The 72,089-nt window shown below is 35.4% G+C and overlaps 1 protein-coding gene across 1 annotated transcript; it reads right to left on the bottom strand.

Annotated features, from left to right (window-relative positions):
* Window positions 1-51,558: 51,558 nt before the first annotated feature.
* LOC127802131 (uncharacterized) lies at window positions 51,559-52,728 on the bottom strand. The gene is made up of 2 exons (XM_052337824.1): window positions 52,316-52,728; window positions 51,559-52,222 (listed from the first exon to the last, which is right to left on the bottom strand). Exons 1-2 carry the CDS (start codon window positions 52,726-52,728, stop codon window positions 51,559-51,561), a joined length of 1,077 nt encoding a protein of 358 aa, XP_052193784.1.
* Window positions 52,729-72,089: the final 19,361 nt, after the last annotated feature.

Genomic DNA, 72,089 nt, shown 5'->3' with positions numbered 1-72,089 from the left:
TGTGGGTTAAGCATTCTTCTGGCTGACATAACAGACCATCTCATGCTTCTGTCGATGTACCACTTGACCAGCATCCAGAGGGGTCTCATCTCCTCACTCGGTCAATAACCGACCCTAGGGCATGTGGTCCGTGATTAGTACTGCACGTACTCACAATAACCACTATCCTTATAGCAAAAGCCAACAGTTACTTAGACATACAATCAACTTCGGTTCTGGCCATACACCTGGGTATCTCCCGCAACAACAATCTTAAAGGGGTTTTCTTATTTCCAATTCATTTTACCACGGATGCTCCATGGCGACCCAAAACATCAACTACCACTTTTGTTTTACCCTATTTATTATAGAATCTCACGGCCTTAGTTCTTCGACACGCCAATCGCGATGTCACCTAAACTTCGCTCCACCTGTAAGAACTAAATACCTACACCCTAGCAAGGTAGTGATGCCAAATCTCCAAGCAGCATAACCGTTGTAAACTCCAAGTCCACAATGTCGTAATAGTCCTTTAGTGAATTCCCATCATAGATCTTTATTGGGATAAGCTTGACCCCAAACTTATCATGAATACATTTACACCAGGCACACATCTCGGTACCTACGGATCTACCATTAACCATCGAACTCCTATAACACATTCCCACCACATGGGACCTTTCCGTACCTCTCTTGGCAAAATCCAATCATGGACCTCCAGCTCACATTCTACCACGACCTCATCTCCCATGAAATTGACGCAAACCTTTTGTAGGGCGTCAGCAATGTTTAGCAAGACTAAAGAAACTTTAGACCTCTATCTCTGTCGTCGGTCCCGACCCATCCATAAATAATGTGAAGGCATCGATCAACCCCAAATGGCATGGCCATGAGCTCAAAGTGATTGTATGAGTACGACAAGCAATCATTAGAAAACACCTCGGAGTTAGCCTGAAAAATCATCTGCTCGGGAGAAAGAACATTTATGCCTCAAGGCTGCTTGGTTCAATTACAGGGTCAATCCCTTACTAAAACAACCTACCTGGTAAGTATTCAAGAAGGTTAAGAGTATCCCTCACTCATTCACAACCGAGGAAGGAAATCAGCCATACACGCCCTTATCATGAGCAACGTGCGCCCTAAATGCAGCTTTAAAAGTGCCTTTAATCACTTTCCTCATATGAGGTACGTGTTATCTCTAATCCACATCACTATTAGACAATGGTTAGAGACCCAACAAATCCACCACAAATCAGGTGTTCAGTCCACTCGGTCTTAGCAAAAATAGTCCGCAACCAAATGTCCATCGCAGGTCAAACCAGTGACTTTCCAAGTCATACTATTCATCACATTAGGTCACTAGGATACTCTTTGCTAATAGCAACGACTACTTGATTCCTAAGGATCCCGAGGCTCATAAGTTTACTTAATAGATCTCATTACATAATCCCTTCAAACATTATACCTGATGTTTCTCACCCAATTCCCATCCTTTACAAAACTCATAATTTACAACCATACATTTACCTTACAACCCCTTAATAATCATACTAACTAGAACTCCCCTCATCACCCCTGGCAACCGAGGTAGCTTCATCTGCCAAGTAAGCTAAGTCCTCATTGCTAACTACGCTAGAGCTGAGTCCAACAGGTTCCTCTAGTGGCTGTAACGGTACTCTCACAGTGGCTCGAACTAACTAGTATTAGGTAATGCTCCAATCCTGGGCATGTCCTGTACCAGTCCCTGGCAAGGCTCCCAAACGGTAGCTTGTTGCCTCACAGCCCTGGCAAAAGTATCATAATGAGAACGAAGGCTTGCATCATTCATCATTACATCAGTTGGCCGCTCCACATGTCATTCATATGCTCATGGGCAAACAAGACTTGTCTCTCTGACAATCCCCAAAAGATCTCATGAATCAACTCTTGAAACAACTCGTCAAGCCGATACATATAACTCACTAGGTATTCCTCTTCGTCTTGCCCGCCTCCTCATCCAGCAGCAACTCTTGTTCCTACTGACACCATAAATGATCCAATACTGGAAGGTTATCCGGATTGGGTAGGGGTACACTGGGATCTAGTCCACCGGGTTCCATTGAGAATACTTAAAATCTGCAAAAATCACCAAATATCAGGCAAATACATTATGGTTGAACTAACCTCTTCTCGAAGCACCTAGGAGCAGGCATAAGTTATAAATAAATCCCATTCATACCTCATCACGATCCCATCCTAACGTGCACTTATCATCCTTGCAAGAACATAGATTGGGACACAGTCTCTCACATGAATCAACAAAACTCAACGCAACCTGACCCTATTCAATTCACCTAGACCTCACTAACTCTACTCGATAACCTTGGTGTACAGAAACTCGTCCCACAAAACTGACTCAAACTACATTCTGATACCAACAATGTAAGCACCCCCGCCCGAATATCCCTAACCACTCGGACTACCCGAATGGGAGCACTTACGGAAGGAGAAAGAATGAAACACGAGACAAGAACCACCCTGGCATGCATACTAAAAAATGAGAGCAATGGAAGTAAAGCTAAACACATGCATGCACTACGGGAACACCGTTAGCACAGCGATCACAAGATCAATAAATGAAAACAGACTCCTGTGCCAACATACACGAGACTCGAGGAATGACCTGGCACAGTAAAAATAATAGAGTAAATCCTACTCAACCATCAAAGTTGATAGGGATTGACGAGACTGCCTATACACCATACCGACCATGCCGCTAGACGCTGACTCCTTTGCCATGGCCCACGCTGCCACTACCTGGAATGATGAAAAGCAAAGTGAGTCGAGAGACTCAGCAAGCATAAAGAAAGAAAAGCTAAAGGTTGTATAGATCCAATAAGCTTTCCCCCAGAACACCAAGCCCCAAGTACACACAAGTCATGAGACGCTACAACACAATAGTATAGCATAATAAAAGCACATACCGATCCTTGGGCTCACACAAGACACACGGCACCCAAGTCCCATACCAACCTGCCGCTGCCCTGAAAGGTAACATATGTCTCCACAAACCTGTGCGCGCCATCCCAGGTCGGTGCTCTCATCACCCGTGTGTCCGTGTTGGTACTCCCGACACTCGAGCCATAGGCTCCCTCGGAACGGTCCTCCTGTCCGAGAACTAATAACTACCAGTAACCATGCAATGCACATAAAAATGCAATGGCGTAGTGAGCATCAACGTGATACACTGGCGCCCATATATCCAGGCATCAGGCCATGCTCCGCCCACATAGTAAACCACACGCGATTCATATGCCCATGTTGGATGCAACCTAACCAAGCTAGAATGTCTGTGCCCAAGCATACTCAATAAATGAATATCCCAACATGCAACCCGTACCCATGTGCATATCAAATCATGAACAGTAATATAATGAATCTAATCGTGCAGTAAATCACATACTGGCAGAGCTAGTCAGCAGTGCCTGGCACCGGTCAACGGCCAGTGACTAGGAGTGTCCACCTGACGGTCCACTTCAGGGCCATACAATAGTCTATCCCAACGTCACCAAACAGCCGACTCGTGCCCCACTGCTCGATAGCTTTAATCGAACCATAAATAAATCTAAGAAAATCATAAATAAACCCGCACATCTAGGAACCTAGTCCCTAAGCTGGGTTCAGCATCATTCCGAAAGGAATGGGGGTGGTACAAACCCCCGTAGGCACACAACGAATAAAATTCTAGAAGTTTCGGATTTAATTTAAATTAAAACAATTGAATAATATCTCAATAAATAATGCTAGGCGCCGAATTAGAGTAAGGGAAGGCGTAAAATATGAGAAACCACAGAGTCTCTCACGGGAATTAAATAACAGGAGGGGAGAGTTGGGATCTTGCCTTTACACAGTTGTTTCTTGCCTTTCCTGCACTTCCGCTGCGAAATAAAAACGTTGCTGGCAATAAATAAAATCGCAGCTTTAATTAAATAAATCTATTGTGTAATATAATTAATTTAGCCGTCTAAAATCCCACGTAGGCACACCGTAAATAAAATCCCAACAAGTCTTATATTTAATTTAAATTAAATCACACCAATAGTATCCTCATTTTAAATAATTAATACGCAACACCAAAACGAGTTAAGAGAAGGCGAGTGGTTCATAAAATAGAAAAAGATCGCAAGGGTAGAGGGAGCTTGCCTCTATTTAACTGTTTACAACGTTTTCACGCTTGAACACCACCAAATTAATACACACTGCAAATAGATTAAACTCTCAAAATTAACAAAATAGAACCCAAAATAAAATTCTAACCGTACAGAATATTTAATACATATTTCTTTACTCACCTGGCTAATTAAAACGCAATTAAACAGAGTTTAATCTTCAATTTTCTCCCAAAATTGGCCCTGCGCGCTGCTTCTTCTTCTCTTATTTTTCTTCGCTCGTTGCGTCTTCAAAAATGGCTAATTTCACCCTCAAATTACAGCTTAAAATGAGAGAGAAGTGGGTGGCTCAGCGCGTGCCACGTGGCAGCTGCTGGCTGCCCACCGCGTTGCCCAAAATGACGCCGTTTTGGGCAAGATTTTGGCTGAAAAATCAGCCAAAATCCTCCAGCGCACGCGCACACCCGCGGGCTCGAACTCGCATCGCTCCTCTGGTCGCTCGCGCATGATCGCCCGCACCACTCACTGCCTTCAACCTATAAACATCCCCCATTATATTTAAAATGATTCCCTGCCACTTCCCGAAATTTGCATAGCACCCCAAAGATTCTGAAAATGCCACTCACCACCCTCATTTCTTTTATTCTTTGTTTCACTTTCACCTCATAATTTCCAAAAATCACTAAATTAATTTATTTTATTATTTTCCTAAATACTCCCCAATAAATAATTATTTTCCTTAAACACTAAACACTCAATAATCACCAAAATACAAATTAAATCATTATTTCCTTATTTCCATAAATACTCCCAAGTAATTTAATTAAATACCTAAATTTCCTATTTCCTCAAAATTACATAAATAAACATTTTTCTTTTAAATCCCTAAATATTCCATACTAACTTCAAATACCAAAATTAATATTCATTATTTATGTCCCAAATTTCAGGGTGTTACAAATTAAATTTATTTTATGCCTTATCTGTTAATGTACGTGCTTTATCTATAAAGAGGTTGTTCAAGATTTCAAGGGATATTCTAAATATCCATAATGCATGAGTATCACGTGGAGGTCATAACTTTTTGAGTATTCAAAATATGTGGCAGTATTTCTTGAGAAGCAATCTGTTTCACATATATAAATGTGGTTTGATCCATAGATCTTAGATTACCTATTTCATATTTAATATCAAATTTCTAAAGTTCTCAAGTCCTAAAATTTAAGAAGAAACTCTTGAAGAACATATAAGGTTGAATATTTGTTGCTTGATAAGAAAAATTATTCAAGTATTTAAAATAATTTAGAACTTATTGAATTCAACAGTATCAAGTTGTTGTGATTTCATAAAGTGTCAAAGTGATGCTTATTCATTCACTCAACCAGAGTTGTCAAATACTTTCAAATGATAATGTTTTGGATTATCTATCCTTTAAAATGTTATTTGAAATATCATGATATTCAAAGTTACTATACCTTTGTGTTATATTTTGTGATTTGATGAATCTTGATGTATGCCTCACCCAAGTAGTAAGTTAATTAACTTATGTGTATTTTATGTGAGTGTGTATTTGATTAAGTAAATATGAATGAAAAATCTATTTATTCGTATAGCTGCATACTTCTTGTGGTTTGATATATGAATTAAATAGAATGATCTTTTAATCTAGAAAGGAAAGTACTTTGAGTAACAAATATTGTACTCTAACTTATTGTCATTTACAATTAATCAAAACCATGTATATTAAAATATCTCATTACCCTTCTCGAGTAGAGCTTTCTAAATAATTGAATGAATGCAATGCGAAAGTTAGTTTTAACCAACTTCAAAACCATCACTCGAGTAGTCATATGATAGTATTTGGGATTACTATACTCGAGTATATCAAAATAATAATCAAGTACAAATTATATGTTACTCAAGTAAAATACTAATATAGAAAATTGAATCTTTGTGCCCATAGTTTTAATCGAGTATAAAGTCAATTGAAATTGATTACATCTCTATACTCTATCATGTAATAGAGTAAAATATCACTACAAAAAATTAAGGTTTTAGCGATGAAATTTTTCGTTGCTAAAACATCAAAATCCATAGCCAAAAAATTTAGTGACGAACTCCTCTTCGTCGCTAAAAATGGCATTGCTAAAATTTAGCGATGAAATTAGAGACAGGTACCCATCCGTCGCTGATTCAGTGAACAAGACCTGTTGCTAAATAAAAAAAGATAATATAAAAATATAAATAAATAAAAATAAAAAATGAAAATATTAAAAATATACATAAAAATTTAAATAATAAAATTTTTATATTTAATTAATATTAAAAAAAATGTTTATATTTTATATTTATTTAAAAATAAATTTTTATATATATAAATAAAATTTATGATAATTAACAATTTATTTTAATTAATTGAATATAAATTAAAATTTTATTTAATTAATCATTAGTTTAAAAATAAAAAATTAACATTCATATAAATATATAAAATAACAAAAATGAATATGAAATTCAAATCAATTAATTTAATTAATATAATCATAAATATTCAGTTATAATTATCATCATTAAAATCATCATTTTATTCCTCACTATCATAAAATTAGTCTTTTAGTCCAGGTTGAGTTAACGGTCCAGGTTTTTGTAACGCCATCATATGTCTATTCATCTGCTCTTGCCATGCCATTATCTGTTGCTGCCACTAATGCAATTGCATATTTTCATTTTGCATCTTTGTCACCTGGATCCGAGTAGAATACAACTCCTCATTCATCTGGGTCAGTGTGGAATATAGCTCATTTTGCACCTCGGTCATCTAGGTTCGAGCGAAATGCAGCTCCTCATTCATCTGGGTACCCTCACTCTCATTTGTTCTAATTCCGACAACAACCCATATGAACCACTGGAGCTGTTGTCGGATCCAACCGGTCATGACTGCCTAACTTGAGAGTCGAGATAGTAGACATGACCCTTCTTATTCCTACCAGAGACAGCTTGATAAAAATTGTGATGCTCGTCGACTGTAGGTGGAGAGGACGACTTGCTACCGCCGGCTAATGCTGAAGATGCCTCTGCACTTAATGTCTCGAACGTTTCCTATAAAAATTAAAACATTGATTGTAATGCCTCGCTTTTCCCGAGCGTTAAATAACTTAGGAATTCGGGGATATATATTTTTTTTCAATATAAACTCAATATAAATCATTCCCTGACAATCCCATTTTATCTTCTTAGCATACCAAAATAAAAATCAATAAGCTAAGACGGGTAATCTTCATAAATGCAAAAGCTAAAATCGAAACCTAATATGGCATATAACCGAATTCGTTTTAATTATAACATAAGAATTCGTACCATAGTACATCTTCAAAACTAAATATATGGAGACTCATCATCAAGAGATAACAACTAAATACCTCAAATATACATTGAACCATAATAGTATTACATGATCGAATCTCAAACATCATTTGCAATACATAACATTCTTACATTTAACACGACTGATCATCAATGAAACATAAGTTTCTCAACATGACTGAAATATAACCTGAATCATCATAAAGAAGTGAATACTGGAATAACTCGCTAAATCCATCGGATACGTCATCATGTGCCATGACATCTCAACCACATCCCTGCCTAAGCTATAAGTCTCGACTAGAACGTTTGAATGTTTTAGGGGCATAACCCAATTAGAAGATGAATCTTCTAGTAAGAGTTTAAAAATATGATACATGAATGCATGATGCAAAAATATAAACAACTGTATGCACTAGTGCAACTTCCCTGGCCTTCTTACCCGGCATGAAACCCTAGGCAGAATCCTGACCTATTTTCAAGATAATCCTAATGTTGTTCCATCAATTGCCCTTGAGGAATTACTGCTACACTATCAGAGTGACATCCCATCATGACACAAATATCAATATGTCAACAATACCATGCTAAGGAAAAATCATGACTACCGATGCAATAATATATGTACAGATTTGATAAAATGTGTATAAATTACATATGATTTAGCAACTACCATAAATATCATACTTGATATAGACAATGATGTTCTACCCTTGTGCTTAGTTTTGATGATGAAAAACATATGTTATTAAATCCCTAAGTCATGAATCAAGGTGGTGGTTTTCAACAAAATCAATTTCAAGTGCATTGTTAAAATGAAAACCAACAAGATTTATGATTTTCTATTTTAGTTAGAGATTTGCAAAGTCAAGTTTTTAGTCTTAAAAGAATCTCCTAAAATGATTTTCAAATTAGCTTTGAAGTCGTTGGTCAACATAGAGCTAAAATTGTTCTAAGGCAAAAGACCAACTAGAACATGTTTTTGAAAGTGTGTTCATTTTAGAAAGTGTTCATTTTAGAAAACTATCTCCTAGTATTTTGATATCTAATATCTCTTAGTAATGAAATGGTTTTGATGAATGTCTATATAAAAATCAATTTCTATCATGTGGATTATATGAATGAGAAAATGAATTTTTAGTATATAAGTTTTGAAGTAAGATATGAAAACTTATAGAAGAAATATTGAGTATGGTTGAAAGTGTTTTGAAAAACTTGCTTGTTGAGAGTGATTTGTTTCAAAATATACTTTTGATAATCTCAACTTGCTTTAAAGATAATCAAAATGAGTTTTTAAAGAATCGAATAAGGATGTATTGAAAATTCAAGATTTTCTATAGAATAGTCGACTATCAGGATCATTCTGTCGACTATGCTTCAAAATAGTCGACTATTTTTTATGTTCTGTCGACTATTTAAGCATCTGTCGACTATTTTAGCATCTGTCGACTATCGAGTAAAAATAGTCGACTATGCCTTCTGATCTGTCGACTATTTTTGTTCATAAGTTTCAAAAATTTCTTCATATCTCAGCATCTGTCGACTATTGGAATGTGTCTGTCGACTATTGAAATTTTGTGTTATAAAATAGTCGACTATTCGTTTTGTCTGTCGACTATTTCTTGCTTTAGTTGTAAAAATAGTCAACTATATATTTCTTCTGTCGACTATTTCTTTTTGCAGAAAGTTCCAACAGCTATTTTTTTCAAATCCTAACGGCTCCAAACGGCTATATTTCTCTTCAACTTCGTGGGACACTTATATATACATGTTATAGATGATCAAGAGAAGGCTAATGGACGGGAACGAATTGAATTGAGCTTACATTTTACACTCATTTCTATTTACATTCACTGTGCTTCAATTTTCTCTCTTCAAGGCTGTGATCTTAATTTGTTTACATTCATTTAAGCCTTGTATCATTTTTGAGAGACATTGTAACTAAGAGATTCATCTCTTAGATTCTCTCCAACTATATATTTCTTGTTTTCCTAGCTTGTATAGCTAGAGGGCCCATTTGAGTGGGAGGTTTTGTAATTCCTAGTCTCGGACTAGAGGACCTACTTGGTTTAAGTAGGGGGTTTTAGTGGATGGTTTGAAAAATCCTTAGTGAGGAGCTAAGGTAGTGGATTAGGCTTGGGTTAAGCCGAACCACTATAAATCTTGGTGTTCTTGTGTGCTTGTGTTCTTTAAATCATCTTTATCTTTCCAAGCATTCCTTAATTCCTCACTTGATTCACATTTGTCATTTTATTTGCTTCACGTTTTAAATCATTAAAACTTCAACCTGTATCAAAAAGTTTTCAAGTTTCTACCAAGTTTTTAATTATACCAATTCACCCCCCTCTTGGTGTGTGCCATAGCATCTCCCGTTCTAACAGACAAAACATAACACATATAAGTTTTGAGATAAAACCACTCACCTTAACTTAACCTCACAGGCTTCCTCAGTATGTGAGCTTTGACCTTGAAATACGTGCCCAAATATTTTCTTGCTTCGACATACTCCTCTAGCCCCAAATAAATTCCTAGAATTTTCTGAAATTTTTTCGAGATTTTTTTGAAATTTTTTCGAGATTTTTCTCCAATTTTTCTTCTATTTTCTTTTTTTTTCTTTCTTTTTTCTTCTTCTTCTTCTCCCTCCTCCTGTCCACTGCCTGCACATGCCATCGCTGGACACCCATCGCTGCCTGCCTCCACCGCCACTAGCTGCTACTCGTGGCCACTGCTAGGTGCAGCTAGTTGCTGCATTAGCAGCTTTGTGGCTGCCATGGTGATGCCTCTAGCCATCTCCACCGCTTCTTCGCGCCACCGCACGCTTGTTGTCGCTACCAAACATCTACTGCAATTGTTTTCGGCCCCCTCCGTGCATCCCCAACTATTGCAACAACAGCGAAGCTGTTGCCATGGCCACTCGCAATTGTTGCCTTCGGCCAGCATCTCCCTCTCTCTCTCTCTCTTTACTCTCTCTCGAGCCCTCATCTCTCTCTCTCTCTCTCTTGATTTGCTTCCCGATCTCTCGGCCACAATCCCAAGACAAAAAATCATATTTCAATTCAATTGAAATCCATTACTTGGTTTCCATGCCTCACGCCCAAATATATATATATATATATACATATATACATATTACACATTTTTAACCCCCAACTCTCATTAATTACCCTCACAAAATCCCATAATTTCACTTAAGGATTAAATAATTACACTTGAGCCCTCCAAGACTTTCATTTAATACCATCAACCTACACAAAATATCTTGATTTCTTTAAAAATTAATAACCGGCATTTACTCGATAAAGGTCGATTTCGTCCCTGTGCCCTCATAGGACCCTTGTTTCGTCTTGAAACCACTTCTGAATTCATCCTTATGAAAAACTTGAGCCCCCTTAGGATTTTGTTGATTTCTTGGAAGTTCTCTAGGACAATTCAATTTTTCAACCTAAATCATAACTCTATTTTAGTTGTACCGAAAATTATTTTTGATCTGATTTTTTTCAGTGTCATAAATCATACCTCAAGATACTCGATAATACCATATTGATTTCCTTAGACATCTTGACTCCAAGGTACTCCCTACAGTTGATTCGATCGCTTATAACTGGAAAAATTACTTTAAAATCCTCAATTTATCTGTAAATTCTATTTTTGGCTCAAGATAATTTACTCTTGAGTTTTTTAGAATTCTCGGGTATTACATTAACATGGTTAATTAATAAAAAAATCATTAAATTGTAATGTTAATTAAATTGTACATGAATACAATTATCGCGACGGCCTTTAATCTATTATCAACCTACACTTCTTGTCCTTGATCATCCTTGCGAGTATGGGTTCTCCAAAAAACCTCAAATTCATTAGGCTCGCGGTCTAATTCATTTGCCTGCATGACAAATGTATGAAGTAAATAAAATAAAATATAAGCCACTATATAAGTTTATAAAATTTACATTTAAATAAAAAAAACTAATTACCATCCTTTTTCGGCTCTCGGTGAAAGGAATGGATCCGCCTGTGTGGACTGACCCACTAGTCTCGCAGGCGCAATTCTTTTTGTTTTGTTTTATTTTTTTCTTGTATTTTTCTTCATCCCACTTTACCTGCAATGCCCACCGTACCATCGGATCCATCCACTCACCCTTATCAGCACCTCTTTTAATTTTGTTCACATTATTTTTTAAACTTCTCGAACCAGATTTATTTTAAGTGATCCATATACGATCACTTTCATTGGGTTGCCACTTGAACTCCTTCTACAATAAGTTAAAAATGAATAAATATATATAAAATTTAAAATTGAAACTTTTTATAATTAAGAATTGCAATTATACTAACACTAAATTCTTTCACCCACATCCGTCATGTTAATTCTGGCACGTTATCCCAATAAAGCCAACCTTCAGTGTACCATCTCTTCCAAATCTTTGATTGTACACTTAGTGGACCAACCTCAGAGAACAAACAATAAAACCAATATTTATCAAATAAGAACATGCATTTCTCTGTATAATAATTACAAACAATCAATTAAAATAATATATAAGATACTCACTGATCACAGTTCTGATTGTAGGATAACTCTACTCGATGATCAACTCAGTCGGTTTCAACTAGCTCTGATGGAGTCGGCTCAACATTCTGCGTAAGAAAAGAGGACGAATGATGTGCATGTGGTGTCGGCATAAATAAATATGGGTATGGACCTACTAAGGGATGAAAAGTCGACCTATGAGAGAGGATGGATTGTGGTGCAGTCTCAGGCGGGTGAGACGTGGGTAGGACTGTAGTATAACCCACAGGATATGGTATCCCAGCAAATGGTTGTTGGAACTGAGTCATGGGAACGAAAGCATGTGGATTCGATAACTGAGGATATAAAGGAGTAGACGGGACAACATGTGTGGAGACAGAATGACAAAACTGTGAATCAACACTACTATGATCTAGGGAAGGTGTGTCCCTATAGGATCAACGTCTTCCTCTACCCTTACTACTCCTACCCTTGCTTGGTTCGGGAGATGAATGTCCTGACATCTATTTTTGAGAATTACATGAAACATAAAAACATGTCAAAACGTATAAGGTCACAGATATTCAAAAATACAAAAGATATTATATCATAACATATATAGAGAAGTAAATTCACATATTCAAAAATAAATCAATCTTCTTGTACATATTCATCACTATCTATATCATCAGACAATAACTCTTCCTCGTCGTCTTATGATATAGATTCTTCTTTTGCATCATCATATTCTTCTTGCTGAACAACATTTAAAACATCTATTTCCTCAATTATCCTATCTAAATCTTATAAAGTACCTCTAAAGTCATCATTTTAATCAATTTGCAACAGTTCTGGTATCTCATCCTTCTGGAAAGATTATTCCATGTTAGCTTTAGGAGCAATTATTGTAGCTCGTGCCTTTATTTTAATAACAAACATCCAATCATGTTTATCATGACAAGGGTCAGGGTACGATGCATAATACACTTGTTCAGGTTGTTTGGCAAATATGAAAGGATCATATTTCCTATACATTCTTGACAATCAAACCTCTATAATACCATATTATTCCCCAAGAACTTAGATCGTATCATTCACATTTGAACAGAACTACTCTTTTGATTGGTAGGCCTGCATATTCTAATTCAATAATGTCTATAATTTTTTCGTAATAACAAGTCTCTAACGATCCAACCCCTGTTCCAGGCACGCAAACACCAAAATTTTCGGTATATCTACTATTACTCCATTCGATGGTATGAAATTTACATCTGTTCACGAAATACAATGATTGGAGTCGGTCCCATCCTATGTTCTGAATTAATGGATCTGTAACAACTTGAGTACTCGAATTAATCTGAGAAAATGTTTGAATCACTTAATGTATAACTAAAATTCAATTTAAAAATAATCTAGTATGAAGTAACATACTTGATGATGAAACTACTTAGGAAAATGTTCCTTGATTTGTTTATCTATTTCTGCATCAGTGATATTTGAAGATAATTGACGCAATATATTGGTATACATGCTGAAAAATTAAAATGATGTATCAACCAAATAATATGAACCAAGTATGAATTTATAAATATATTCATATAAATTTTAATTCTTACTCGATATAAGGTTCGACTTCTGGAGTATTCAACAAGACATAATTTGGTGGTTTCACACTTTTTCCCATTAATCTACCTGATTTTCATTGCTCCTGTAGCACGGCTTGGATAATTGAAGACAAAAATTTGTGGATATAAAGAATCTCCACCATCATCATTTCGAGGGACTCTTGTCCTTCTTGATGGAACATTTTGTGCAATATAATATGAACTAAATGTGAACGTCTCATCAATTAAATATGCCTCACATATAGATCCTTATACACGAGATTTATTGCGGACCTTCTTCTTAAAGTGTTAAGGAACCTAAACCATTCAAAAATCTCCTCAATATAGGAAAAATATATATATTTTTTAAAAAAATAAACAATTCAAATTATATCGGACGTACCTTTTAAAGCGATACATCCATCTGTATTGTATTGGTCCCCCCACATTTGCTTCGTAAATTAAGTGTATTCACATATGCTCCATTGGGTTAAACCATCCTGGAAGAAATACACATTCTAATTTGCATAAAATGATGGGTATGTTTTGTTCCATGACATTTAGGTGTTCAATCCTCAATACTATTGAACAAATGTCTTTGAAAAATTGGCATAACTTAGTGATTGGATTCCAAATTCGATTTGATAATGCTGCAAATATCGTTGGAAATAATTGCTCCATGAGAACATGACAATCATACCTTTTCAACCGAAATAACTTTGCGTTTCTCATATCAATGCATTTTCCCAATCTGGAAGCATATCTATTAGGGAGCTTAAGTTCTTTTAGTCACATTAAAACATTTAACTTTTGTTCCCTTGTAAACGTATATTGGGCCTTAGGTTTCTAATACTTACCCCTGCCACAATCTATTAGTTCAAGCTCTTTTCGCCTACAATATTCTTTAAGGTCCATTCTAGCATTCATATGATCTTTACTTTTATCCTTCAAATCAATTATTGTATTGAAAAGATTGTTAAAAATATTTTTCTCAATATGCATGACATCTAAATTGTGTCGGATCATATTATCTTTCTAGTATGGCAATTCCCAAAAAATGATTTGTTTCGTCCAATTGTGCTCTACACCATACCCAAGCATCGCACAGTCCTATAGCTGCAGGATAGATGAAAATTACAGACTCTTTGAAAAATGTTATCTCCAGTTAACCGTGGTGGTAGAAAATAATTCTCAATTCTGTTTTTTCAAAACGCACTTATATTTCTCCAAAAGACATGATTCATTGGTAATAATTGCCTATAACAGTAAAAAAATGATGTCTTTTCACCATACTTGAGGTTGAAAACTTTAGTTTACTCCATACAATATGGATATGCTAATCTACGCGATGTCATCCAACGAGATAACATTCCATATGTAGGAAAATCATTAACGGTCCACAATAATGCAACATTCATCAAAAAATTATTCTTTGTTGATATATCATAAGTCAGAACTCCTTTGTACAACAATAATTTAAGTTCATCAATTAGAGGTTGTAAGAACACGTCTATCTTATTTTTTGGATTTGATGGACCTGGAATAATAGCAGTCAGAAAAAGAAACTCTCTTTTCAAACATAATTTAGGAGGCAAGTTATATGGAGTCACAATGACCGGCTAACAAGAATACGGGCGGCTCGATTTACCATACAGAGTGAACCCATCTACACAAGGTCCAAGCCTTATATTTCTAGGAGCAACTGAGAAATTAGGATATTTTTAATCAAAATATTTCCATGCTTCCCCGTTAAATGGGTGAGACAATACATCGGGCTCCCTTCAACTTTCGTGATGCCATCTTATGCTCACAACTGTAACTGTATAAGCATATATTCTCTACAGTCTTGGTATGAGAGACAAATACCACATTTTTTTATAAGAAATTTGTTTAAATTTTCCCTTCCCACTTCTTACAGGTTTGAAACGAGGATAACCGCAAGACTTACAACTCATCTCAAATTCGTCATCCTTATAATACAACATACACCTATTTGAACAACAATCAATCTTCTCATAACTAAGATCAAGATGGGAAACCAACTTCTTGGTATGATAAAAGTCAATGGGCACACGATTAGCAGTTGACATTGTTTGATGCACAAACTGCATGATTTCATTATACCCACATTCTGGAATGATGTAATTAGACTTAATACTCAATATCCTAACTGCAGCTGGAAATTTACTTTCTACTTCGCAGTTCAGATACAATGGAGATTATGCAGTAAATAGCATGTCAAAAAATGTTTGTACATTTTCATTCGATGCTTCATCTACATTGTAAGTCTGATAATCACTTCCACTACCAGTACCTTGCATTATTTATTCGGATACAATGGAGATTATGCAGTAAATAGCATATCATAAAATGTTTGTACATTTTCATTCAATGCTTCATCTACATTGTAAGTCTGATAATCACTTCCACTACCAGTACCTTGCATTATATATGGCGCATTTGATGGCCCGGCCGCATCCATTACCATCTATTCATAGGAATTAAATTGATCCTTAAAATTGTTTTCTCTATAATATTCATTTTCAACAATCGAATGAAGCACTACGAGCACTTCTTCACCATGATACGTCCAGTAATAATAACTCTTCATCAATCTATGTTTGCAAATATCTCTTTTCACCCCATTTACTGATTTGAACCTCAAACACTTGCATTTCATACAAGGGTACTTGAACTTTCTTTCTAGTCTTATGAAATTTTCTTGGGTAGACATAAATTGAATAAACTCATCGTCACCCTTATAAAATTCTCTAGTAATCCCGCCCTTTCTTTGGTGACGCCTATTATCAATCCACTTACGATGCGACGAGATTTCTATTTTATTTTTTCAATAATATATATGATGAAAAAAACTATCCTGAAAATTCACAAAGTCATCTTTAAGTACTTCATGTCAATGTAATTTTGAATTGCACTTTCAGACATACACTACTTTAATTTTTTTATCAAGTAACAAAAGTTTTAATCAAATAATAACAATATATTTATAGTTATAATTTTAAAATTATATTTAATAAATAATTAACTCGACAACAATATTATTGACATTCAACTGTTATATTTAAACGTATTATTTATCATTAACTAATCATTTTTTACACCAAACAACTAAACTAAATCACAAATTTTTATTTATTTCAATTATGTATTATTATCTAATTTTGTTAAAATTTCTCTTCATTAAAACTAGAGTAAAAATATCTCATTTAATAGTCAAATTTTTGTATTTGTATCTACAAGATTATTTGGAAGCATATTATTAATTATTAATTAATATAAATAACATCATAAATTTATAATTGAAATTAAATTAAAAATTAAAATTTTATTCAAAATTTTAATTTAACCCCCTTCTTAAATTTGATAACCCTCCCCCTTAAATTTGTCAACCAATCCGCCTTTGAATTAAATCCTCCCGCTTAAATCTTGAACCCCACCCATTCATTATTAAAAAATTAGAAAACATAAATTTAATATTTTTAATTTATAATATATAATTAAAAAATTAAGTTTTTTTAATTTCTAATAAGAGATTTAATAAAAAAAATCAAGTTAAAAAATAAAAAAATATTCTTAACAACAAAACTAATACACAAGTTTTTATTTATTTAAATTATATAATATTATCTAATTTTGTGAAGATTTATTTTAATTAAATTTAAAGTCAAAATATATCATTTAATAGTAAAAAATTTTGATTTGTATCTACAAAAATTATTTAACAACCATATTATTAATATTAATATTTTATAATTAAAATTAAATTAAAAATTTAAATTTTATTCAAAATTTACATTTAACCACCCCTTACAACCCCCGTGAACCAAACCCTGCCCCTTCCCACCCCACTTAAACCCTCATTTTGATTATTATTAATTTAATTTTAATTATATATTATTATCTAATTTTATTAAAATTTATTTTAATTAATTATATATTATGTAATTTTATTATGTAACGACCTGTTTATAAGTCTGAAATTTTTTTTCAGTATTATTTCTCTAAGTGTTTTATTTTGGCATTTAGAAGTCGGTAGTATTTATGTGTTGAGTAAAGATAAAATAAATAAGTGATGTGTAATTGAGAAATGAAGAAAATAAGAATAAAATTGGCAGATAAAAATTAATAGAAGAAAAAATGAAAAGAAATAATAAAATAAGATTTTATTATGTGTTATTTAAATGTTTAATAAAATAGGGGGCATGGTGGTAAATAGTGACTTTGTTGGAGGAATTATTGGTCTTTGTGAATGATTTAAAAAGGGGAGAGAATGGGCTTGGATGGTAGCCCACGTCCCTTCATATCTTCTTCTCCCTTCCACTATCTTCTTTTTCTTTCTATCATATTATTTTTCTCTTCTTCTTTCTTTCAATTGGTAGCCACGTCTTCTTCTTTATAAGTTGCTTTTCCTTTTTTTCTTCTTGCTCATCTTGGAGACTAAAAGAGAGGGTGGGGTGCAACTTCAACGTAGTAAATTTCTCTTCATTGGTATCCAACTCAAGAGACAACTTCCATTTCTGATCTTCTCATTTTCTTTGATTTCTTCTTAATCTCTTGTTGGGTGTGAAATCTATATTTTTGGATGAGATCCAAAGGCTTTGGGTCTTTCAATTTCAAAGAGTTTCTATCAAAATTGATAATTTTGATGTGGGTTTATGTTTTGGGTTCTATTGTGAAAAATGGATAAATTCTTCCAAGTCGTGATTTAGATTGTAATCTCAAAAGGGTATTGCTCTATCTCTATTTCTTGATGATTGATACTAAGTTACTTGGTTTAAAATTGTATTTATGGTGTTTGAATGATGGATTTTTGGAATTTTCGTCTGTATTCGTCATGCTGATTTTCGGAATTGACTTACATTTTTTTTTTTTTTTTGGAACCTAGAGTTCGAGGGTTTCAATTTTATATATAATATCATATATTTTGGTTTAAAATTTAGTCCTCTAAAGGTTTTTTCAGCCAACCTATTAATCAAATTATTTGATAATTTTTTGAAATATGAGTATCTTTATTCGATTCATTTTCGATCGCCATGACTACTTAATTAAGCATTAAATATGCAACAAATGGGTAAGATTTAACTGGATTTAGTGACTAGGGATATGATATAATGAGTTGGTTATCATAATAAGTAATAAATGGAAAATTATATTACAAAGGAAATAGAATAGAAATTGATTATATATGGCATAGCATTTCATACTTATGGTCATAATTGTAAGCACCTGTAAGCACCCCCGCCCGGATATCCCCGACCACCCGGACTACCCGAACGGGAGCGCCTACGGGAGGAGAAAAATAATGAAACACATGACAAAGACAACCCCAACATGCATACACAAAGATGAGAGCAACGGAAGCGAAGAAAAACACATGCATGCACTACGGGTACCCCGCTAACACAGCGATCACAAGATAAATAAATAAACTCGCCCGTCTAGGAACCTAGTTCCCAAGCTGGGTCCGGCATCATTCCGAAAGGAATGGGGGCGGTACAAACCCCCTTAGGCTCACAACGAATAAAAATTATAGAAGCCTCAGATTTAATTTAAATTAAAACAAATGAATAATAGTTCAACCAATAAGGTAAGGTGCCGAATTAAAGTAAGGGAGGTGATAAAATATAGGAAATCACGGGGTCTTTCACGGGAATTGAAGAACACGAAGAGAGAGTTAGGAGCTTGCCTTTACACGGTCGTTTCTTCTCTTCCTTGCACTCCCGCTGCGAAGTAAAACGTTTAATAACTATTAATAAAACTTGTGGCTCACACTAATTAAATCTAACTGTGTAATTTAAATAATTTAACCATCTAAAATCCCATGTAAACACATTGTAAATAAAATCCCGAAGAGTCTTATATTTGATTTAAATTAAATCACATCAATAACACCCTCAATATATATAATTAATTAATTAATATATAATATTAAGAACTCACCAATATGCACCACTACCTCCCGCGTAACTTATAAACATAGGAACATATATATATATATATATTTGCTTAATAGCATATACAAATATCTTCACCCATATGCTTACACGGCCAGGCAATCCTTTTCTTTTCTATCACCCTAATTTCATTGCACCCACACACAGGGACATTCACGCCCCATATACTGTATTTACACACACACATATATATATATATATATTTAGATATGCAATTGGCACCCTCACTGTAACGCAATTCTCACAATCAAAACAATATACACAGTAAACTCACCACTTGCACACAGTGTACTAATATATATATATATATATACTTACGCAACAAATTAATATACGAAACACAGTATAATCATCCAAAATTACTAAAATCAAACTTTTAAATAATTTCTAACCGAACAAAATTATTTACTCACCCGAGTAATTAATCCGCAATGAAATTTGACTAAATCCTCAACTTCTCCCAATTTTCCTCAAGATTTCCAGCCTTTACGTGCCATTTTCTTCTTCTCCCGAGCTCTCTGCTCTGCTCCAATTTAATCCAAATTTTTGCTTCAATTTGAAGCATAAAAGGCAGCAAAATCGGTAGAAAAACATGGCCAATTTGGCCTTAAAAAGCGTGCAAACAGTGGGCGTGGGAGAGTGGCAGCGCGGACGCACCAGCGCGCGCCACGTGGCAGCCAAGGGCTGCCCACCGCCTAATCAAAACGGCGCCGTTTTGGCACTTTATGGCTGATAAAAATCCAAAAGAATTCCTCCAGCGCGCGCAGCCGAGAATCGATCCCGCGTCCCCCTGCATGCACACGCGCACGCATAACCGCTCGGCTGGCACTCACCTTCATACATATATACAGATTTAACTAAATTTAAGGTGACTTATCGCCATTTCCAAAATTTACATTTTAGCTCCCACATTTTCTATTATTTGCACACTGGCCCGAACTTCACTTTCCTTCTTATTACACTCAAACCCCGAATTCTCGAAAAATTCTACCAAAGTAATTTAGTTAACCCTTTTATAAATACTCCCAATAATTTATTTAAATTTCCTACTTCCTCAAAATTACATAAATAAATATTTTTTTTTAATACTCCAAACACCCAAATAAATTAATAATCATTTATTTAATTCCCAAATTTCGAGATGTTACAATCCTCCCCTCCTTAAAAGAATTTCGTCCTCGAAATTCGCGCTCAGTCAAACTTCTCAAGGTACGCCCACACCTCTCACGATTTTACTCAACATCACCTCTGAAACATTCCATATCATCATTTTTCAGTTCCCACAACTCCCTAATCCATCACTTCTATTGGATCACGTTATGGCCACTGATACCTCAATCGGCGTAAGGATCGTCTTTAATCATAACCCAACATGGTTCGCCTATTACAACATCATAACTCAATCGATCCCCAAAGCTATCTCGACCACATACCAATTTCAATAAAAAAAAAAACTGATTCACAGCCCAAAGCCCAAAGCTATTGCAGCTAACTTCAAGTGCATTCGGTAACGATAGGAATGGGGCCATCCTCTTGCATGTCGAGAAGCTAATGCTCGCTAACGTGACCTAAACCTGCCACGTACTTATGACGCACTAGAACACGGAAACGATACGACATCCTCAATCAAGGATTCAACAGCAATATCCTTTAGTCTGACTTTTCCAACTGATTCTTAACCAGGTACACAGCATTTTCTCGGCAGTACTTAGTCCCACAATTTGTCGCGTATGCTCGGGATCTAAAATGTCACCTGATCTCCCCACCTAGGAATCGACTTACCCAATTGTGGTTCCCTTCTACGGCTCATTTGATAACTACCAACCCTTCACCTTGTCCTTCAAACCTCTATTCATCAAGCTATGGCGGTTGTTTACAGTTACTCGCTTTGTGCCTCTTCCTGGTCAAACCGAAAGCAAACGATCATCGAACGAACAACCGTCCCCAATGTCTACGGACAATTCATCACATATGGCCCAACTGGCTACACAAATAGCAGACAGATCGATGAAACTGGGACGACCCACGGTGATTCTTCCTCTCATGGTCTGCACTTCAGGAGTCCAACCATAACCCCGCCGATAGCTAAACTCGTACAACATTAACGAGACCAAAGGTAATTTCTAACCAAAGATGCTCGGGACACTCAACCCATACGGTCCATAAGTGCCTCCGTAATGTTAGCCACCTCAACATCATTAGTTGGACTCTTTTACCCAAAACTAAGTAACAAAGTAATGATGGTCTTCCCATTTTATGCACGACTATCCTTGTTCACCTTCAAAACACAAATGCACCCTAAGGAACACCCTTGGTCAAGCTACATCGTTAACGAACCCAAACAACATTCCATTGCTACACATGGCAGATACCGAGCTTCCAGCAAAAAGACCGACAGATAGGAAGAGAACTGGTGTCCGTTGGCCACCGGCCAACAGCTCCCTCACCCACAGTCGACTACCTGCTGTGTCTCGCTACTGCCTCACCCATTTCCTTATAGTTGCCCATCAGTACACATGTATATGCACCTACCAATAAAAGTGACTTGGCAAGTCACAATAACATCATGCATCATGTCCACTCATACGTGGTCATGCACCTTATCTATTCACGCCTTACACTTATCGTCATAAAGACTAACGCTCGACTACGCCCGAAACTGCACCTAACGAGTGTCATGAACCATAGTTCCACATATACATTTCTTTCAAGCAATAATCCCATGCCCTGACTTACCCTAAGCACGCCTCACTAACGTGTTCTATATATATCAGTTCAAAACTTTATTCCACACTGATACACACTCTTACTCACTTAACTCATACACATAAGTCATTTTCACCACCTTTGGTACAGTCATAGCATAACACAAATATTATCTCTAGGGCTCATACCTCAATAACACCCATACACATTCTAAGATAATTACACATACACCAGGAGAGTTTACACAAAACTCCTATTCTTTTAATTTACACAAACCCTATATAACAGAGATTACATCCACCACGACATCCGACGGAAAATACATACATGTACTCTATTCACAGACAACCTCCTATCACCTCTTTTTACTAACCTAGGCTTGCTCCCACTAGGTGGTGCTCGTCGTGTCCCCTTCTACTCGGGATGTGGCCTCATCTGCCAGGCTCACCAATCCCCCGCTGCTCCCAACACTAGAGTCGGGTCCCATAGATTCATCCCTCGGGTGGGCAGAACTCTTTACCACAGCCTCTGCTGAACGACTAGCAAACGATTCTCGTTTGTCTTCCAGAATCAGTTGGGTCCCAAATCTCTGCCTGACGCTCTATAGCACGGACAAATTGATCGTACTGGACCCGAAGTGTCGCATCTTCCATAAAAATCCGAGTGAGTTGCCTCCATCTCTCATTCATGTACTTCCTCACGAAAAACACTTGCTTTTCGGAGTACCCTAGTAGGTGCTCATGCGTGGTCAATAGGAACACTTGATCCATGCGCCACAAGAAAGCCATCACGTGCTCCCCATCACGCTGCTTACCGCCTAGGGTGGGGAGTAGCTCGCGTTCCCAACGATTCCAAACTAAATCAAGTGCCACCTAATCCGGATCTGCACCCTAGAACTTGACCCTCCTGGACCCATACCAAATAGCAAGGAATCCTACAATCTGCACACAAAATCAAGTATCAGGCCAAGTACCAAATTCCTCACCCCTTACCCTAGAACCAACCTATGAACATAGGGTTCCTCATTTAGACTCATATCCGGCCATTAAAGACAATCCAAACACCTCTCTAACTCTACCCGACAACCTTGGTGTACAGGAACTCGTCCCACAAAAATTGACTCCAACTACGCTCTGATACCAACAATGTAAGCACCCCCGCCCGAATATCCCCGACCACCCGGACTACCCGAACGGGAGCGCCTACGGGAGGAGAAAAATAATGAAACACGCGACAAAGACAACCCCAGCATGCATACACAAAGATGAGAGCAACGGAAGCGAAGAAAAACACATGCATGCACTACGGGTACCCCGCTAACACAGCGATCACAAGATAAATAAATAAACTCGCCCGTCTAGGAACCTAGTTCCCAAGCTGGGTCCGGCATCATTCCGAAAGGAATGGGGGCGGTACAAATCCCCTTAGGCTCACAACGAATAAAAATTATAGAAGCCTCAGATTAAATTTAAATTAAAACAAATGAATAATAGTTCAACCAATAAGGTAAGGTGCCGAATTAAAGTAAGGGAGGTGATAAAATATAGGAAATCACGGGGTCTTTCACGGGAATTGAAGAACACGAAGAGAGAGTTAGGAGCTTGCCTTTACACGGTCGTTTCTTCTCTTCCTTGCACTCCCGCTGCGAAGTAAAACGTTTAATAACTATTAATAAAACTCGTGGCTCACACTAATTAAATCTAACTGTGTAATTTAAATAATTTAACCATCTAAAATCCCATGTAAGCACATTGTAAATAAAATCCCGAAGAGTCTTATATTTGATTTAAATTAAATCACATCAATAACACCCTCAATATATATAATTAATTAATTAATATATAATATTAAGAACTCACCAATATGCACCACTACCTCCCGCGTAACTTATAAACATAGGAACATATATATATATATATTTGCTTAATAGCATATACAAATATCTTCACCCATATGCTTACACGGCCAGGCAATTCTTTTCTTTTCTATCACCCTAATTTCATTGCACCCACACACAGGGACATTCACGCCCCATATACTGTATTTACACACACACACACATATATATATATATATTTAGATATGCAATTGGCACCCTCACTGTAACGCAATTCTCACAATCAAAACAATATACACACAGTAAACTCACCACTTGCACACAGTGTACTAATATATATATATATATATATATACTTACGCAACAAATTAATACACGAAACACAGTATAATCATCCAAAATTACTAAAATCAAACTTTTAAATAATTTCTAACCGAACAAAATTATTTACTCACCCGAGTAATTAATCCGCAATGAAATTTAACTAAATCCTCAACTTCTCCCAATTTTCCTCAAGATTTCCAGCCTTTACGTGCCATTTTCTTCTTCTCCCGAGCTCTCTGCTTTGCTCCAATTTAATCCAAATTTTTGCTTCAATTTGAAGCATAAAAGGCAGCAAAATCGGTAGAAAAACATGGCCAATTTGGCCTTAAAAAGCGTGCAAACAGTGGGCGTGGGAGAGTGGCAGCGCGGACGCACTAGCGCGCGCCACGTGGCAGCCAAGGGCTGCCCACCGCCTAATCAAAACGACGCCGTTTTGGCACTTTATGGCTGATAAAAATCCAAAAGAATTCCTCCAGCGCGCGCAGCCGAGAATCAATCCCGCGTCCCCCTGCATGCACACGCGCACGCATAACCGCTCGGCTAGCACTCACCTTCATACATATATACAGATTTAACTAAATTTAAGGTGACTTATCGCCATTTCCAAAATTTACATTTCAGCTCCCACATTTTCTATTATTTGCACATTGGCCCGAACTTCACTTTCCTTCTTATTACACTCAAACCCCGAATTCTCCAAAAATTCTACCAAAGTAATTTAGTTAACCCTTTTATAAATACTCCCAATAATTTATTTAAATTTCCTACTTCCTCAAAATTACATAAATAAATATTTTTTTTTTTAATACTCCAAACACCCAAATAAATTAATAATCATTTATTTAATTCCCAAATTTCGGGATGTTACAGCACCCCCGCCCAGATATCCCCAACCACCCAGACTACCCGAACGGGAGCACTTACGGAAGGAGAAAGAATGGAACATACAGATAAGAACCACCCTGGCATGCATACACAAAAATAAGAATAACGGAAGTGAAGCTAAACACATGCATACATTACGGGTACCCCGCTAATATAGCGGTCACATGATAAATAAAAGAACACGGACTCCTGTGCCGACATATGCGAGACTCGAGGAAAAACCTGGTACAGTACAAAATAATAGAGTAAATTCTACTCAGACATCAGAGTTGACAAGGACTAATAGGACTGCCTATACACCATACCGACTCTGCAGCTAGAAGTCGACTCCCTTGCCCTTGACTCACGCTGCCACTACCTGGAATGATGGAAAAACAAAATGAGTCAAGAGACTCAGCAAGCATAAGGAAAGAAAAGTTGAAGGCTGTATAGATCCAATAAGCTCTCCCCCAGAACACCAACCCCCAAGCACACACAAGCCGTGAGACGCTACCACACAATAGTATAGTATAATGAAAGCACATACCGGTCCTTGGGGCCCATATAAGACACACGGTACCCAAGTCTCATACTAACCTGCCGCTGTCCTGAAAGGCAACATAAATCTCCAACATACTTGGGCGCGCTGTCCCAAGTCGGTGCTCCCATCACCCGTGTGTCCGTGTCGGTACTCCCGACACCCAAGCCATAGGCTCCCTTGAAACGGTCCTCCCGTCCGAGAACTAATAACTACCAGTAACCATGCAATGCAATGGCGTAATGAGTATCAACGTAATACACTAGTGCCCATACATCCAGGAATCAGGCCATACTCTGCCCGCATAGTAAACCACACGCGATGCATATGCCCGTGCTAGACGCAACCTAATCAAGATAGAATGTCTGTGTCCAAGCATACTCGATAAATGAATATTCCAACATACAACCCGTACCCATGTGCATATCAAATCAAGAATAATAATATAATGAATCTAATCGTACAGTAAATCACACACTGGTAGAGCTAGTCAGCAGTGCCCAGCACCGATCAACAGCCAGTGACTAGGAGTGTCCACTCGACGGTCCACTAAAGGGCCGAACAATAGTCTACCCCAACGTCACCAAATAGCCGACCCCTACCCCACTGCTCGATAGCTCGACCGAACCATAAATAAATCCGAGAAAACTGTAAATAAACCCTCACGTCTAGGAACCTAGTCCCCAAGCTGGTTCAGCATCATTCCCAAAAGGAGTGGGGGTGGTACAAACCCCCGTAGGCTCACAAGAAATAAAGTTCTAGAAGTCTTGGGTGTAATTTTTAAATCAAAACAAATGAATAACAACTCAATAAATAATGCTAGGCGTCGAATTAGAGTAAGGAAGGGGATAAAATACGAGAAATCACGGGGTCTTTCACGGAAATTAAAGAACACGATGAGAGAGTTAGGAGTTTGCCTTTACATGGCTGTTTCTTGCCTTTCTTGCACTCCCGCTGCGAAGTAAAACATTTCCTAGGAATTAATAAAATCATAGCTATAATTAAATAAATCTACCGTGTAATATAAATAATTTAACCGTCTAAAATCCCACGTAGACGGACCACAAATAAAATCCCAATAAGTCTCATATTTATTTTAAATTAAATCATGCCAATAATATCCGTAACTCATATAATTAATACGCGAAACCAAAATGAATTAAGGAAATGTATGGGGTTTACAAAATGGAAAAAGATCGCAAAGGTAGAGGGAGCTTGCCTCTATTTAGTTGTTTACAGCGTTTCCACGCTTAATCACCACCAAATTAATACACACTGTAAAATAGATTAAACTCTCAAAATTAATAAAATTGGACCCAAAACGAAATTCCAACCGTATAGAATGATTTATACACATTTCTTTATTTACTTGGCTGATTAAAACCCATTTAAACCAAGTTTAATCTTGGATTTCTCCTCAAAAATGGCCCCTGCGTGCACTATTCTTCTTCTTCCTATCTTCCTTTCTGTTCGTTGCTAAATTTTTGGCGAAACTTCGCTGAAATTGGCTTTTAAAAAGCCAAAGAATTGGGCCACCAGAAGCTGCCGCGTGGCAGCCAGTTGGTGCCACCGCCACAACTTTCCATTAATTACACACGCGCCCACCTTAATAATATTCCTTACACCCGAACTTCCATAAATTGACACTTGCACCCCACATCCAATTTTTCACTTATTACATTTTCACCCAAAATTTTTAAAAATTCCACTAAATTAATTTACTTTATTTTTTTCTTTATTTCCATAAATGTTCCCAAATAAATTAATTAAATACCTAAATTTCCTATTTCCTCAAAATTACATAAATAAACATTTTTCTTAAATCTCCAAATACCCAAATAAATTAATATTTCCTAACAAACAAATATTCAATATTCACCACAAATACAATAATTAATAATTATTAACCATTTCCAAATAATTTAATTAATTACCTTTAATTCCTTATTTTTCTCAAAATCACATAAATAAACACTTCCTCTTAAATTCCCAAATATTCATTAATGTCCTCAAACACCGGTTTGAATAATTATTATTTATTTTCAAATTCTGGGATATTACAATAATCATACAATAAAAAGAATAATGGAGTGTAATTGTGTGATGTTTGATGATGTGTCAATATGCGTATACAAACATGTTATATTAATAGCGCACCTATTATTTTGTGTGACGGTAGTATCGCAAGAAAAAGAATGGATTTCCAACCAAACCATTAATATAACATGTTTGTATACACGCATATTGCCACATTATCAAACATCACGCACAATTACACTCCATTATTCTTTCCATTGTATGATTATGATCATAAGTACAAAATGTTATGCCATATATAATCAATTTCTATTTTATTTCCTTTGTAATATAATTTCCCATTTATCACTCATTATATCATATCTCTAGTCTTTAAATTCAGTTAAATCTTACCCATTTGTTGCATATTTAATGCTTAATTAAGTTGTCATGACGGCTGGAAAAAAATCGAATAAAGATACTCATATTCTAGAAAATTGCCAAATAATTTGACTAACAGGTTGGCTGGAAAAAGTTTTAGAGAATTTAATTTTAAACCAAAATATATGATATTATATATTAAATCGAAGCCCTCGAAGTCTAGGTTCCAACAAAAAAAAAGTAAGTCAATTCTAATAGTTTTACAACAAGTCATGGCCAAAAGATTACATGCTACGTAGTGCTAAAAATCAACATAACGAACACGGAAGAAAATTTCGAAAATCCACAATTTAAACACCATAAACACAATTTTAACCCAAAGAACTTAGTATCAATCATCAAGAAATAGAGATAGAGTAATACCCTTTTGAGATTACAATCTAAATCACAAAATTTGGAAGAATTTATCCATTTTTCACTAAAAAACTCAAAACATAAACCCACATCAAAATTACTAATTTTGATATAAATTCTTTGAAAGTGAAAGACCCAAAGCCATTGGATCTCATCCAAGAATATAAATTTCACATCCAACAAGAGATTAAAAAGAAATCAAAGAAAATGAGAACATTAGAAGTGAAACTTGCCTCTTGAGTTGGGTATCAATGAAGAAAAATTCACTACGTTGAAGTTGCACCTCACCATCTTTTTAAGTTCTAAGATGAGCAAGAAAAAGAAAAGGAAAAACAACTTATAAAGAAGAAGATGTGGCTACCAATTTAAAAAAAGAAGAAGAGAAAAATAATATAGTAGAAGGGAGAAGAAGATACCAAGGAACGTGGGCCGTCATCCAAGCCCTTTCTCTTCCCTTTCTAAATCATTCACCCTTTCTAAATCATTCACAAGACTGATAAGCCATCCAACAAAGTCACTATTTACCACCATGCCCCTACTTTATTAAACATTTAAAAAACACATAATAAAATCTTATTGTATTATTATTTTTTCCTTTCTTCTTCTATTAATTTTTATTTACCATTTTTATTCTTATTTTTTTCGTTTCCCAATTACACATCACTTATTTATTTTATCTTTACTCAACACATAAATACTACCAACCTCTAAATACCAAAATAAAACACTTAGAGAAATAAAACCAAAAAAAAAAATTTGGATCTACAAATGGGTCGTTACATATTATTATCTAATTAATTATTAATATTAATAATATAATAAATTTATAATTAAAAATAAATTAACATTTTAAATTTTATTTAAAAAAAATTATTAACCCCCGAACAAAAAATCCCCCCCCCCCCAAATACAACCCCATATATTATCTAATTTTAGTAATTTTATATATTATCTAAATTTATTAATATTAATAATTATATTAATAATATTAATAATTTGATAAATTTATAACTAAAAACAAATTAAAGTTTTAAATTTTATTAAAAAAAATTGATTAACCCCCGGGAACAGACACCCCCCCAACTGTGAACACCCCCCTCGCCACTGAAACCTTTCAATTGGCCATTTGTCTCTTTTCAATTTAATTTTTTTAATTTAAATTATATAATATATAATAATATATACAGAATATATAATAATATAATAATATAAATATAAAATCAACAATAATAAACATGCAATAAATATAAAAAATCAAAATATTAAGATTAACAGTTAATCATTGAATAGATATATTTATCAAGTAATAAACAATTATTTATTACTTAACAATTAAGGAAATAATATTTATTATGAGAGTGAGACAGAGAGAAAGATAGTATAGAATAAGGAAGAGAATAAATTTGAAAGGAAGAGAGGAAATTGAGAAATGGAGGGGAACAGGGAGGCCGTTTAAGTAGGGGGAAGGGGGAGGTGGGGGGCTGCCAAGTGTCACAAAGGGAGGCGGGCTGGTGCCCGCCAGAATCAGCCTGCCCGTCGCTGATATTTTTTTAACTAAATATATTTGGCAACATTTTAAATAAATATATATTTTTTAAAATTAGTATTCGTCGCTGATTCGTCAGAATTCAAATGAATATATATTTTTAACTATTTTGTAATATAATTAATTTATAAATATTTAATTTTACAACATTAAACTAACCAGGAAAAAATTTAAGAGATAAAGAGAGAAGAAAAATAAAAAAAACTAATAAAAATAAGTCATTAAAAGTATTTAAAGAATAATGACTGAAAAATAAATAAAAATTTTAATTAAATATTTTTTAATAATCTATAAATTTATTATTAATCATTTAAAAAATAATAATAATTATGTAAAATATTTTACTAATGAATTTATAGTTTTAAACTATATATATATTCTTTAAACTAAAAATGATAAGTCTCTTAAGAGGAAAAAAAATCAACAATCATCTGCGATGGACAGTCGCCCATCGCAGATGGAGAATTAGAACCAGATGATTGCTCGTTATTGAATAATAATTTTTTTAAAATTAATATACTTTTTTTAACAATTAAAAATAATATAGTTCTTTTATAGATATTTGATTTTACGACTTCAAATTAATTAAAAAATAAGTATAAGGGATAAAAAAAGAAAAAAAAAGTAATAGAAATAAAATACTAAGAGTACTTGAAGAACAATGACTGAAGAAGAAAATAAATTATTGTTTAATTAAAATATTTTTTAATAATATGTAAGTTTATTCTTAATTATAAAATGGGAAGTCAAGATTAATCTCTTATTTTTTAAATGATCAATAGTTTTTATGTTATAAATAATAATAATTATATAAATTATTTGACTAGTTAATTTTTAGTTTTAAACTATATATATTCTTTAAAGTAAAAATTATTTTTAACAAGTGCATTTAATGCAGTTCAACCATTTCCACGGCTCGATGTGGATAGAACAAGTCTCTTAAAAGGAGAACAAAATGAACAATTATATCTTTAAAAGTGCTTTTTGAGATAAAATTGAAGATCATTTCATTGATTAAAGAATAAAATTTTATATTATTGTTCAAATGGGTAAAATAATATAGATATAATATAGTAGCAAAAAAGACTTTATAGTCTTGTTTTTATATTTTTCACTAAAGATATTGAAAATATTATTAAAAATTATTATTCATCTCAATTATACAATTAATTGGAGTGTAGCATGGTAAAAAATTTAGTTAACTAACTAAATATATAATTTTGAGTATGATATTACAATTAAAAATATGTATCCGTTAATGGGCACTTCCTACTCTACTATTAATAAAAATAACATGCTTGCAGAAATTATTTTCCTAGCGAGTGATTCATTCTTGTGTTTTCCAATAATTGAACCCTGGACCTCCTACCTCCCAAAAACTTACACGCTCGTGTGTGACCAACTGATCTGAAAGTCTCTTTGATTTATTATGCAAATAAAATATTTTTAATATATTTTTGTTTAAACTCTTCAGAATTACATTTGGACCCAAAAATTTTCAAACTTATTTTCAAAATATTCCATCACTCATTTTGAATTTAATTTGTAATTTTATGTTTTATTAATTTGCAACTTAAAAATGAAATATTTTGTCACTAATTTTGAATTTAATTGAAATTTTTATAAATTCTATATTTAACTATGAATATTTTCATTATCAAATCAAATTTTAAATTTTATTTAAATATTTTATGAATTTCACATTAAATTTTTATAAATATTTTGTTAAAGATTAATTTCAGTAACATTACTAAGTTCATGTATAAACTGTTGAATTATATAGCATGGCATCATCTAATTAATGATAAAATTTAAAATAAGTAAAACGTATCATCTCAACATCGTAGATATTATTTTTATTCTATCTGCATATTATTCAATTAAAAAGATGGGTATTCGCTAAATGATAACAAATAACTTAATAATTAAGAACAATATCTTTCAAAAATATATGCGTATATGGGGCACATCTAGATTTTCATTTATGTACTATTACGTTTTTTTTTGCAGTCATTTAAATTTTTTGTTATTTAATTATACTTCTTTATTTATATTTTTAAGTTAAATAAATTTGTATATCTATATTTTTTATTCAATTTAACCACTTTACTTTGATGTATAAAAAAAAAAAGATAAATATATGTATACATAGATGTAATCAAAATAACGAAAAATTTAAATTGTCATAATTAAAAAATATATATTTAATTAAATTCAGTAAAAAAATTAAATTAAATTTTTTCTTTTTTAGAAATAGATTTCTTCTGTCGTAAAAGTTTTTATTTTTTATTTTTTAGCAACAAATTTTTTGTGTAGTTAAAGTTTTTTAATTTTTAGCAACGGATTCATTTCGTCATTAAATTTTTAAATTTTTATTTTTATTTTTCTTAGAGACGAATTTATTCCGTCACTAAAGTTTTTATTTTATAATTTATTTTTTTCTTTTTCAGCGACAGATTCATTCTGTCACTAAATTTTTATATTTATATTTTATTTTTTTCCTTTTTAGAAACGAATTCATTCCATTGCTAAATTTTAAAATTTTTATTTTATTTTTTCTGTACCTAAATTTTTTTTTTATTTTTTCCCTTTTTAGCAACGGATTTTTTTCATCGCTAAATTTTTTATTTTTTATTATTATTTTTTTGCAACGTGTTTCCCGTTGCTAAATTCAAATTTTTTTTGCGATGAAACAAAGCGTCACAAGTCCGTCGCAAAAATTTAGCGATGAAAATCCCTCACTAACTAGTGATGAATTTTCTTCTGTCGCTAAATAATGTATTTCTTGTAGTGTATTTTTTTACTCAAATAACAATCTCATTTGAAGTAAGAAGTGAGCTAAATCGATTTTAATTAAGCATGCTTATCTTTCAATTGAGAAAAATGTTATTGTATTCAGGTATGTCATTTCTACATAGAAGAAATCCAATTACAAGTTAAATTCTATTTGAATAATTATGAATTTGGTATTCGACTAAATATATTTTTATTTTTAAAATTGAAAGGATAAAAGTTTGGGCTTATTGTTAATCGAGTAGGAAAAGAAATAGTTGATTAACATATTGTCATACTCAACAACCTTGTTAGTATAATCTAGTATATCATCTTTTTTAGTCGAGTAATAAATTATCTCACTCGAGTGACAAATGGAGTGAAAAATGGTTTCAATACTTGAACATTAGTCATCTAAGAGTTGAACATAATCGAGTAAAATTTTAACTTAGTCAAGTATTTCTATACTATAGTCGAGTAATGTAAGCACCCCCGCCCGGATATCCCAACCACCTGGACTACCAAAACGAGAGCGCCTACGGAAGTAGAAAAGCGATGAAATACAAGACCAAAAACCACCCTGGCATGCATACACAAGATTTAAAACAATGGAAGCAAAACCATATATACATGCATGCACTACGGGTACTCCGCTAGTACAGAGGTCACAAGATAAATAAATGGATACAGACTCCTGTGCCGACATACACGAGACTCAAGGAATAACCTGACACAGTAAGAATAATAGAGTAAATCCTACTCAATCATCAGAGTTGACAGGGATTGACGGGACTATCTGTATACCATACTGACTCTGCTGCTAAAAGCTGACTCCATTGCCATGGCCCACGCTGCCACTATCTAGAATGATGGAAAGCAAGGTGAGTCGAGAGACTCAGCAAGCATAAGGAAATAAAGGCTGAATGCCGTATAAATCCAATAAACTCTCCCCAAAATAAACCTTCAGGTACACACAAGCCATGAGACGCTACAACACAATAACATAGCATAATAAAAGCACACACCGGTCCTTGGGGCTCACACAAAACACACGGCACTCAAGTCCCATACCAACCTGTCGCTGCCCTGAAAGGCAACATAAATCTCCAACAAACCTGCGCGCGCCATCCCGGGTCGATACTCCCGTCACCCGTCCATGTCGGTACTCCCGACACCTGAGCCAGAGGCTCCCTCGGAACGGTACTCCCGTCCGAGAATTAAATACTACTAGTAACAATGCAATGCACATAACAATGTAATGGCGTAGTGAGCATCAACGTGATACACCAGCGCCCATACATCCAGGCATCAGGTCATGCTCCACCCACATAGTAAATCACACGCGATGCATATGCCCGTGCTGGATGCAACTTAACCAAACTAGAATGTCCGTGTCCAAGTATACTCAATAAATGAATATCTCAACATGCAACCCGTACCCATGTGCATATCAAATCATGAACAGTAATATAATGAATCTAAACGTGCAGTAAATCACATACTGACAGAGCTAGTCAGTAGTGCCTGGCACCGGTTAATGGCCAGTGACTAGGAGTGTCCACCCGACGGTCCACTTCAGGACGGTACAATAGTCTACCCCAACGTCACCAACAATCAACCCTTGCCCTACTGCTCGATAGCTCTAACCGAATCATAAATAAATTATAGAAAAACTATAAATAATCCCGATAAAATCGTAAATAAACCCGCACGTCTAGGAACCCAGTTCCCAGGCTAGTTCAGCATCATTTCCAAAAGGAGTGGGGGCGGTGCAAACCCCCATAGGCTCACAACGAATAAAATTCTAGAAGTCTCGAATTTAATTTAAATTAAAGCAAATAAATAATAATTCAACAAATAAGGCTTGGTGTCGAATTAAAGTAAGGGAAGTGATAAAATACAGGAAATCACGAGGTCTTCCACGGGAATTAAAGATCACGAGGAGGGGGTTAGGAGTTTGCCTTTACACGACCGTTTCCTGCATTTCTTGCACTCCCGCTGTGAAGTAAAGCATTTGCTGGTAATAAATTAAATTACAGCTTTAATTAAATAAATTTACCATCTAAAATCCTACATAAGTGCACCTTAAATAAAATCCCAATAAATCTCATATTTATTTTAAATTAAATAACACCAATAATATCCTCCATTTATATATATACATATAAATATATCACTTCAATTTCTCCCCTCATGAACACAGCTAATGAGCACACCTATTAATTATCTTAAGCTTCCCCAGTGAACACACACACACGCACACATAGTGAACTCACTTAGCTCAATATATATATATATATATATCACTACACGCCATGGCAGCCACTTGAACCTATCAAAACTTCCATTCCCAACCTTTAAACACCTCAGTACCCCTCACGATCATATGCAGGAAGACTGTAAAAATCAGATATGCATACAGATATGGCCACCAAAACCCACTGCCACTTCATATATATATATAAACACAGAGTAACCCACTTGGACTACTCAAAGCACACACACACAGCAAACTCATAGCGATAATCCCTCACACACCCTATGGACTCACGGCCAAAGGCCATTTTTTTTCCCACAACTCACTATTCAAACTCAAACACTCACTGTGCACATTCATACACTACGCATGGATACACACACCCAGCAACCTCTCGGCCAAGGGCCTTTTCCTATGACATCAAACCTTGAAAAACTCACAATGAACTCCTCGGCTCATGGTCTCGCTCCTGCTCGCCGCACACACCCGTATAATTATATATATATATATATATATATTGGCACACACGGACACACATATGCACTTACTTGGCTATTTAAACTTGGATTAAACCCAAATTTAACCTTGAATTTTCCTCAAACAGCACTTGCACAGTGCTTTCTTTTTCCCCGATTTTCATGCTTTCGTTGTTGCTTAAACCATGCCTATTTACACACTGATTTAAGCTTTAAAAGGTCAAAAGAAGGGAGCTTTAGAAACTGCCGTGTGGCAGCACAGGCGCAGCACCGCCTCAACCTCAAAACGGCGCCATTGTCTTACAAAAATTCTTCTTAATTCCTCCCAACGCGCGCGCAGCCCACAAGCCTCGATCCCGCATCCAAGCCTGCCTCCTCGCGCGCGCGTGCCGCCCGTGCTAGCCGATCCTTCAATTCTTATACACGCATCATTGAATTTCAAGTAACTCTAAGACAGTTCTTGAAAATTACATTTATGCCCCCACACCTCCAAGAATTCACACACAATCATTCAATGCTCAACCTAAGTACAATATTCAATAATCACCGTAAATATAAATTAAATTAATATTTTCTTTAAACCTATAAATATTTAATAATCACTTTAATTATAATAATTAATAATGATTAACCACTCCTATTTAAATTACTAAATATTTCCTATTCTCGATTAAATTAATAGCTATTAATTATTCTCAAATTATCGGAATGTTACAAATAATTTTGTTTAGACATAAATTGGGTCTCTATATTTAAAATATTAATTGACTATATAAATTTTGTAATTGAGTAAGTGCCAAAGAGACTCGACTAAATTCAAAATATATTCGAGTAATGATTTGTAAATAGGTTGTCAAGTATCTAGACTTACAACACTAATCAACTAAGAAAATTTTGTAATCGAGTTTAAGTTTAATCAATTACAATTTTAATCCACTCAAGCATATACAAAAATTAATTGAGTATTATTCTTATAAAATCAAGTAAGAAAAATGCCCATTTGAGTAAAAATTAGTTGACAGAGAATGAGTCTCTAATTCTGCAACATTAATCTAGTAAATAATTTTACTCGAGTACAGTAAAAAATTACTCAATTAAAATTAATTTTTACTCGAGCAATGTTAAAAAATAGTCGAGTATAGATCAAATTTATTGAGTAATCTTGTGTTGTAGTTTAAAAATTTAGTCATTAAATTAGTCGTTGCAAGTGTATTTAATGCACAGTTCTGTCCGTTAAGACACATAAATTGATCTAAACTTTCTCTCACACATTGGACATGATTTTTTTGAATATTCTAATAATTATTTTAAGAAGATAGAAGGTTGTTTTTGCATATATTACATATTTTACAACAATCTAATATAAAAGTATAAAAATGAGAAGAAGCTAAGGAAAAAGAGGTGTTGAACAAAATTTCTCACAATCATTCACGAGTAAAAAAAACTCCTCAAAGCATACATCTTCTATTAGAAAAAGATAAAGAGTTCTGAAAGAGCTTAATTGTATGCATATTTTTATCTTAATATTGTGTTATTTTTTTTTTATAAAATATGTGTTTATATGGATGTTATATTGTTTTAATCTCTTTTTGTAGGAACCAATAAAGAATATTATTTTGAAGATTCGACATAAAAAGAAAAGAAAAAAAGATATTATAAAGTTAATTTTAAAATTAATATTATAATATAAATACAAAAATAAACATTAAAAATAAATAATATTATAATATAATTAAAGTTAATATAACTAATAGTATATTAAATATTATAATTTATATTATATTATTTGTACATGTGTGTGTGAAAGTGGCGTGAAGGTGCAGGGAAGGGCAAGTCCATGCGTGTATATATATTATAATATGAAAAAGTGAGAGAAGGGGAGGTTGGGAGGTAAGGAATCAAGGCTGGCCGTGCATCATATATATATATATATATATATAATAGGAGAAGGCAATTAAAGGAGGTGGCGCACAGTGGAGGCAGAGACTTTGGCAGAAAATGGAGATTGGAAGATCTGGCGGCTGCGCACGGGAAGGACGAAGCAGCAGCTCTTTACCGATTCGTTTGACCCAGATCTAAAATTAGATCCCGGCAGGAAGCTCCTATTTTCCTTTCAACTTCTCTTTTTTTCTTTTTCTTTTTTTATTTTACTAATTTCATCATGAAGTCGTCTTATTTAACTAGGGTTTGTGATGAAGCTTGTTATGAATTTTTTATTTTTATTAATTGGGTTTCTTTTCATGATTTTAATTATTTATTATTTATTTTTAATACGATTAAATGATTTAATCATCATTTAATTGATTTTGTATTATAATTTAAGACCGAGAGGTGATTTTCGTAATAGGTTAAAGTAATAAATTTCATAAGATAAATAGTTAATAAGGGATTTGATACTTGAATCTTATGAGGGATAATAAATTGGAACTTAATAATGAATTTCGATTTGTTATAACTATTGAGAAATAAGTTGATTGTTAATAAATTGAGATTTAATTAGGTCAGTAGATCTTGAAAAAGAAGCTAATCAATTTAGATATTCACCCTATTGAATTTATAGAAACCCAATTGATTGAAAATTAAGACGGATTAAAAATTAAGACAGATTAATAAGTGAATTTGAAATACCTTAGTTGTCTCAATTCTATCCAAGTTAAGTTATTTTTAAATTTGCATTTAATTTTGGTTCTCATTAGTTTAATTTATTCAAATTCATCTTCTTTTTATAGTCTAAATAATATTAAAGTTAATCAAATTTTGGGTATTTAATCCAATTCTCGTGGGATTGATACTCTACTCATTCATTATATTACTTGCATGATTCATACGCTTGCGAATTAGCCTAACAAGTTTTTGGCACCATTGCCATGTGCGCCTAGCTTAAAGTCTTTGTTAATTGCCTTCATTCAATTGTCTTTGTTAATTGCCTTCATTCAATTTCCTTCACTGTTGTGTCGCAGAGTCTCCAATTCTCCTTGTGCAAAAAAAAACTCCTCAAAGCATATTTCTTCTATTAGAAAAAGAGAAAGAGTTCTTATTTTCTTATCTTTTCATTCTTTCTTTACTTTGTGAGAAACTATTTCCTTTGTTGAGTGATATATTGTAACAGATTTTCTGAGTTTTATCTTGTATCTTTTTCTATCTTGTTTAAAGATTCAAGGGTTTGTGCTTAAGCCTATAAAAAAAATTTGTAAAAGATTTTAACTTATCCTTATAAAAGTTGTGTATTTGGTTACTATTGATTCATTGAAAAACAAAAATTTCAACTACACTTATTAAAAGCTGAAGTTGTACCTGATCCTACAAAAGCTAAGTGGATTGTTGAAATCCTTAGTAAGGAGCCAAATGTGTGAAGTAGGATAGTTGAGTCAAACCACTACAAAATCTTTGTATGATGTATTTGTTTATTTTTACTTTTTATTCCAATTAGTCAAGTTTTACTTTCAATATTTAAGATTTGTAGTCACAACTATAAAATTTGGTCTTGTAAAACTCATTCTCATTCAAGCCATATTTGCATCTTTATTTCTTTAAATAACAAGAGTTAAAGCTTTCCATAAATTCTTTTATAAGTGGCTTTCAAAGCCTCTAAAAGGTCAAATAGTTTTATTTGTATAAAGAGTCTTTAAATTTAAAAGTTTTAAAAACACACAATTCACCCCTCTTTGGTGTATATTATTTTTTCACAAACAAAGCTGACCTATCTGCCAATTTGATGTCCAAATGATGTTAAATTTCGACAAAAACTGTGATGTATCATAGCCCTTCCAATTGGCTCTCCCTCAATATGTCTTGGACATTAAACCAACCTCGTTTAGCCCATTTATCTTTTTGAGTCATGAAAAACATTTTGATTTTCGCTAAATCCAATTTGCTCCCAAATCTCTTATTTTCTTTATGACTTTTTATTCCAAAAATCTAGATAGCCATTGTAATTATCAAGTTGAACCTTTACATAGATTTAAAGTGACTCTTTATGGTTAAACTTAACATTTCAAATAAAACTCATTTTGCCCAAAAATAAAAATCCCAAATATAGGCATTCTTTTAACCAAAATAAAAGTTCCATCAAAATTACAACCATTAAATCAAAATGTTGTCCATACAACATTAAATACAAGCCAACAACCAAATGTCCTATATCAAAATATGTTCATCATATGTGATAGCATGCTCTCGTAGTCACCTCAAATTATGGACTACTATAATAGCCTCCGCTAGTGGTATCTCTGCTCTTGAATCATTTAAAAATGTGAAAAATTCAAGTCATGAGTCTCTGTGGCTTAATAAGAATTCCATCTATACCATGAATGCATCTTCATTTTCCTATTTTCTCGTTTCTAAGACCCCTTGGCTAAGATAATGCCCCTCTTTCTTATAAAGGGAATGACCTTCATGGTCAATGTTTCTGAAGCAACCTTCATTGCTACGATAGGGAAAATCCTCTATGGATATTTTGGCCATTCCATAACCCATGCACCTCTAATGCACATGATAATTATATAGTACAAAATAAAATGTACACACACCAAAAGCCACGTGCCATGGATGTCATGCCATTGTTCTCTAAACACACAAAAACCACATGGCCTGGATGTTACGCCATTATATGCTCTATGCACACAAAAACACTAAAGATTTTGCCTTATATGCCATTGTTCTCTAAACACACAAAAGCCATGTGTGTTATGCCATTATTCTCTAAAGCACAAAAAAAGGGGTTAAGGAAGACTTATCGTGGTCTCCAAACACTAAAGAATTTTCTTTTCCTTCCCTTGGTCCATTGCATGTGGAAGCAGTGCTCTCCTTGAGCTTTCAAACCTCTCCACATTCTTCCTCTTTGCCTCTCAATTTTTTGTAACTTGTATGCATGAAAATGAGAGGAAACCTCTATTCTCCAAGCCTTATACCCCTTACCGATTACCTAGCTAATTTCCTTCACTTGATGCCCTAGCTAGATGTCCTCTTTTTTTTTGTCCCCAGTTATTAGTGGTCCCCCCTTATTTCGATTGATTGGCGCATGCAAATCCCTTCATTCTCTTATCTTTCATCCCTCAGATTTTGGCCAAACTTTTTAGAGATAAACATTGGGAAATTTTCTTGTCCCATCTCTTTGATTGTTCTCTATTTTGTTATCAATTAACCCATCTCATGAATCACCATAATTGACCAATTTTGACCCTTAAAATTGTCCCATTAATTTGTTATTGATACTCAAAATCATGACTTAAAATACCCAAGATCATAGTCCAAAACCATGTTTTAATTTGGATTATTTGTAAAAAAAATTCACCATTTTGGTTGGCTAAATTGGTCTAATGTGTTGGGTTTAACTCTTTTTTCTTAGTTTGGTCAACCAAATGCTTTGATATTTTTAAAAATATTAATAATCATTTTTTAATGACAGAACAAAGTGACTGATAATTAATAAAGTCAATGAAAATTTCTACTGTTTGTCAAAAGTCAAGGGTATCCATGTTTTTTCTTTGTTAAATCTTGAAAATACTGAGTATAATTTATTTTTATTATATAATTATAAGAATAACAATTAATGCAGTAGATAAGTACATAAAGAAACTGGTATCAAAATAGGAGATTAAATAGGTAACGTCACATCATGTTACTGTGTATATATAACAGTCTCTTTCAACTTTAACTATCATGCTAGTTGTGCTAACTGTAACAAATAATTGAAACCTCAGTTTTGTGACTCTTATCGGACTGGATCATTTTGGTTGGGCTTATAATAATAAGGCCCAATACAGAGAAAGGCCCGAAGAAGGAAACCCATGTTCATGACGTAACTGCCCTGTTCTTGTGCGACAGGATCTATGAAAAAAAGAAGAAGCTAGAGACGATCATATCTATACTATTATATAAGTAAATATTATATTTCAGTATTATAAATTTTAAAATATTTTCTATAACTACGCAAGGTCTAATAGTTTATTTTTCATGACCATATTAAGTTATTATTGGCACTATTATGTTTATATAGGAGGTAGAATTAGAAGGCATTGCACTTCAATTATTTTTCACGTGTCATAGGCTATTGAATAATTTTTTTTTTTGGTATATTGAAGAAAGAAGAGATGACCAACAAAGAAGCAAATATTATCTCATTTTTAGAATAAAAGAAACCCAATCAGGTGAAAATTTCAAAACAATAAAACAATGTATTAGATAAATACTTTGATATTTTAGGATCGTATACTATAAGTTTTTTGAGGTTTTAATAAGGAAATGTGTGATTACTATTAGAACAATCATTAATACCCGATTGTAAATACCATAGAGTCATACTCACGGATAGTATGTGGGGGGAGAGATGGAGTTAAACTACGTTAAGAATTGTGTACTAAACTTGTGAGAGGAAATATCTATTTATAGGTAATTAATTAGTGGTATAGATTAAGAACTCTCTCACTTTCCAAACAAGGGAGGAGGAGAATATGATAAATTATATCTTTAAAAATTCCTAAATAAGAGAGATAATTTTGTGATTTATCTTATATCTATTATCTTGTTAAAATACAAGATAACTAATACTAATAGGTAATTAAGTTTATGTATACACAATTATATATTTCTAACATCTCTCACTCACATGCACATGTACATAGATACCTTCATATATCTGATCTCAACCTACACGGCAATACACCTCCATCATCTCGGTGAAACATATTATGATTGTAGAACACAATTATAGATGAGAGATTCACACTAGATATTAGCATGAAAACATCAACCAATAGAGTCACATGTACCCTAAACGCATCCAATCATATCTTAAGGAGCATGTTTCAATCCCTCATGAGTTTATAACTCAAAACTATACCCTTAAGTTATGTGGCCACAAACATAATCTCGATAATGATGTGATTCAACATGTAGTAAGTGTCATTATTATGATATGATATTAGATCATCTTCCCTTCGCTATGCTGTTATTATATATAAGTTCAATTGTTTCCCTAGTCATGTCCCATAAGGTTGCATCAATTATGACCTTATAGCAACATATTAAAGTGACATTATCAAACTGTTGATTCATAACATAGTCAAAAGTGAATCAAGGGTTTGTCGTATACTATATTGGTATTTTTTTCCCAAGACAACCTAGTTTTCGACATTATAAAACAAAGATTCTTCTGGTTGCAAACTAGAGGATTCAGCAAAAGATTGAGTAATGGCTCTTAAAAATGTATATAAGTTTTCCATATGGAATGTACGAAAAATTTCACGTAAAAAGGGCAATGATGCAAAATGTGAAATTGATAAGGGCTAACACGAAATAATAATTAAGAATTAATAATAACAGTTATTAAGGGGGTGTTTGGCTTATCCTTTTTTCCATAGCTTTTAAGTTAAAAGCTAAATAACATTTAAGTTGATAATGTGTTTGGATAAATGTGCTTTTAAACTATCAATTAATAGTTATGTGTTTGGTTTGAAAAAATCGATAAGCTATCAAAAGTTGACAAAAAGACCAAAATAGACATGGTGTTGAATGATGTAAAAATTTATATGTTAATAAATTATACATAATTATTAAAAATATATTAATACAATATTACTATATAAATTATATATGTTATATATAACAATAATATATATTATTATGTGTTGTTATATGTATATATATATTATGTTTAATATTATTGTTTTATATATATATATATATATACACAAGCAGCAGGGAGAAGCACAACGGTCGATAAGGGCAATGGCCAATGGGTAGTGATTGGTGTTTCCAAACACTTAAGAGAAAACGCTATATAGCTTCAGGGGCAAAGCTAGGATACTTAAGTAGGGGCCGAACAACGATGACAAAAAACGTCAAACTTAAAGTTATACAACAATTATTCATATTGATAAAAAAACGTATTGTAATATGAAGCCAAAATATTATATCAAACATCAATATAGTATTTCTACATAAACTCAAATACATGTTTTCCAAAAAAAAATCTTTAGTTTCAAAAGCACAAATATTATACTTACATTTAAGTCTTCACAAAATCATAGATATTCTCGCCCAGTCTTCATATTCTAAAATTGCTGCATAATTTTTTCATTATCAATTGTATCAAATGTTTCCTTCTCAATATAAGTAACAAAACAATCATTTATCCATTGATCTCCAATTCGACGACTGCGCAAATGATTCTTAACGAGATTCATGGCTGAGAAAGTTCTTTCAACGGTTGCAATAGCAAAGGGAAGAATTAAATCTAACTTCATAAGCATATACACTAATGGATATACAATATTCTTTTTCGTTTGGACTAATTTCTTTGCAAGACCACCAATCCCATTAAATTCTAAAAATTCATTATCAGACCGCACATAAATTATTTAAATCTCCAACTGATTCTTAAGTGCCATAAGATCAATTTCAGAAAATTCTAATAAATAAAACTGAGCAAGATGAACCAACTTATCCTTGTCAAAAGCATGAAAAGAAATATTATATGGATTCAAACATGCCACACAAAGAAGTAACTCAGTATTTGTCTCTATGAAACGACTGTTGAGTTCATAAAGTTGTTTGTCTATAACCTAATAAAAAAGTTCAACTCTGTAATGATGCATATTAGTATGATGCTTAGCATTACACCTTGAGCACCCTAAAACAACATAAGCATCATCTATGTTCAGAATTATAATCTCATGTTTTTCACAAAAAGAAGAAAGCTCATCAAGTAACAATTCTCATCTCTCATCCCTCATTATTTGTAAACATTGTTTGGATAATTTAACCAATGTCATGGCATTTACAATATCCTGATCTTTTCTTTACAATGCTTGTGACAACTCACTTGTAATGCCCAAGACATTTTTCATCAAATGCAAGTTGAATACAAATTCAAAAGATTGAATTAAACTCAATAAAGTACAAGCTTCACTTTTTTGCTCTAAACTTGTACATCTTTTTTAACAATTTCCAGTATATCAATAATAGAGGAATATAAGACAATCAAGTTCATCAATCTACCATAATGTGATCCCCACCGTGTATCACTGGGTCTTTGGAGACTACTTTCTTGATTTAAACCACATCCACTTTTAATTTCCCCATTACTTAATGCTTCAATGACTCTATTTGCTTGTTTTTCTCTTAAAATATCTCAACGCTTACATGTACCTCCAACAACATTCACAACATTACTAAGAGAATTGAAAAGAAGAGCAATTTGACTATGACTTTTTGCAACTGCTACAATAGCCAATTGAAGTTGATAAGCAAAACAACGAATATAAAAAGTGAATCAATTCTATCTTAAAATAAGACGTTTAAGACCATTGTATTCTCCCCTCATGTTACTAGCTCCATCATAGCCTTGGCCGTGTAATTTTGACAAACTCAACCCATACTTTGAGAACAATGATTGTATTACTACTTTAAGTGATAATGAAGTTGTGTCATTAACATAAACTATACCAAGAAACTGTTCAGTGATATTTCTCTCTTTATTCACATAATGCAAAAGAACAACCATTTGTTCTTTGATTACCACATCACGAGACTCGTCAACTAAGATAGAAAATAAATCATCTCTAAGATCATGAATTATTACATTAGTAGTTTCAGTTGATGTTGCATTCGCAACTTCTTTTTGGATATCATGAGTTGTTACTTTAAGATTTTTTGAAGCATTATTCAACACAACATTGTTGATACTTTCATTATGATTAGCAAGAAATTTTAGAAGTTCCAAAAAATTACCTTGATTTAATGAACTTTCGGACTCATTGTGACCACGAAATGCCAATCCTTGATGCAAAAGAAATCGAACATAGTTTACTGTTGCAGTCAAACGAATTCGATACTCCTTTCGGAGCTTGTTCGGATTGCCTAGAATAAAGAGTTTCAATATGTTGTCTTTGATTCATTAAAGCTTGACATTTTCTCCAAGCATGATTGTGAGCACTCGTGGGGCCTTCTACATGCTTTTGAAGTCTGTCTTTTTTCTTCGAATTTTTGAACCCCCCTGAAACAAAAGATTCACCTCCAATGCGTTGCTCGCCAACATACTCTCTCATAAGGTAGCAACACAAACAAAATGCAACATCTTTTTCAATGCTATACTCTAACCAATTGCTAAACTCATCAAACCATTTTGGCTGAAAACGACGCCTTTCATTTCCTTATTTTTTGTGTGGAAAGTGGTGCCCTCATGGTTAACATGGACCTCTCAATAAATAGGCTCGTCAAATTTCATCTCTCTCATTAGGATGATAATCAAAAATACTCTTTCGTAATCCTGAATCTACTTAAAGATTGTCTAAATCAACACGCTTATACTTAGAATGTTCTTGATCCCCACTTGCTTCAGAAACTGGAATTTTGCTCTGGCCTTATTCTTTTTATGAGAAAATTTTCCATATCTAATTAAAAAACAAATTATTATAATTCATGTAAAGAAATGCTAATGCTATTATTTAATTCCTATAAATAATAGTGATAAAAAAAAACTTGAAATATTTTAGATTTTTTTTTTCTTGTGATTAATCTTTTCTAACATATTTACAATTACAATAGTACATAACTAAATAAAAGTTATTGTACAGGCTTTAGGAGAGGTCTATATATCTCCGCACTCTATTTCTATAGATGTGAATTCCCAAAATATAGGTCACCTCTTCTAAGTCTTTCATGGAGAATTTACTGGACAACCAAATCTTAGTCGACATCAATATGCCAACATCATTCCCCATAAGGAGAATATCATCCACATACAATATGAGAAATGCTCGTGCATTCCCACTAAATTTCTTGTACACACAAAGCTTGTTTGAATTTCTAATGAAACCAAACTCTTTGATCTTATTATCAAATTGAATATTTTAAGAATGCAAAGCCTGCTTAAGGCCATAAATGGACATGTTAAGCTTGCACACTTTACTATAATTTGAGCATTCAAAGCCCTACGACTATTCCATAAATATATCTTCCTATAGATAATCGTTCAGGGACGCAATCTTAACATCTATTTGTCAGATCTCACAATTATAATGTGCGGCAATAGCTAGCATCATCATGATGGATTTTAGTATAACAACTAGTGAAAAGATTTTCTTATGGTCAACATCTTACCTTTAAAGATACCCTTTCGCCACCAGTTGTGCCTTGAAGGTTTACACCTTCCCATCATTCCTAATTTTCCTCTTATAAATCCATTTACACCTTATAGAAACAATTTCTTCATGTGGATCCATTAGAGTCCAGACTTGGTTGGAATATATAAATTCCATTTCTAATTGTATGGCCTTCTACCATTTCTTGGAATTGATATCTAATATCGCCTCCTCATAAGTAGTAGGATCAACAACTCGATCACTATCTCTATATAGGAACACTTCTTGTATCTCTTCCATAAGTAAATCCATATTATTCTGGAGCATGAGATACTCTACCAAACCTACAAAGTCTTTGTAGGATGGGATTACTAGTACCAATGGGATGGGATCAGCCTCTTAACTAAGTGTGACCTGTGTGCCTTGAAAGACAACTCTTCTAACTCCATCTTTCTTCTGACACCGCCTTCCTGAATAAACTCTTTTTCTATTTATGGCCTTCCTACTGAACATGACTCTCTGATTGCTAGGAAAATAAAAATAGTATCATAAACAATCTTTAGGATATCCCAAAAATATGCCTTTGTAAAATATGAGCTCCAACTTTTCTATTTTAAGCTTTTTGACAAAAGAGGGACAGTCCCAAATCTTAACATGCTTAAAACTGAGCTATTTTTCAGTCCATATCTCATACAGAGTCCATTCAACAGACTTGCTAGGTGCCTTATTATGGAGATAAATTATTGTGGAAAGAGCGTAACCACATAATGATATGGGTAGATCAATGAAAGCAATCATAGAACATACCATGTCCAATAGGGTACGATTTCTACGCTTAAAAACCTCATTTAATTGTGGTGTAGTAGGAGGAGTCAACTAAGAGATGATGCCACAAGATTTGAGGTAGTTATTAAACTCCGTACTCAAGTATTCATCACCTCGATCAGATCGAAGTACTTTGATACTATTTTCTATCTGGTTTTCTACATTTACTTTGAACTCTTTGAAATTTTCAAATGGCTTGGACTTGTATTTCATTAAGTACACATAACTATACCTCGAAAAGTCATTGGTAAATTTTATAAAGTAGCTATAACCATCTCGAGCCATCATAGAGAGTGGTCCACATACATCTATGTGGATTAATCCCAACAACTCACTGGCCCTCTCACTTTATCCAACATATGGTAACTTGGTCATTTTCCTAAGATGGAAAGACTTGCAAGTTGGCTCAGGTTTAAAACCCACTAAATTAATAAATCCACGTTTAGCCAACTCTATAATCCTCCTCTCGTTAATGTGGCTAAGTTTGAGGTGCCATAGTCATCTAAGATCAACACATGTAAGCCACTAACTTGAGTTGAGGCAATAGAAACTATCACTCGTTTGATTTGAATTGTCGACCATTTTCAAACTCTTTAGGAAAAAGGTCGACCGTCTCCTTAAACTGTTGAACGTTTCTCCTTATAGGGAAAACCAGTTGACCATTTAAAGAAGCATTTGATAGTTTCAACGTGCATGCTGCATAGTTCCACATTTAGCTGCAATCGGTTCATTAGCATTTAGTGAACCGCATCAGTACTCTTAATGACATATTCTACCCATCATTAACTATTAATGATGTTGAGAACACAATATGTGCATAGTATTGATATCGGATGCTACACTATATGTAACACCCCAATTCTCGGGAGCGTTAACGTAACGTAAGATTCCGGGGATAATTTTTTTCAAACAAAAATTCAACACAAAAACCATTCCCCGAAGATCCCGTTACACCTTCTCAGTATATCAACTATGAACCATTAATAAACCAAGACAGGTTCACCAACACAAATGCGGAAGCTAGATCAAAACCTCAACAGGTCATAACCAAAACCACTTTATTTATATATAAAGTTGCACCAACGTTTACATGACGTTTTCAAAAGTAAATAACATAACTGAAAAGACATAATGTAAACTATCCGCTAATCGCCGTCACTCCTCGACGATTCCTTTCCCTTTTGCACCGCTGCCTTCACCTGGAACGTTTGAATATTCCAGGGACAAAGTCCAAATTAGATGATGAATCATCTAAGTGAGAGTTCAAAACACATTTTTCATGAATAATGCAAGACATGAAATAAACCAATATACCCGGTAAGCCCTAGCTCAAGAGAATTCCCACGCGCTTAACCCTACCATGGGGAAAGAGCAATCTCTCTAAAAGCTATGCCACCACACCGACTCGACGACACGACGACGCGACGCGATTCTAGCTTAAATGGGGCTGCCAACGCATCTCACCAGAATACGTTCCCACCTTAAGCATCCAGGAACCACCATACAATCCCAACTTCAAAATTTCACATGGACCACCTAGTCGTCCTAGTGCAACTTCCCTGGCCAAACGGCCTGGCACGGAAATCAAGGCGGCTATCCTGACATGCACACCCAGCATCAGATACCCCTATTATTCCGTCACGCCCTTGGAGAATTACGGCTACACTATCCAGACAACATCCTAGGCTGACATCCCACATGAACAACACAGTATGGATCACCTAGTCGTCCTAGTGCAACTTCCCTAACCAAACGGTCTGGCACGGAAACCAAGGCGGCTATCCTGACATGCACACTAGCATCAGATACCCCTATTATTCCGTCACGCCCTTGGAGAATTATGGCTACACTATCCAGACAACATCCGAGGCTGACATTCCATACGTACACATAAAACTCAAGACAATGCCACAATTCACAATTCAATGCATCGTATAAACAACATTTATAAAATGCAATGCACAGTTCAAAACGTTTAGGGACAAACCTCCCTCATAAATCCAACCGTCACCGGTTACCATTTTAATGCACAAAACCATTTTGCATGAAATCACCATATGTTCAGATAGAACAAGCACAATAAATCAAGTTTTGGAGGAGAACCACTCATAAGAAAGCCAAATTTTGGTAGCGAACAACTCACCTTGAACAACTCAGAACACCTCGAATCTTGTGCCCAACCTCAATTTTCGTGCAACTCCTCAAGTCTTTTAACCAAACCACCTTCTTACAGGTCCTCACGCGCTGCCCAAGTGCTCTACGCGTGTGATGCCTCGCGTATGCTTTAAAAACCCTCTATCCACTAAACCCGAAGCACTCTCGTCTAGCACAAATGTATCACAATTTCGAATGAGAGAATCCTTAGCCTTGAGCCCCTATTTATATGTTTAGGAAACTTAGCCACCAAGAAATATATATTCTGCAATCATTTCAAATTTTTCAAAATATTTTCCAATCATTCCAAATCTTCTAATATTTTCTATAATCATTCCAAATCTTTTGATATCTTTTGCAAATCATTCCAAAATCTTCTAAAATTCTCTACAATCATTGTAAATCTTCTATAATCATTCAAAATCTTCTAATATCTTTTGTAATCATTCCAAAATCTTCTAAGATTCTCTGCAATCATTGTAAATCTTCTATAATCATTCCAAATCTTCTAATATCTTTTGTAGTCATTCCAAAATCTTCTAAAATCTTCTGCAATCATTGTTATCCAAATCAAATCTTTTCTTATCCAATCAAATCTTATACAAATCTTATCCCTAAAGTCATCATGAGCCTTCATCTTATCTCTAAAGTCATCATGAGACTTCATCCTTATCTCTAAAGTCATTTATGAAGCTTTTTCCTGAATCTCCCAAATGCCCCTAGTAAAAAGATTTCAAGAATTACACTTTGGCCCGAACTTTTGGATAATTGCACTTAGACCCTTTTCAACATGGTCCCCGGGCTAATTTTTAATTGCATTTTAGTCCCTGAAAAATGGACTAATTGCGCTAATGCCCCTAATTTTTCAGTAAATTACACTTTTACCCCAACCTCAAAAATTACGATTTTGCCCCCGGCTCAAAAACTGAATTTCTCTTTAAAGACCTTTATAACCCTTTGAAATATCCCAAAACACTCTCTTTAAAATTCCGAAAAAATATCGTTTCGATCTCCCTCCGTCAATTTCAAAAAAACTGCACTTAGGCCCGAATCTTCGTTTTAGCTACAAACCCTTTTATTTCTTCCAAAAACTACTGAAGAGTTACTCTATATGCCAAATATGAACTTCCTTGGGGTTCCATTGACTTCCCAGATGCCCCGTATGATAATTCAGTATTTCAGCCTAAATCACAATTGCCTTTTTTTTAGCTGTACCAGGAACCGTTCCTGATCCAACTTCTTTTGATGCCTAAAATCATAACTCGTATTACTTGTCGATACTATACCATTTTTCCTTGGCTATCTATGGTCCAGGGTATTCCCTCTGACTAATTCGATCGTCCAAAGTTGCGTTAGTGTACCCTATAGTCTTATTTTCCACAAAGTCCATTTATGCCCTTCATCAAATATTATTTATGACCTCAAATCATTCTCGGGTATTACATTCTCCCCCCCTAAATAAATTTCGTCCTCGAAATTTGGTCTGTGATAATTGAATCACTGCTATTGTTAATGTCTCCCAATTGAAATGTCCTAATTACCATTCCTAATCCTTAGAATTTACTCATAACCTACATCTCTATATGATTCGAGCTTACCAAACATGTCTCTTATCTTCCAGAATATCTTGTTGTAGCTTAAAACAGGCGGTTACACATATCCAAAATAATTCATAATACTTAATATTATTTCTAATCGTGTCCTCAAAATACTTTTCATTGACTCCCAGCCGACTTTATTGCTAATGCATATGATAAAATCACACAGAAATTGACAACATTGAACTTAACTCGGCGTACCTTTCTCTTTTGTCCAGTAGATATCGTCATCATCCTTTGACAGGTAGAAAACTCGTCCAGGGCGAGGTTTTTGAGCCTCGTTTGCTTTTCCCATTTGTTCCACCTTCTGCCTCTTTGGACATTCGCTCGAGTAGTGACCAGGTTGTTGACACGAAAAACATGTAATCCTCATTCGATTCCCGGTCGGTGGTGCCTCTTTATTCTTAGGACAATCATTTTGCTTGTGTCCCTCTTCACCACACGAAAAACATCGAATATGTCCTTGGAAACATTGTTTCCCGGAGTGTACCTTGCCGCATCGGGAACATGGCTCATTGCTTTTGGAGTTCCTTCCATCTGATTTATGCTCCCCACCTTTCGGATCTTTTTTCTTCTCGTCCGATCGAATCAAACTAACTCGCAGTAGATTAGTCTCAGTGGATAAGGCTCTATGCAATGCCTCATTGTAGGTGTCCAAAGTCCACAAGCTAAGAGCTTGCTGCAGTCCCACTTTCAATCCACCCACAAATTTCTGGGCTTTCTGCCACTCATCGGCTTCGTACATAGGTACATATCGGATCAGTTGAGTAAACTTTACGTCATATTGGGTCACCGACATCTCGTCAGTCTGCTTCAACTTCATGAACTCCCAAGTCTTTTCTTCTCTCCAGCTTCGAGGAAAATATTTTGTGTCAAACGCTTCCTTGAATCTAGCCCAAGTCACAGGTTGAGCTTGCCTTGGCCTTGGATCTTGTTCCACTTGCCTAGGTGTCCTTTGCAAAGCTCGCTGGGCTGATTGCCACCATCGTGCAGCGTCTTCCTCAAGCATGAATGTAGCACAGTTGACCTTATCTTCGTCACTGCACTGCAAATGTTGGAGCAGCTTCTCAGTTTGCTCCATCCAGTATTCTGCCATGCAGGGGTCGTCTTCTGCTTTTCCCCTGAACACCGGGGGTCTCTGTCGGCGATACTGATCCAACACATGAGTTGTATGCCTCGATGGCTCGTTCCTTGTTACATGTGTCAGCATGCCTTCTAAGATTCTTTCCATTCGATCAAATCTATTCTCACTAGGACCTAATCGCTCCTCTTGTCGTCCATCGTTTGTGACACGATTCGCAGAACGGCTATGATGACTGCTACTACTGTCACTTTCATCTCGCTCGCTGAGATCCATGACTCTTCGAGTTTTCACCATCTGAAAAGGAAAAACACTTCCTTAATCAGTGCAAATCTCACGTAAAGATAATCTCTATCTTGCTAAAAGATCTTTCAGGTCCCACAACCATTAAGGATACCTTGTCCAAATATCAAATCATGAATAGTGACAATTTCTAATCTCCAATCATCTTTACGGGACTCAATCCTACAACCCGACCACTACATTTTCTGGATCAACATTTGAACTAAACACTCTCGACTCGTTCCCATGAGTCGTTTCCTTGAGGTACCTTACCTCGATTCTCCACAACACTTATCGAATCATCCTAAGTTCAATATCCCTAGGATCCTTAAACCAAATGGAATTATTTCTAACTCGATCACTCCCGATAACTTCTAGTTATCTCAATACTCCACGCAATGATTTCAACTATTGACCTCAAATCGATAGTTTCTAAATTTCTAACAAAATCTATAATCCTCAAATAACCATCGCTCTAATCAGAGTCCCTTAAATTTCAAACCCTAATCAGAGTCTCTTAAATTCCAAACCTTCGCTCTGATACCAATTGTAACACCCAAATTCTCGGGAGCGTTAACGTAACGTAAGATTCCGGGGATAAATTTTTTCAAACAAAAATTCAACACAAAAACCATTCCCCGAAGATCCCGTTACACCTTCTCAGTATATCAACTATGAACCATTAATAAACCAAGACAGGTTCACCAACACAAATGCGGAAGCTAGATCGAAACCTCAACAGGTCATAACCAAAACCACTTTATTTATATATAAAGTTGCACCAACGTTTACATGACGTTTTCAAAAGTAAATAACATAACTGAAAAGACATAATGTAAACTATCCGCTAATCGCCGTCACTCCTCGACGATTCCTTTCCCTTTTGCACCGCTGCCTTCACCTGGAACGTTTGAATATTCCAGGGACAAAGTCCAAATTAGATGATGAATCATCTAAGTGAGAGTTCAAAACACATTTTTCATGAATAATGCAAGACATGAAATAAACCAATATACCCGGTAAGCCCTAGCTCAAGAGAATTCCCACGCGCTTAACCCTACCATGGGGAAAGAGCAATCTCTCTAAAAGCTATGCCACCACACCGACTCGACGACACGACGACGCGACGCGATTCTAGCTTAAATGGGGCTGCCAACGCATCTCACCAGAATACGTTCCCACCTTAAGCATCCAGGAACCACCATACAATCCCAACTCCAAAATTTCACATGGACCACCTAGTCGTCCTAGTGCAACTTCCCTGGCCAAACGGCCTGGCACGGAAATCAAGGCGGCTATCCTGACATGCACACCCAGCATCAGATACCCCTATTATTCCGTCACGCCCTTGGAGAATTACGGCTACACTATCCAGACAACATCCTAGGCTGACATCCCACATGAACAACACAGTATGGATCACCTAGTCGTCCTAGTGCAACTTCCCTAACCAAACGGTCTGGCACGGAAACCAAGGCGGCTATCCTGACATGCACACTAGCATCAGATACCCCTATTATTCCGTCACGCCCTTGGAGAATTATGGCTACACTATCCAGACAACATCCGAGGCTGACATTCCATACGTACACATAAAACTCAAGACAATGCCACAATTCACAATTCAATGCATCGTATAAACAACATTTATAAAATGCAATGCACAGTTCAAAACGTTTAGGGACAAACCTCCCTCATAAATCCAACCGTCACCGGTTACCATTTTAATGCACAAAACCATTTTGCATGAAATCACCATATGTTCAGATAGAACAAGCACAATAAATCAAGTTTTGGAGGAGAACCACTCATAAGAAAGCCAAATTTTGGTAGCGAACAACTCACCTTGAACGAAACTCAGAACACCTCGAATCTTGTGCCCAACCTCAATTTTCGTGCAACTCCTCAAGTCTTTTAACCAAACCACCTTCTTACAGGTCCTCACGCGCTGCCCAAGTGCTCTACGCGTGTGATGCCTCGCGTATGCTTTAAAAACCCTCTATCCACTAAACCCGAAGCACTCTCGTCTAGCACAAATGTATCACAATTTCGAATGAGAGAATCCTTAGCCTTGAGCCCCTATTTATATGTTTAGGAAACTTAGCCACCAAGAAATATATATTCTGCAATCATTTCAAATCTTTCAAAATATTTTCCAATCATTCCAAATCTTCTAATATTTTCTATAATCATTCCAAATCTTTTGATATCTTTTGCAAATCATTCCAAAATCTTCTAAGATTCTCTACAATCATTGTAAATCTTCTATAATCATTCAAAATCTTCTAATATCTTTTGTAATCATTCCAAAATCTTCTAAGATTCTCTGCAATCATTGTAAATCTTCTATAATCATTCCAAATCTTCTAATATCTTTTGTAATCATTCCAAAATCTTCTAAGATTCTCTACAATCATTGTAAATCTTCTATAATCATTCCAAATCTTCTAATATCTTTTGTAGTCATTCCAAAATCTTCTAAAATCTTCTGCAATCATTGTTATCCAAATCAAATCTTTTCTTATCCAATCAAATCTTATACAAATCTTATCCCTAAAGTCATCATGAGCCTTCATCTTATCTCTAACGTCATCATGAGACTTCATCCTTATCTCTAAAGTCATTTATGAAGCTTTTTCCTGAATCTCCCAAATGCCCCTAGTAAAAAGATTTCAAGAATTACACTTTGGCCCGAACTTTTGGATAATTGCACTTAGACCCTTTTCAACATGGTCCCCGGGCTAATTTTTAATTGCATTTTAGTCCCTGAAAAATGGACTAATTGCGCTAATGCCCCTAATTTTTCAGTAAATTACACTTTTACCCCAACCTCAAAAATTACGATTTTGCCCCCTGCTCAAAAACTGAATTTCTCTTTAAAGACCTTTATAACCCTTTGAAATATCCCAAAACACTCTCTTTAAAATTCCGAAAAAATATCGTTTCGATCTCCCTCCGTCAATTTCAAAAAAACTGCACTTAGGCCCGAATCTTCGTTTTAGCTACAAACCCTTTTATTTCTTCCAAAAACTACTGAAGAGTTACTCTATATGCCAAATATGAACTTCCTTGGGGTTCCATTGATTTCCCAGATGCCCCGTATGATAATTCAGTATTTCAGCCTAAATCACAATTGCCTTTTTTTTAGCTGTACCAGGAACCGTTCCTGATCCAACTTCTTTTGATGCCTAAAATCATAACTCGTATTACTTGTCGATACTATACCATTTTTCCTTGGCTATCTATGGTCCAGGGTATTCCCTCTGACTAATTCGATCGTCCAAAGTTGCGTTAGTGTACCCTATAGTCTTATTTTCCACAAAGTCCATTTATGCCCTTCATCAAATATTATTTATGACCTCAAATCATTCTCGGGTATTACACTATACGATGTGTGAATTTCTAGGTTCATCACCTAATAGCAATTAGATAATGTCAAATCCTTTTGACACCGATTGAACATTCCGACCCATCTCAAGAATCTTTCCAAGTTTTCAAGACTTTTTAAAAGGCCTTGGGTAGTGTAAGCACTCCCGCCCGGATATCCCAACCACCCGGACTATCCGAACGAGAGCGCCTACGGAAGGGAAAAAGAATGAACACAAGGCCAAAATCACCCTGGCATGCATACACAAAAATAAGAACAACGGAAGTGAAGCTAAACACATGCATGCACTACGGGTACGCCGCTAGCACAGTGGTCACATGATAAATAAATAAACACAGACTCTTGTGCCAACATACACGAGACTCGAGGAAAGACCTAGCATAGTACAAAATAATAGAGTAAATCCTATTCAGACATCAGAGTTGACAGGGATTGACGGGACTGCCTGTACACTATACCAACTCTGCCGCTAAAACATGACTCCCTTGCCATGGCCCACGCTGCTACTACTTGGAATGATGGAAAGCAAAGTGAGTCGAGAGACTCAGCAAGCATAAAGAAAAGAAAGGCTGAAGGCTGGACATAACCAAAAAACTCTCCCCAAAATAAACCCCCAGGTACACACAAGGCATGAGACGCTACAACACAACAGTATAGCATAATAAAACACATACCGGTCCTTGGGGCCCACACAAGACACACGGCACCTAAGTCCCATACCAACCTGCCGCTGCCCTGAAAGGCAACAAATATCTCTACAAACCCGCGCGCACCATCTCGGGTCGGTACTCCAGTCACTCATGTGTCCGTGTCGGTACTCCCGACACCCAAGCCATGGGCTCACTCGGAACGATCCTCCTGTCCGAGAACTAATAACTAACATTAACAATGCAATGCACATAGAAATGCAATGGCGTAGTAAGCATCAACGTGATACACTGGCTCCCATACATCCAAGCATTAGGCTATGCTCCGCCCACATAGTAAACCACACGTGATGCAACCTAACCAAGCTAGAGTGTCTGTGTCCAAGCATACTCAATAAATGAATATCCCAACATGCAACCCGTATCCATGTGCATATCAAATCATGAACAGTAATATAATGAATCTAATCGTGCAGTAAATCACATATTGGTAGAGCTAGTCAGTAGTGCCCGGCACCGGTCAACAGCCAGTACTAGGAGTGTCCACCTGACGGTCCACTGCAGGGCCATACAATAGTCTACCCCAACGTCACCAAACAGTCAACCTCTGCCCCACTGCTCGATAGCTCGACTGAACCATAAATAAATCCGAGAAAACCGTAAATAAACCCGCACGTCTAGGAACCTAATCCCCAAGCTGGTTCAACATCATTCCTAAAAGGAGTGGGGGCGGTACAGACCCCCATAGGCTCACAAGAAATAAAATTCTAGAAGTCTTGGATTAAATTTTAAATCAAAACAAATGAATAACAACTCAATAAATAATGCTAGGCGCCGAATTAAAGTGAGGGAGGGGATAAAATACGAGAAACCACGGGGTCTTTCACGGGAACTAAAGAACATAAGGAGAGGGTTAGGAGCTTGCCTTTACACGGCCGTTTCTTGCCTTTCTTGCATTCCCGCTGCGAAGTAAAAGGTTTAATAGCGATTAATAAAACTGTGGCTCATATTAATTAAATCTAATCGTGTAATATAAATAATTTAGTTGTCTAAAATCCTACGTAGGCGCACTACAAATAAAACCCCAATATATCTCACATTTATTTTAAATTAAATCACGTCAATAACATCCTCAATTTATATATATAATTAATACGCGATACCGAAACGAATTAAGGGAAGGCTCATAAAATGAAAAGAGATTGCAAGGGTAGAGGGAACTTGTCTTGTTTAAGCTGATTACAGCGTTTTTACGCTTGAATACCACCAAAATAATACACGCTGTAAAATAGATTAAACTCCCAAAATTAATAAAATTGGACCCAAAATAAAATTTCGACCGTATAAAATGTTTAATACATATTCCTCTACTTACCGAGCTAATTAAATCGCGATTAAACCTTCTTTAATCTTGAAATTTCTCCCAAAAATGTGGCCTTGCACGCTGTTTCTTTTTCCTTTTCTTTTCTCCATTTTCTTCTCTACTTGCTGGTTCGAAAATGGCCGAAATCGGCCTTTAAATTGAAGCACAACGGAGGGTTCAAATGGGCGACTGAGAGCGTGCCAGGTGGCGCGACCAACAGCCGCGCAAGCTTCCACCGCCCCAGCCTAAAACGACGTCGTTTCGGGCTGGCTTTGCTGATAAAATCCGCAAATTTTTCTCCCCTCGCGCGCATGCTCTCCCCAAGGCTCGAACCTGCACCAGCCACCTGCACACGCGCACGCGCACGCGCACGCACAACCGCCAGGCTAGCCATCACCTATATATATATATACATATCATTATATTTAAAATGATTGCCTGCCACTTCTTGAAATTTGCAGCAGCACTCCAAAGAATCTGAAAATGCCACTCATACCCTACACTTCATTTATTCCTTATTTCATTTTCACCCCATAATTTTCAAAAATTTCACTAAATTAATTTATTTACCACTTACATAATTACTCCCAAATAATTTAATTAAATACCTAAATTTCTCATTTCCTCAAAATTACATAAACAAACATTTTTCTTAAATCTCCAAATACCCAAATAAATTAATGTTTCCTTTTAATCCACAAATATTCAATAATCTCCCTAAACACAATAATTAATAATTAATATTTCTCTTAAACCCAAAAATATTTAACAATTGTTAATTGCTCCTACCAAATTAATAATCATTTATTTAATTCCCAAATTTCGGGATATTACAATTCTCCCCTCCTTAATAGAATTTCGTCCTCGAAATTCACGTTCAGTCTATATCCTCAAGATACACTCACAACTCTCATGATAATACCTAACATCTCTTCCAGGATATTTGATATAATCATTTTCCAGTATTCCCACAAGTCCGAGTCTATTACGTATCCCACTTGACTTACTACATCAGCATAACTCCCCAAGTTATCACTTCTATTGGACCACGTTTTGACCACTGATACTTAACCAGCTAGGAACATCATCAATTATATTACCTACGACAACAAGGTGCTCCTATTACAATATCATGATCCAACCGTTCCCCAAAGCTATCTTGACCACATATCAATCTAAAGGCAAGCCTAAAATCCAGAGGTACTCAATCCCCAATGGTAAATCGATTTGCAGCACAAAGCTCAAATGCAACTAATTTCAAGTACAATCGGTAGTGACAAGAGTGGAGCCACCCTCTTACATAATGAAAAGCTACTACTCGGTAACGTGACCGATACTTGCTATGTACTTACAAAACATGGGAACATAGAAACGATACCACATACTCAATCAAGAATTCAACAGCAATATCTTTTAGGCTTACTTTTTCGACTGATTCTTAACCAGATACACAACTTTTTCTCGGCAGTACTTTCTCCCACAATTTACCGCATAAGCTCGAGGTCTCGTCAATAAATATGGGTAGCCATTTAATCAGGACTATCAAGAAATAAACGTTCTTTTCTCAATACATCTCGAGATCTAGAATGTCACCAAATGATCTCCCCTCCTTAAAGGAATCGGCACCTCCAATTGTGGGTTCCTATTATGACTTATTCGGTGATCACCAACCCTCAGTCTTGTTATGTTGCTGATCTTAACTCCAAATAGCTAATTTTCCATACCTCATCTTGATTGCTAGATACCAACCTTAACTTCCTCAAAGACTCTATAAATTAGCTAGAACACGATCTGTAGAACCGATGTTATCTGCTTTGTAGCCTGCTCGACTGGAGGCACCTCACCATATTAATAAATGTTCTAATCCCCAAGGCATCTCATAGGTCTCCCCAATAACGAAAAGGAACTGATATGGGTTAAACATGCTTCGGGCTGGCATATCAGACCATCCCATGCTTCCGTCGATGTACCACTTGACCAGCATCCAGAGGAGTCTCATCCCCTCAATCGGTTAATAACCGACCCTAGGGCGAGTGGTCCGCGGTTAGTACCGAGCATACTCATAGCAACCAGTATCCTTACAAAAAAACCTAACAATTACTGAGACATATAACTAACTTCGGTCCTGGCCATACATCTGGGTATCCCCACAACATCAATCTTAGAGGGATTTTCTGATTTCTAATTCACTTCACTCCACGAATGCTTCACGACGGCCCAAAACGTCAACTACCACTTTTGCTTTACCCCATTTATTACAGAATCTCATAGCCTTAGCTCTTCGTCACACCAATCGCGACGTCACATGTACTCCGCTCTACCTGAGAGAACTAATCATCTATTCCCTATTTGGGTAAATGATGCTAAATCCCCAAGCAATATAACCGTTGTAAACTCCAAGTCCACAAGTCCGTAATAGTCTTTCAGTTAATTCCCATCACAGATCTCTCTTGGGAGTTCGTATTGGTGTTCTGATTTATCCATCCAGATTCGATTAAACTTAGGGTTTTTTTCCCTAAATCTCCAAGGAATGCAAATCTCTTAGAACCTCAATTTACCATCAGACTTTTATAGCACATTCCCCACCATGTGGTACCTTCCCGTACCACTCCTAGCAAAATCTAATCATGGACCTCCAACTCACATTCTACCACGACTTCATCTCTCATGAAATTGCCGCAAGCCTTTATAAAGCGTCGACAATGACTGACGAAATCAAAGGAAACTCCATACCTCTATCTCTGTCGCCGATCCCGATCAAACCATAGATACTGTGAAGGCGTTGGTCAGCCCAAATGGCATGGCCACGAACTCCTAGTGGCCGTACGAGTACCTCAAGCAATCATTAGAAAACACCTCAGAGTTAACCCGATAAATCATCTACTCGGGAGAAACACTTTTATGCCCCAAGGCTACTCGGCTCAATTGCAAGGTTAATCCCTTACTAAGGAACTTTCTTGGTGAATCTTTAAGAAAATCCAGAGTATCCCTCGCTTACTCACAACCAGGAAGGAATTCAGTCATACACGCCCTTATCATGAGCAACGTATTCCCAAAATGAAGCTTTAAAAGTTCCCTTAATTCACTTCCCTTAGATGAGGTACGTGTCATCTCTAATCCGCATCACTATTAGATAATGGTAAGGGACCCAACAAATCCACCACAAGTCAGATGTCCAGTCCACTCGGCCTTAACGAAAACAATCTACAACCAAATATCCATCACAGGTCAAACCTAAGGATCCCAAGACTCAGAAGTTTACTAAATACATCTCGTTACATAATACCTTCAAACATGGTACATGATGTTTCTCACACAATTCCCATCCTTACCAAAACTCATAATTTACAACCTTACATTTGCATTACAGCCCCATACTAATCATACTAACTCGAACTCCCTTCATCACCCCTGGCAACCAAGGTAGCTTCAGCTACCAAGCAAGCTAAGTCCTCATTACTAACTACTCTGGAGCTGGGTTCAACAAGTCTCTCTGGAGGCTGTAACGGTACTCTCACGGTGGCTCGGACTAACTAGGTGTCAGGTAGTGCTCCCATCATTCATCATTACTTCAGTCGACTGCCTCCACATGTCCTTCATGTGCTCACGGGCGAGCCGGACTTGTCTTTTTGACAATCCCCAAAAGATCTCATAGATCGTCTTTTGAAACAACTCGTCAAGCCGATGCATATAACTTACTAGGTATTCCTCTTTGTCTTACCCGCCTCCCCATCCAAAAGCGAACTCTTGTTCCCACCAACACCATAAATAATCCAATGCTGGGAGGGCATCCAAATTAGGTAGGGGTACACTGATATCAAGTCCTTTGGATTCCATTGGGAATACTCAAAATCTGCACACTATACCAATATCAGGCAACTATATTAAGGCGAAACCACTATCTTACCCAACACCTAGGGGCAGGCACATGTCCTAAATAAATCCTATTCATACCACCTCGCGGTCCCATCCTAACGTGTACTTTTCACCCCTGCACGAATATAAATTGGGACACAGTCTCTCACACGAATCAACAAACTTAACTTGACGCAACCTGACCCTATTCAATTCACCTAAACCTCACTAACTCTATCCGACAACCTTGGTGTACAAGAACTCGTCCCTCAAAACTGACTCAAACTACGCTCTGATACCAACATTGTAAGCACCCCCGCCCAGATATCCCAACCACCCAGACTATCTGAACGAGAGCACCTACGGAAGGGAAAAAGAATGAACACAAGGTCAAAACCACCCTGGCATGCATACACAAAAATAAGAACAGCGGAAGCGAAGCTAAATACATGTATACACTACGGGTACCCCGCTAGCACAGCGATCACATGATAAATAAATAAACACAGACTCTTGTGCCGACATACACAAGACTCGAGAAAAGACCTGGCACAGTACAAAATAATAGAGTAAATCCTACTCAGACATCAGAGTTGACAGGGATTGACGGAACTGCTTGTACACCATACCGACTCTGTCGCTAAAACATGACTCCCTTGCCATGTCCCACGCTCCCACTACCTGGAATGATAGAAAACAAAGTGAGTCGAAAGACTCAGCAAGCATAAAGAAAAGAAAGGCTGAAGGTTGGACATAACCAGAAAACTCTCCCCAAAATAAACCCCCAGGTACACACAAGGCATGAGACGCTACAACACAACAGTATAGCATAATAAAACACATACCGGTCCTTGGGGCCCATACAAGACACACAGCACCCAAGTCCCATACCAACCTGCCACTGCCCTGAAAGGCAACAAATATCTCCACAAACCTGCGCGTGCCATCCCGGGTCGGTACTCCCGTCACCCGTGTGTCCGTGTCGGTACTCCCGACACCCGAGCCATGGACATCCCTCGAAACAGTCCTCCCGTCCGAGAATTAATAACTATCAGTAACCATACAATGCACATAGAAATGCAATGGCGTAGTGAGCATCAACGTAATACACTAGTGCCCATACATCCAGGCATCAGGCCATGCTCCGCCCACATAGTAAACCACACGGGATGCATATGCTCGTGCTGGATGCAACCTAACCAAGCTAGAGTGTCCATGTCCAAGCATACTCAATAAATGAATATCCCAACATGCAACCCGTACCCATGTGCATATCAAATCATGAACAATAATATAATGAATCTAATCGTACAGTAAATCACATACTGGCAGAGTTAATCAGTAGTGCCCGGTATCGGTCAATGGCCAGTGACTAGGAGTGTCCACCTGACAATCCACTGCAGCGCCGTACAATAGTCTACCCCAACATCACCAAACAGTCAACTCCTGCCCCACTGCTCGATAGCTCGACCGAACCATAAATAAATCCGAGAAAATCGTAAATAAACTCGCACGTCTAAGAACCTAGTCTTTAAGCTGGTTCAGCATCATTCCCAAAAGGAGTGGGGGCGGTACAAACCCCCGTAGGCTCACAAGAAATAAAATTCTAGAAGTCTCTAATTAAATTTAAATCAAAACAAATGAATAACAACTCAATAAATAATGCTAGGCGCCGAATTAGAGTAAGGGAGGGGATAAAATACGAGAAATCACGAAGTCTTTCACGGGAATTAAAGAACATGAGGAGAGGGTTAGGAGATTGCCTTTACACGGTCGTTTCCTGCCTTTCTTGCATTCTCGCTGCGAAGTAAAAGGTTTAATAGCGATTAATAAAATCGTAGCTCATATTAATTAAATCTAATCGTGTAATATAAATAATTTAGTCGTCTAAAATCCTACGTAAGCGCACCTGTAACACCTCGCTTCCCGGGAGCGTTACGTAACGTAAGATTTCGGGAATATATTTTTTTTTCTAAATAAACAACAGAAACTCAACATAAACCGTTCCCCGAAGATCCCGTTACACTTTCTTAGTATATCAACTATGAACCATCAATAAACTAAGACAGGTTCACCAACACAAATGCGGAAGCTAGATCAAACCTTAACAGGTCATAACCAAAATCACTTTATTTATAATATAAATTTGCACCAACGTTTACATGACATTCTCAAAATAAACAACATAACTGAAAGGACATAATGTAAACTATCAGCTAGTCGCCATCACTCCTTGGCAATTCCCTTTCCTTTCGCACTGCTGCCTTCACCTGGAACGTTTGAATATTCCAGGGACATAGTCCAAATTAGATGCTGAATCATCTAAGTGAGAGTTCAAAATCACATTTTTCATGAATGAATGCAAGACATGAAATACACCAATACACCCGGTAAGCCCTAGCCCAAGAGAATCCCCAGCGCTTAACCCTACCACGGGAAAAGAGCAATCTCTCTAAAAGCTATGCCACCATACCGACTAGACGACACGACGTGATTCTAGCTTAAATGGGGCTGCCAACGCATCTCACCAAAATACGTTCTCACCTTAAGCATCCAGGAACCACCATACAATCCCAACTCCAAAATTTCACATGGACCACCTAGTCATCCTAGTGTAACTTCCCTGGCCAAACGGCCTGGCACGAAAATCAAGGCGGCTATCCTAACATGCTCACCAGCATCAGATACCCCTATTATTCCGTCACGCCTTTGGAGAATTACGGCTACACTATCCAGACAACATCTTAGGCTGACATCCCACATAAACAACACAGTATGGACCATCTAGTCGTCTTAGTGCAACTTCCCTGACTAAATGGTCCGGCACGGAAACCAAGGCAGCTATCCTGACATGCACACCAGCATCAGATACCCCTATTATTCCGTCACGCCCATGGAGAATTCTGGCTACACTATCCAGACAACATCTTAGGCTGACATTCCATACGTACACACAAAACTCAAGACAATGCCACATTTCACAATTCAATGCATCATATAAACAATATTTTATAAAATGCAATGCATCAGTTCAAAACGTTTAGGGATGAACCTCCCTCAAAAAACCAACCGTCACCGGTTTCCATTTCAATGCACAAAACCATTTTGCATGAAATCACACACATGTTCAGATAAAACAAGCACAATAAATCAAGTTTTAGGGGGCGAACACTCACCTTGAACGAAACTCAGAACACGTCGAATCTTGTGCCCAACCTCAATTTTCGTGCAACTCCTCAAGTCTTTTAACCAAACCACCTCTTTACACGTCCTCACGCGCTGCCCAAGTGCTCTGCGCGTGTGATGCTTCACGTATACTTTAAAAGTCCTCTATCCACTAAATCCGAAGCACTCTTGTCTAGCACAAACTTCTCACAATTTCGAATGAGAAACCTTTGGCTATGAACCCCTATTTATAGGTTTTGGAAACTTAGTCACCAAGAAACATATATTCTACAATTATTTCAAATTTTCCAAAATCTTTTACAATCATTCCAAATCTTCTAAAGATCTTCTGCAATCATTATAAATTTTTCAAGATATTCTGCAATCATTCTAAATCTCCCAAGATATTATATAATCATTACCAAATCTTCTAAGATATTCTGCAATCATTACCAAATCTTCCAAGATATTATATAATCATTACCAAATCTTCTAAGATATTCTGCAATTATTCTAAATCTTCCAAGATATTATATAATCATTACCAAATCTTCTAAAATATTCTACAATCACTACCAAATCTTCCAAAATATTATATAATCATTACCAAATCTTCTAAAATATTTTGCAATCACTACCAAATCTTCCAAGATATTATATAATCATTACCAGATCTTCTAAGATATTCTGCAATCATTGTTATTCGAATCAAATCTTATCCAAATCAATTCATATTCAATCAAATTTTATCTAAATCTTATCTTATCCAATCAAATCTTGTCTAAATCTTATCCTTAAAGTCATCATTAGCCTTTATCTTATCTTTAATGTCATCGTGAGGCTTCATCTTATCTCTAATGTCATCTTGACATTTCATCTTTATCTCTAAATTCATTTATGAGGCTTTTCCTAAATCTCTTAAATGCCCCTAATAAAAAAGTTTCAATAATTACACTTTGGCCCGAACTTTTAGATAATTGCACTTAGATCCTTTTCAACATGGTCCCCAGATTAATTTTTAATTGCATTTTAGTCCCTGAAAATGGACTAATTACGCTAATACCCCTAATTTTTAGGTAAATTACACTTTTACCCGAACCTCAAAAATTACGATTTTACCCCTGGCTCAGAAATTAAACTTTTATCTCCAAACATCTACAATCCCTTAAAACATCCTATTTCCTTAAGTATTTGAATCTAAAAATTTCGAGTATTACATCCCTTACGATCATTCGATTTTCTCAACCTAGTAGATAGTTGTACCGAAAACTGTTCCCGATCCAACTTCTTTTGATGCCTAAAATCAAAACTCGTATTACTTGTCATTACCATACTATTTTCCTTAAAAATCTAAGGTCCAGGGTACTCCTTTCGGTCAATTCAGAAATTAGTTAACTAAATTCTCAAATTGATTTTCAGTTCCTTGAACTTACTCTACACTTTGCAACATGGGGTATTATAGCACCACAAATAAAACCCCAATACGTCTCACATTTATTTTAAATTAAATCACGCCAATAACACCCTCAATTTATATATATAATTAATACGCGATATCAAAACGAATTAAGGGAAGGTGAGGGGTTCATAAAATGAAAAGAGATTGCAAGGGTAGAGAGAACTTGCCTTGTTTAAGCTGGTTACGGCGTTTTTACGCTTGAATGCCACCAAAATAATACACATTGTAAAATAGATTAAACTCCCAAAATTAATAAAATTGGACTTTAAATGAAATTTCGACCGTATAAAATGTTTAATACATATTCCTCTACTTATCGGGCTAATTAAATCGCGATTAAACCTTCTTTAATCTTGAAATTTCTCCCAAAAATTTAGCCTTGCACGTTGTTTCTTCTTCCTTTTCTTTTCTCTATTTCCTTCTCTGTTTGCTGGTTCGAAAATGGTCGAAATCGGCCTTTAAATTGAAGCAAAACGGAGGGTTCAAATGGGCGGCTAAGAGCGCGCCACGTGGCGCGACCAACAGCAGCGCAAGCATCCACTGCCCCAGCCTGAAACGACGTCGTTTCGGGCTGGCTTTGCTGATAAAATCAGCAAATTTTTCTCCCTTCACCCGCATGCTCCCCCCAAGGCTTGAACCCGTACCAGCCACCTACACACACGCACGAGCAACGCGCAACCGCTAGGCTAGCCATCACCTTTATATATATATATATATACATATCATTATATTTAAAATGACTCCCTGCCACTTCCCGAAATTTGCACCAGCACCCCAAAAAATCTGAAAATGCCACTCACACCCCACACTTCATTTATTCCTTATTTCACTTTCACCCCATAATTTTTAAAAATTCCACTAAATTAATTTATTTACCACTTACATAATTACTCCCAAATAATTTAATTAAATACCTAAATTTCTCATTTCCTCAAAATTACATAAACAAACATTTTTCTTAAATCTTCAAATACCCAAATAAATTAATGTTTCCTTTTAATCCACAAATATTCAATAATCTCCACAAACACAATAATTAATAATTAATATTTCTCTTAAACCCAAAAATATTTAACAATTGTTAATTGCTCCTACCAAATTAATAATCATTTATTTAATTCTCAAATTTCGGGATATTACAAGTAGCACCTAGCAACGTCCCATAACAATATAGAAGGTAATGAAATATAACTTTAAGTAAGCCTATTACAAATGATTATCGTATAATAGAACCCTTCCATCACCTAACATCTCGACTAAGAAAGAGTCATGGTATGATAAAATCACAAACTTAGTAACTATCTGATCTCATTAACATGACTAGATGACACCTCATGAAACTCTTTCCTAATTAATCATACTGCAATGGCCAAGGATTTTTCCGTTACACTAATAGTATACCACATAGGGCATTCGCTCTAACTTAATAAGGGTGACAAATCCTATCTATGAGCACATGCCTCCATGCACCAGCAATACGAGACCATATAAATGAACATCCACACCTTGCAATTAGATGGTTTGGTGTATCAACAAATCAAGCACACTAATACAAGACAATTGTGTCACTTTAAGTCAAATGATCAGTTACAAAATAGCAACTTGATGACAATATCATTATCTACCATGCCACGTGATCGTTGCCATGTTTAGTGCGTTGTTCTCTAACAACTACCTACGAGTTTACTATTAGCATCACATGTTATGCAGTATGTGACTCACCACCCTTAACCATTAGTATCTCATACTAATCAAGGATAATAAACTATGTGTTAGTCCATAATTGATTAATCAGAGTTCCCATTTGAATAATCTAAAGACCATAAATATTTAAGAAATCTTGTTACTATAGAATTTTGTCACATATTTTTAACACCTTAAGGATAATAATCTCACATAGAAAATCTAGAGACTCATTCATACAATAAATGGAAGAGTAATGAATAATGCAAACATTGCCTTTATTAATATATATAAGATACATCAAATATTTTTACACGCATGCTAGATGTCATCTAAATCCAGCATTAAAGCACATCACTAACAGTTTATTTCACCTCTACTTTGGAAATCATCCTTAAGGAAATCCACGTCTTTGAGCTTTATCTCAATTAGTCCACTTTCTGTGTGTTCACCAATGAACACATATCCTTTTTTTTTCATTTTAAAATATTAAATAAAGATGAATTTATTGATTATAGGACCCAACTTGTCATATTTATAGGAAGAATTGTGGGCATACATTGTTGATCCCCAAGAACACAGATGTTCTAAATTAGCTTAATTCACAATCTATAGACCATAAGGAGTTGGAGCTTATTGATTTTGTAAGCACTCAGTTAAGTATGTAGATAACAATTATTAGCGTATCACTCTAATAAGATATTAGGAGATTTGCTCGCGCCATCATTTACCTAACATTTTCATATATGATTCTATTCATTTTCTTTCCTAGAACATTTTGTTGCAATGTTCTTAACACAAATAACTACCTTACTATTCCACTTTCATCACTAATATCTTTTGAAATAATTTGATAAATATTTGCACACATGATCAGTTCTGAAAACCTTTAGTCTCAAGTGCAACTAATTCTCAACCAAACTTAGAAATCATCTAAAGCAACCTAGTGCTTCAGACTTTTAGAGATTAAGTGAACACCATAGCACACATCATTATTGATTGAGTGGTGAAATAGGAACTATCATTTTGTACCATAGCCTTCATTAGTCCACAAACATCAAAATGGATTAACTAAATTGGAGTTATATGCTTTATGTGACCTTCGTAAGGGCTTCCTGATTGACTTATCCATTGGGCAAAGGTTTACATGGATAACTTCACTTTAGCAAGTGGGCATAATAGGCCTTCTCTAGTTATCCTTTTTCGAGAAACTTGCCCATTGTGGCCCAATCTAGCATGTTATTTGATAATTTAATTCTCAATATAATCATGGGAAGTTAAATTGCAAACTCTTTAATTAAAAATTCAAAATAAGTATCAACATTAATCAAAGCATTAAAAATAAAACAGCATCCATGAAAAGAATTTTAACGTGATCCTAAGATAAACTAAATCCATGACTTATACTAAGAAAAACAAAGCAACAATTGAGGGCAAGTTTTCCTCTTTATTCCTAGAAAATAAAGAATATCATGAAGAGGCAATTTTTGACATCTTGTAACTTCAACTCCTATGTACCATTGACTAGTGCATCTCCATTGGTGTCGTTGCCCTTGTGTGATCTTAGTTTTTTAGGAAATTGACCATGTCCCATGCATTTTCCACAATTTTTTGCAACTATGGAAAGAATAAGAAACAATCACATTCATATATACTAAGAATCAAATATGTGAGAGACGAGGTTAAGGAATACTTCTTCATTATTTGGCTTAGTGCAATTACGAGCGAAGTGTACAATCTTGCCATAAACATAACAAGCATCCCTTGCCTTTACTTTACATCCACCACGCTTGACTCTACAACGCTTAGTGTCATTATTGGCCTTGGGTTCAGATCCTTCTATATGCCCTTGAGGGTTTTTCATCCATATTGTTTGCGTTTTGAATCAATAAGAAAAATATTTTTACCTTTTGCCTCTTCTTGTTCTATTTCAAGTTCAAGGTAATGTAACAGATCTTGGAATGTTAATTTTATTGTTTAGATCACTCATCACTTTACACTTTATTCTCATCATAGAGTTAAGAAGAAAGCTAATGACAACAATGGTTTGCTCTTCATCACTCATGTTGTTACTAGAAACCTTTATGTCACAAATCATTGAGAGTATTGTCCTTAAATGCTCATACATGGATGCACCTATAAGCATTTTGTAGGAGAAAAACTTAATTGTTAAGTATCGTGATCTTTTGGTGCTAATTGTACCACTTTAAGTACCAGCCAAGTATTTTATAATATCCCTAAAAACTAGAGATCTCCATTTAAATCCTTATGCACGTTGCTTATAATAGTGAAACATGCACAATGATCATTCCTTTTCCAAGTATATATGGTGATTTTCAATATGTATCTGATATGTAGGACTATTCTTTTTAGGTTTGATCATACTCTTGGTTAGTGTATCAAAGACTCATTGCTACTATATATAATAAACCTTGAGTTTTTGGTTACCAAACACCATAATTGGTTTTGTAATATTCAAAAATTTTAGACATTGGAAAAATAAATTGAATTTCTTAAAATTAGACCTAGGAAAAAAATTTAATAGTGATTTGCCAAATTACAAGGTCTCTAGAGGAGCCCCGAGCCAAACACAAAATTCACAAAGAAATTTACTCGAGTAAAATTGGTTGAAAGTTGTAAAAATAGACCAATTTCATGAAGTTAATGAGTTCAACATTGAACGCAAAATTGATCGAAGTTGGTTGAAATGCATGATAAATTAGTTTAATAGCCTACTTTAAACCTGAATGAAATTAAAACTAGTTCAAAGTTAAAAGAACCAAAAGAGAGGTATTGAAATAGACATAATTGAGAATGCATCAGCATAATCAGATTTCATAATTGACTCTTGAATCGAAAATAACTAAACTTGAAAGATTGCAGAGAAAGTATCCAAGACACAATGAACAACTTGGTAGGCCACTTTGAGCCAAGATATTGAGCAAACAACTGTAAATCAGATCAAACTGTTCTACAAAGCCTATAAATGACCTCGAATAAAGCACTCAGTGTTTTTGACAAAATTTTCAATCATAAACAAAAAAGCTATTGAAATCGAAAATTTACAAAAAAAAATGCAACAAAAAATCAAGTTAAAGAAAAATGCGGGATGACAAAAATATAAAATGAGAGGTTGACTAAAGTGATTGGGCAACAATAGATGTGTTAAGCAGTGATCATGATGAAAGTGACCAACAACATGTGGTTGCATTGGATAAGTCACTGAATTTCGCCAATAAATATGTTGATCCTTTTTCAATCCAAAGCACAAGCATGAGAATAGGAGAAATGGATAAAAAAGAAGATAAAATTGAGATTTTCAACTCACTAGAAAAATAATCTAGTGAACTAGGTCATCGAAAAAGGTGAAAAAATGGTGATGTTTGGTTGTTTTTAACGTTTTTACAATGACGAGAAGCAGTAAATGTGGTTGGCGATGGCTTAGTAGTGTTCAATAAGGGATTTCAACCACAGAAGCACCAGTAAGAGATAATTGGAGGTTTGTCAGTGATGAACTGTTCAGCTGGAGGCATCTATAAATTTGGAAAACTTTTAAACTTTTTCAAGTGACACTTCTATCCCAAAAGTTTTGGCTTATTATATAAACCTAATATTTTTAGTTTATTATGCATATGACCTCCAATTTTGCTCAAATTCCACCAGAACCTTGCAATTTACATTTTATTGCATATGAGACTATTTATTTGGCATAAATTGCACTACATCCTTGAAATTTTTGCAAATGTAATATTTATGTTTATTACACTAAAACTCAATATTTTTTACGTTTGCATA

This window comes from Diospyros lotus, chromosome 5 (assembly GCF_014633365.1).
Source record: "Diospyros lotus cultivar Yz01 chromosome 5, ASM1463336v1, whole genome shotgun sequence".
Lineage (NCBI taxonomy): Eukaryota > Viridiplantae > Streptophyta > Magnoliopsida > Ericales > Ebenaceae > Diospyros > Diospyros lotus.
The sequence above is the reverse complement of the archived record's forward strand: the minus strand, read 5'-3'. Positions and strand labels throughout refer to the sequence as shown.

Bases quoted from the DNA above. Each gene is read 5' to 3' on its own strand.
- LOC127802131 (XM_052337824.1), bottom strand. From the start codon at position 52,728: ATGGATCTCAGCGAGCGAGATGAAAGTGACAGTAGTAGCAGTCATCAT. The intron at 52,223-52,315 runs GCAAGTGGAACA...TTTTCCTCGAAG, and splicing joins GCTTTGCAAAGGACACCTAG to CTGGAGAGAAGAAAAGACTT.